Here is a 72,089-nt window from a genome sequence, read left to right on the forward strand (position 1 = left end):
TACACCCATGAAAACACAGGCAATAGATAACACCACAGCAGTAAACCCCAAAGAAGAGAAGTACACATACACTACCACCAAAAAATAAAAATAACAACAGGAATGAACAATCACTGGTCATTAATATCCCTTAATATCAATGGACTTAATTCACCTATAAAAAGACACAGACTAACAGAATGGATGCAAAAACAGGACCCATCTTTCTGCTGCATACAAGAAACACACCTCAAATTCAAAGACAGACACCTCCTAAGAATAAAAGGCTGAGAAAAGACATTCCAATCAAATGGTCCTAAGAAGCAAGCTGGTGTAGCCATCCTAATATCCAGCAAAATAGACTTAAACTAAAATCAATCAAAAGAGATGATGAAGGACATTATTACATACTCATCTCAGGAAAGATCAACCAAGATGAAGTCTGAATTCTGAACATTTATGCCCCAAACACAAGGGTACCCACATATGTAAAAGAAACATTACTAAAGATTAAATCACATATAAAACCCCACACATTAATAGTGGGAGACTTCAACACCCCACTTTCACCTCTGGACAGATTGGCCAAGTTGAAACTTAACAGCGACATAATGGACTTAACTGATGTTATGGCTCAAATGGACTTAATCGATATCTACTGAACTTTCCACCCAAACAAAAAAGAATATACCTTCTTCTAAGCACCCCATGGAACCTTCTCTAAAATCGACCACATACTTGGCCACAAAGCAAATCTCAACAGATACAAAACAATTGGAATAACCTCCTGTGTTCTATCAGACCACCATGGTATAAAGTTAGATTTCAACAACAGAAAAAAACTACAGAAATCCTACAATCTCATGGAAATTGAATAATGCTCAACTGAATCACCAATGGGTTAAGGAAGAAATTAAAGATTTCCTAGAGATCAATGAAAATGTACACACCACATACCTAAACTTATGGGATACTATGAAAACAGTGCTAAGAGGGCAATTCATAGCACTGAATGCCCACATAAAGAAGCTGGAGAAATCTCATGCTAGTGACTTGACCGCACACCTGAAAGCCCTTGAACAGGAAGAAGCAAAGTCTCCCAGGAGGAACAGAGGAAATTATCAAATTGAGAGCTGAAATTAATAAAATAGAAATAAAGAGAACAATACAAAGGATTAATGAAACAAAGAGTTGGTTCTTTGAGAAGATCAACAAGATAGAAAAGCCCTTATCCAAACTAACCAAAAGACAGAGAGAAAGCATCCAAATTAACAAAATCAGAAATGAAAAGGGGGACATAACAACAGACAATGAGGAAACCCAGAGAATCATCAGGTCATACTTCAAAAACCTCTACTCTACAAAACTGGAAAATCTAAAAGAAATGGATAATTTTCTAGATAGTTACCACATACATAAGTTAAATCAAGACAAGATAAACCACTTAAATATTCCAATAACCCCTAAGGAAAATAGAATTAGTTATTAAAAGTCTCCCAACCAAAAATGTCCTGGACCAGATGGTTTCACTGTAGAATTCTACCAGATCTTCAAAGAAGATTTAATACCAATACTCTTTATATTACCAAACTCCTTCTTTGAGGCTACAGTTACCCTGATTCCTAAACCAAACAAAGATGCAACAAAGAAAGAGAACTACAGACCGATCTCCCTCATGAACATTGATGCAAAAATACTCAATGAAACACTGGCAAACAGACTCCAAGAACACATCAAAACAATTATCCACCATGATCAAGTAGGCTTCATCCCAGGGATGCAAGGGTGGTTCAACATATGAAAGTCCATTCATGTAATACACCATATAAACAAACTCAAAGAAAAAAATGACACGATCATCTCACTAGATGCAGAAAAGGCATTTGACACAATCCAATACCCCTTCATGATAAAGATCTTGCAGCAATCAGGAATACAGGGAACATACCTAAACATAATGAAGGCAATCTACAGCAAGCCAACAGCCAACATCAAATTAAATGGAGAGAAACTCAAAGCAATACCACTAAAGTCAGGAAGAAGGCAAGGCTGTCCCCTCTCCCCATACTTACTCAATATAGTACTTGAACTTCTAGCCAGAGCTATAAGACAACATAAGGAGATTAAGGGGATATAAATTGGAAAGGAAGAAGTCAAGCTCTCCCTATTTGCAGATGACATGTTAGTATACATGAGTGACCCCAAAAATTCAACCAAGGAACTGATACAGCTAATAAAATCCTTCAGCACCATAGCAGGATACAAGATCAACTCAAAAAAAAATCAGTAGCCCTCCTATATACAATACACAAACAGTCTGAGAAGGAAATCAGAGATACAGTACCCTTTACAATAGCCACAAATGATATAAAATACCTTGGGGTTACTCTAACTAAGCATGTGAAGGACCTATATGACAAGAACTTTAAGTCCCTGAAAAAAGAAATTGAAGAAGATGTCAGAAAATGGAAAGATCTCCCATGCTTATGGATAGGCAGGATTAACATAGTAAAAATGGCAATCTTACCAAAAGCAATCTACAGATTCAACACAATCCCCATCAAATTACCAACACAATTCTTCACAGATCGGGAAAGAATAATACTCAACTTCATATGGAAAAACAAAAAACCCAAGATAGCCAAAAGTATCCTGTACAATAAAACAACCTCTGGAGGCATCACAATCCCCAACCTCAAGCTCTACTATAGAGCTACAGTAATAAAAACAGCTTGGTACTGGCATAACAACCGATATGTGGACCAATGGAATCAAATTGAAGACCCTGACATTAACCTGCACACCTATGTACATATAATTTTTGACAAAGAAGCCAAAAATGAACAACAGAAAAAAGAAAGTATCTTCAATAAATGGTGCTGGCATAACTGGATGTCAATGTGTAGAAGGCTGCAAATAGATCCATATCTGTCACAATGCACAAAACTTAGGTCCAAGTGGATCAAAGACCTCAACATAAATCCAGCTACTCTGAACCTGATAGTAGAGAAAGTAGGAAGTACTCTTGAACGCATTGGCACCAGAGATCACTTTCTAAATATAACACCAGTAGCACAGACACTGAGAGAAACAATCAATCAGTGGGACCTATTGAAACTGAGACGCTTTTGTAGAGCAAAGGACATGGTCAACAAGACAAAGCGACAGCCTACAAAATGGGAAAATTTCTTCACCAACCCCACATCTGACAGAGGGATGACATCCAGAATATATAAAGAACTCAAGAAATTAGACATCAAAATGCCCAACAGTCCAATGAAGAAATGGGCTACAGAACTAAACAGAGAATTCTCCACAGAGGAAGTTCAAATGGCTGAAAGACATTTAAAGAATTGCTCAACATCCCTAATTATCCAGGAAATGCAAATCAAAATGACTCTGAGATACCACCTTACACCTGTCAGAATGGCTAAGATCAAAAACACAGAAGACAGCTTATGCTGGAGAGGATGTGGAGCAAGGGGAACTCTCCTCCACTGCTGGTGGGAATGCAAGCTTGTACAGCCACTTTGGAAATCAATATGGCACTTCCTTAGAAAATTGGGAATCCATCTCCCCCAAGACCCAGCTCTAGTACTCTTGGGCATATACCCAAGGAATGCTCAATCATACCACAAGGGCATTTGCTCAGCTATGTTATATCAGCATTCTTTTGTAAAACCCAGAACCTGGAAACAACCTAGATGCCCTTCAACTGAAGAATGGATAAAGAAAATATGATACATATACACAATGGAGTACTACTCAGCAGAGAAAAACAATGACATCATGAGGTTTGCAGGCAAATGGATGGATCTAGAAGAAATCATCCTGAGTGAGGTAACCCAGACACAGAAGGACAAACATGCTATGTACTCACTCATAGGAGGATACTAGATGTAAAACAAAGATGACTAGACTGCTACACAACTCCAGGGAGGCTATCTAGAAAATGGGACCCTAGGAAAGACCCAGGGATCACCCAATGACAGAGAAATGGATGAGATCTACATGAACAACCTGGACAATAGTGGGAGTAATGAAGGGCAAGAATTGAGGGTAAGAAACCTTAGGGGAGCAGGAGATCCCAGGTGGATCAAGAACAGAAAGGGAGAATGAGGAATAACAGACCATGATAAATGAAGACCACATGAGAACAGGAATAGGCAGAGTGCTGGAGACGTCCCCAGAAATCCACAATGATACATCCTCTGTAGACTGCTGGCAATGGTTAAGAGAAAGCCTGATCTGACCTAGTCTGGTGGTCAGATGGCCAAACACCCTATGAGTCGTCTTGCAACTCTCATCCAATAACTGATGGAAGTGGATGCAGAGATCCTCAGCCAGGCCCCAGGTAGAGCTCCAGGTGTCCAAATGTTGAGAAAGAGGAGGGACTGCAAGAGCATAAATTGTTGAATTTAAGATTGCAAAAAGCACAGGGACAAATAGCCAATTGAATGGAAGCACATGAATTATGAACCAATGTCTGTGGAGCCCCCAGCTAGATTAGGCCCTCTGGATAAGTGAGACAATTGAATAGCTTGATCTGTTTGGGAAGTACCCACGCTGTGGGACCAGGATCTGTCCTTAGTGCATGAGCTGGCTGTTTGGAACCTTGGGCTTATACAGGGACACTTTCCTCAGCCTGGAAGGAGGGGACAGGACCTGCCTGTACTGAATCCACTAGGTTTAAATGAATCCCCAGGGGTGTCTTGGTTCTGGAGGACATGGGATTGGAGGAGAGGGCCTGGGAGGAAGGTGGGGTTGGGTGCGGGAGGGGGGAGGATAGGGGAATCCATGGCTGATGTATAAAATTAAAACTTAATAATAATAATAATAATAATAATAATAATAGTAATAGTAATAATAATAATAAAAAGTTAAAAAAAAACAAAAACAAAAATTACAGCACTCGATAGAGATCTTACTGTATAGGAGATGAAACTGATTTGGGTTGAATGTAATATAGACAGAATGGAGGCAAAAAATACTTTAGTTACACTGCTACAATGGAATATAATGAAATATAATGAAGGGATGTTTCAGAATTGGAGAACACCAAGATTGTTGTACAAGTCTCTGGTGTGCTTCACTGTGAATTTATGACTTCAAAGGCACAGCTTCCAGTAAGTGGCTGTTGGCTCCTAAATCTTAGCACAGCCACACAGAGCATTGACTGGGAATTCAGTAATGGATAAAGGTGGAGTTGAGAACTGGAAAGTGGTATTAAAGCCATAAGCATACTATAGTGAGTGGCAATAGGCAGGCTTTTCTTGCCTTAGTTCAGGACTCCATAGCCTCAGGTCTGTCTATTGATCCAGGAAGTGAGAAAGAGTGGGAGAGGGTGGTATACTCATGAACTCAGAGGTGACTGTTGGCAGTGAACATAATGAATGAGGATAATAGTGTCACAGTTAGAATACATGGATGATTGGAAGGCATATTGAAGGTGTTGCTTTTCAAATTTTGTTCGACAATTGGAATATAAGACAAACAGCATTACTTGATAAATTTTGCTTAGTATGATGAGGTCCCCTGGCTGGAGATAGTAGTCAAAGAATTCCTTTTTAAAATGTAGAGGATTTAGAGAAAGAAATAAAACAATCTTAATTCACAGAACATGATACATCTGTAGAAAGATTAGAGCAATTTACAAATTCTTACAATTAATAGAGACATTCAGTTAAGTTTCTGGAAAGATCAGTATACCAAAATTATTTCTATTTTCATAATAACAGAAAACAATTATCAATGCAAAATCATTTATAGTAGTTAACATAGTTCAAATACCTAGCAATAAAAAACAAAGTGAATCTAAAACACTGTTAAAGAAATGGAAGGAGGCCTTACCAAATGGGAAGAGATGTGTTTATAGATGGGAACACTCTGTATTGTACATGCCACTTGCGCATAATTTGATCTATTGGTTTAATGTAATCATACCAAAGATCTCTGATAAAATGGTTTTGGACATAAAAATGGATAGAATTCTATGGTTTTCTGAAAATTGAAAGTATAAAAGTAGCCAATCTGTATTCTAAAGAAAAATGAATGATCATTTTAAATAGTTATCAAGATGTATTCCTTTAGTCTTGAGAAATCAAGTTGATACCAACCAGGAAGCTTCTCCCTGCTATCTTGCCTTCATAGCACCAGAATGTAGACTGCTAGTGGTGTTGGGAGAAAACTACAATCACGACCACTGGTAAAATATGTCTGTGGGTGCAATAGGTCAACTGCTTTGTGATAAGATTCAAGGTCCACTCCATAAAATGAAATAAATGTCTGGTACTATAAATTTGGTCAAGAATTCAAGATAGGGGAGATCACAGGTATGGAGGTAAACCTGTCACTATTACTCTGCATTTGGATGTAGTATAAAACTGTCCTCTAAATTCATATCGCTGTAAATCAATGAAGCTGGCCAGAGAGGACCAGAGTGAAACTGTGTCTTCAGACATGAAGGAACACTGTATTCATGAACTCTTGGCATTCCAAACAGACTGAGGACCTAAAAGAGACAAAACAGTAAAGGAGAAAGTCAGCATCAAAGAGTATTTTTTTTTTACCTTGTTATTAGCAAGATAATTTTAAGAGGAGTTTAAAATTTTATAATTAACAATACATTGGAGAGTATTGTAATGTAAAGCTTCTATTTATCTAAGTACAGCACCAAGATTTTAAGGACAAGCTAAAGATGAGATATTTGGGTCAAACATAACTCATGAAAGATTTTTGTGTTAATATTTTATTTTTATGTGTATGAGTGTTTTTCCTGCATGTATTTTTATGTATTCATATAGTGCATACAAAGACCTAGAAGACATCATATTCCCCTGGGACTGGATTTATAGATGCTTATGAATACAGTGTGGGTATTGGGATTTGAACCTTGGTTCTCTGGAAGATCATACAGTGGTGTCTCTTCAGCCCCTCATGAAAAATCCTTTTATAGTATCCTCCTATAATCAATGAGAAAATCCAATGAACACAATAGAAAAATGGCAGAAGTAGTCATTGATTTAAGAGCCTCATGCTCTACCAATTGAGCAAGCCAGGCAATCTATTATTTAGAATTTTACAACAGATTATCTGGATGGTCATTTTAATAGGAAAAGATGTATAGTTTCATTAGTCATTAGGAAAATACAGGCTAAAACTGCAGTCATGCTAGAATGGGGGAAACAATGGACCCATCATAGCAAGTGTTACAGTGTGGGAAGTTAGAACTCAAGTAGTGCCATTCCTCTGTTGGAAGGACCCCTTATATTGGGTGTGCTAAAGAAATAGCTAAGTGTTTACCCAAATGTATTATTCACTGCTGAAAATTGAATTGCTCAAACCAAAAGCTAGCTATTCAGTCTCATAAGCAATGAACTGAATAAATTTTGGTAGGTTCATGCAATGAAACTACTGTGTAGCACTGAACAGACACGTAAATGTGTTTTAGAAAAGTAGCATTAAGGTAAAGAAACCAGGCTACCAGGAGCCTATATTGCATGATTCTTTTTAGCTCATTGTAGAAATAAACAAAATGACTCTTTGGTCCTAGACAGGATTGGTGCTGACAGCTCTGGAAAGGTGGACTCACAGAATTCAGGAACTGTGGAGAGAGGCAGGTTGTTCTATTTTATCTTGTGAATCTGGGTTCTGGCGACTTCAGTAGGTTTTGAAAATCTTTTGAGCTATGCTCTATGCTTGGTGTAATTTTCTTTCTGTATGTTTTCATCTCAACAGAAAGCTACTTTGTGACTCTCAGCAGGATAGATGTTGTGTAAGTAGGAAACTGCATTGGAAAACAATCCTGAATTCCTTCTTTCAGTGGTAGCAGGACATATGAATTTATGTCATGGTATTCATTGCCTTGATAAAGAAATGAGGAGTGTGGAATTGCTTTTTTTTTTTTTTTAGCCCCACCAACTATGAGACTATTCAATAAAACTTATATGCAAACATATGAACACGAAAACAGAGATGTTGATACTAGATATTGTGACTCAAAATTTACTCTAGGTAGATTTTATTTTAAGCCTCTAGTTGGCTAAACACTTTACTAAAGAATTTAAGTGGAATGTTAGATAATGGCATAGAGACAGAATCTTAATCTGTAAAATATTTGTGGACATTAAATCTGAATTAAAATTTGCCTCATTTTACTCACCTGGGCAGAGGCATATTGCTAGACACAGGCAATTTTCTATGAAGAAGTAAGTTTGACATTGTTAGTGTCTTGTAATAATTTTGGTATGACAATGACACTTTTGCTTTAGACTTTGTGATATTTTTAGATTTGTGTCCAGAAACCCACTGTGTACAGGTTCTAGGTGTCATCAGCATAGCCATGGAGGTACCTGTGAAAATGGATGTAGGTTGTCACTATGTTCTTTGGGACCCTGAACTCAGATGATAGCAGGACAGTTACTGCTTTCAGTTGATATCATTGTGTTTTTTGAGACTGTTTCCAGAGCTAGAGCATCCTGTTCACCAGGCTCCTTCCTTGGAATCACAGAAGGCTTGACAGTAAGACATCTGTACTGAGGATATATCATTGTGGGTTTCTGGGGACCTCTCGAGCACTCTGCCTATTCCTGTTCTCATGTGGTCTTCATTTATCATGGTCTGTTATTCCTCGTTCACCCTTTCTGTTCTTGATCCACCTGGGATCTCCTGCTCCCCTAAGGTTTCTTACCCTCAATTCTTGCCCTTCATTACTCCCACTATTGTCCAGGTTGTTCATGTAGATCTCATCCATTTCTCTGTCATTGGGTGATCCCTGGGTCTTTCCTAGGGTCCCGTTTTCTAGGTAGCCTCCATAAAGCTGTGTAGCAGTCTAGTCATCTTTGTTTTACATCTAGTATCCTCCTATGAGTGAGTACATACCATGTTTGTCCTTCTGAGTCTGGGTTACCTCACTCAGGATGATTTCTTCTAGATCCATCCATTTGCCTGCAAACCTCATGATGTCATTGTTTTTCTCTGCTGAGTAGTACTCCATTGTGTATATGTATCATATTTTCTTTATCCATTCTTCAGTTGAAAGGCATCTAGGTTGTTTCCAGGTTCTGGGTTTTACAAACAAAGCTAATACGAACATAGCTGAGCAAATGCCCTTGTGGTATGATTGAGCATTCCTTGGGTATATGCCCAAGAGTACTAGAGCTGGGTCTTGGGGGAGATGGATTCCCAATTTTCTAAGGAAGTGCCATATTGATTTCCAAAGTGGCTGTACAAGCTTGCATTCCCACCAGCAGTGGAGGAGAGTTCCCCTTGCTCCACATCCTCTCCAGCATAAGCTGTCTTCTGTGTTTTTGATCTTAGCCATTCTGACAGGTGTAAGGTGGTATCTCAGAGTCATTTTGATTTGCATTTCCTGGATAATTAGGGATGTTGAGCAATTCCTTAAATGTCTTTCAGCCATTTGAACTTCCTCTGTGGAGAATTCTCTGTTTAGTATTATAGCCCATTTCTTCATTGGACTGTTGGGCATTTTGATGTCTAATTTCTTGAGTTCTTTATATATTCTGGATATCATCCCTCTGTCAGATGTGGGGTTGGTGAAGACCTTTTCCCATTCTGTAGGCTGTCACTTTGTCTTGTTGACCATGTCCTTTGCTCTACAAAAGCTTCTCAGTTTCAACTGCTGGCAATGGTTGAGAGAAAACCTGATCTGACCTAGTCTGGTGATCAGATGACTAAATACCCTAACAGTCGTCTTGGAACTTTCATCCAATAACTGATGGAAGTGGATGCAGAGATCCTCTGCCAGGCCCCAGGTGGAGCTCCAGGTGTCCAATTGTTGAGAAAGAGGAGGGACTGGAAGAGCATAAATTGTTGAATCCAAGATTGCAAAAAGCATAGGGACAAATAGCCAATCGAATGGAAGCACATGAATTATGAACCAAAGGCTGTGGAGCCCCCAGCTAGATCAGGCCCTCTGGATAAGTGAAACAATTGAAAAGGTTGATCTGTTTGGGAGGCATCCAGTGTGTGGGACCAGGACCTGTCCTTAGTGCATGAGCTGGCTGTTTGGAACCTTGGGCTTACTCAGGGACACTTTGCTCATTCTGGAGGGAGGGGACAGGACCTGCCTGTATTGAATCCACCAGGTTTAAATGAATCCCCATGGGTGTCTTGGTCCTGGAGGACATAGGAATTGAGGGGAGGTGCTGGAGGGAAGGTGTGGTTGGGGGAGGGAAGGGGGAGGACAGGGGAACCCATGGCTGATGTATAAAATTAAAACACATAATAATAATAAAATAAATTTATAAAAAAAGAAAAAAAAAAGACATCCATCCTGTCTGCTCCTTGAGTAAGACTTTACAAGGGATGAGAGTTCTTTAAACTAGTAATGCCTGGAAGGGCATTAGGTTTTACAGGACTCTTAATAATTATCAGAAATTCAACTGTGAATTTCTCTATGGAAATGCAAGTTGCCTGGGGCATCAATTGCTGATTGGGTTGCAAGCTGTTTGTGGTTGTAGAAGATTAATAATAATGTTATCAAGCAAACCTGACCATGTCTACTGCCACTTTTCATTGTCCAGAGCTCTGCACCATTCCCTGGTTTCATTGTACAAGGCAGAGGCATCTAACAAACTTTTGCTTGCTTAACTCTGGCTGTCTCAGAATCCTTTCAGGGGGGTTATCTTCTAGAAGGATGTTTGGAACTAGCCACCCTCATTTTCTAGCATCACTAATTGGGAATATTTTGCTACTCTTCCAATACACTTTTCATTGGAGAGGGGCAACAGCATTCTCATGAGAATCCATGTAGTACGGGCATTTTATGGGGTATTATAATTAGCAATATGGCAGTAATAGTCAATAACTCTTTAACACTGTGCACAGCAGGCAGTAGATGCTTAAAAATGTTAGGAAATTCTAACAGTTATTAGGAGCTTCCCAGTTTTATGGATGAGAGACCTGAAACAGGCTTATGTAGTATGGGCAGCCTGATGCAGTCCAGCCTTGACCAAAGTGGGGTATGTACCCCAGTGTTACATTTGGCTGTAGTGCTATAGCCCTTGCACTCACAGATGCCCCAAAGTAAAGAAGATAATAGAGACACATTCTACCTTTCAGGTACTAGTTAGGTGATAGGTGTTTTAATGTTTGAGAATGATATTTAGAAAAAAAGGAAAGTTGAGTTTCACAAGTGGGGCTTTCTTTGCATAAAATGGCCCAGATCTCTCTTTTATATATGTACATTTTTATCATATTTTTTATTTTTTAAGATTATGTAATTATATAATTTTCCTCTTATATCATTTTTTTTTCACCTCCCAACCTCTCCCATGTACCTCCCTTGCACACACTTACCACACATACATATGCCTACATATGTAGGCATATATTCCTAAATGTAGAAATATAACCCACTCAACCAATATGATGCTATTCGTATGAATGCATTCAAGATGTCCATTTACTATTAGATAACCAGTTGGTATGCTCTTCCAGAAAACCACAACTGAAAAAAATACAGAGTTTTGATGTCTAGCCCCAAGTGACCCATCTACAGCACAATTCCTTTACCCAAGGATCAGAGATCACTGTAGAGGAGGGGATGGAAAATTCCAAGAACCGGAAGACCAGGGAGTATGCCGTGAGATTGTGTCTTCCAGGATTGTTAGAGGATCATCTTATATATGTCCTCAGTTACAGGCTTGTGGCAAGCTCTATCACTGAGATTTTAAAATTCAGTTGTTAGTAAGAGTTATGTTTAATCATTTGGCATCGCTATGGGATCTGTGGTACACTACAAGGAAAGTGGAGTATTGATTAAAGTAATAATCATTCCTTAATGACTTCCTTTAAGGCAATGCTCTTTCTAGTTGTGGAAAGTAACTTTGAACATGTAGCTGATCTTTTTCTCAGTTTCGTTCTTACTGGTGCCTTTGCTATGAAGTAAGACATCTGTTGGCTTTGCTTCCTAAAAGAGTGTTGTTTGCTATGTCTGCTCCTTGGCTATATCTTGGACTTCACAGCCTCATTAGGTCACAGTGGATTGCATTCTCAAATGTGCCTATTATCAGGGTCCTATTGAGATTTAAGCCATGTTTCATTCCTCAGAATTGGTTTATTATGTGCAGATTCTCTGACAGAGTACTCTGATTCCTACCAAGTAGGTTAGTTGCCTGTAGAAATGGCTCCAGCCATGGTGACTCTTGTGATCTTGGGCATTACTTTCTTCCTCTTCTCCCTCCCTCTCTCTAAGTGTGATAGCCATAGGTACTTATACAGTCTCATAGTAAATTATAATTATCTGACATTAGCTTCCCTGTGGCAACATAGCAACAGACAAGCCTTGCTGATTTTTTTCCCTCTATGAGTGCAAGAACAACATCCATACATCCTTGTTACCTCTTTCAAAGCAGAACTTGGATGACCTTCCTGCATTTTCTTTTTTTCCACACATGTCAGAGAAGTATTCTTTATCTACCTCTTCTATGTTGGATACTTTTGGGTTCAGGGAACCCATTATAGTCCTGCTTTTCTTGTTAGGGATTATTTTAAGCACTTGCTTATCACATAAGGAAGACCCTTCAGGGAAGGTTTTTCATTATTGGGAACTGTTCCTTCTCCTTTTGGTTGTTCCTACATATTGATGCTTTCACTGTGTCTGCTGAAGGTATATTTGGCTTGTGTTAAGCCTTAGCACCAGTCTGGTCCATTCAGAAAACAAAATGGTGAAGTGGCTTGAACAGCTTTCTGGTGGCAGATTCAACAACTATTGAACCAGTCTTACAGTCACTGTGTTTCTGGATTCTGAGTTAAAGTTATCCTTTGAACTCCACTGAGTTGTATTTCTATCACTTTCTGGGAAAGCCTGGCTGAGAGTGTGCCCATCCTGTATCAGTTAGAAGGATCACACAGTTTCTTAAAGCTCTGTTTTCTTGCTAAGTATATTGGGGAAATTAAATAGCACAGTAAACATTTATGAACCTGTTATTTTCAGCATTTTGCTAAATGCTTCATAATCAGACACCCCCATTGGGTTGACATCCAGTCAGAGAGGAAGACCATTTTTTCACCTAATCCTGATTTTGCAATGTATTTGGTGTCAAGGAGAAAAAATTCATGTGATAGGATCATCTTTTTGAGAAGAATGTTGGTAGAAAAAAATCTTTGCAATTCTGTTGGCTTGTGATAAGGCCCAGGAAAATACTATTTTTAATTTTTAAATAATTTTAGAAAGCCTTCCTGACCAGGGTGACAGAGTCTGATATGATGGTGATTGAAGAGTAAGGTTGGAATGTGTAGATGATCAACCTTGAAGGTCTTGAAAAATATGCTAATTATCACCTGATAGAAGTTAAGCTAGGAAACCATTGAGTTCTTGCCCCCTTTCCTTGCTAAGAATGGTGTCTTACAAGCTGTGTTGAAAGAAGGTAAATGAGGGAGAAGAGAAAGACCAAATGTCCATGCCTTGATGAGGAAGCTTTTGCAGAGAAAACTGGAGAGAAGGAGAGAAGATCTAAATTAAAATTGCAATTAATTCCTACACATTCAAATATTAAGGAGCAGAAAGTCCCAATTAGAAATATATTGTCTATTTTATGGATGGTGATGATGATGATGATGATGATGATGATGATGATGATGATGATTTTATGTGTGCATATGTACAGGCCACAGTGCTCATTTGGAACTTAGAATCAACTTTTGGGAGTCAGCTCTCCATTTCTGAAGTGAGTTATTGGCAATCCTTTGACCACCTGGCCACCTAGCCAGCCCTGTTGTGTTCTTTCTGACAAAGACTGATGAAGTTCACAGAAGTTCCTGAAGACCTCTGGGTATTTGGTGACTTGTGGGTCATAGAGATGGCCAGTTTATGTCCAATCCTATTTTAGTGTTTGTTGCTTTTTAAAAAACAGGCTTAGAATATATAAATCTCAACTCAGAATTTGTCTCCATTGTCCATTAAATAACTCATCAAAGTAGAAATAATTCCAGTATCTATGCTGTGGCCACATGTGGGCTAGTTCAAGTATATTCAGAAGTGGAATGGTCTACATATCTTCCAATCTGAAGAACTTGCAGGTGACTTACAGAACGTTTTCATACTTTTATACATAAAGATTTTTTACAGGGGGTATATCTATTTAATTTATCTCATTATAAAACTCTTTTTTTTTTTTGTAATATCAGAAAGGAAAAACGGAGCCACATGTTTTAGGTGACATTTTCTCTAACTTTAGAAAGTTGAATTGTTTGGGAAAAATGCCCAGCAAAAGGCTATCTGTGTGAGATAACAGCAGAGCAGTTTAAAAGAACAAGCTGTACCACATAATAGACTGAAATAAAGAAAGAGATAATGACATGCCACAGACCAGAGGGGACTGCAACTGAGGCTGGGTACCTCGTTATGAGTGCAGGCGCAACACCTCCAGTGAGTACAAGGTCAAAGCCAGAATTGTCATTTAGGACCTCAATTTCAGGAAACAAATCATATGTGGCCTAGGTGTTGTCATAAAAGGTTGTTTCCTGCTCTCATTTTTTTTTTTTTAAATTGTGTTCTTTGATTGATTGTCAAGAGTACACCAAACAAGAATAAACCAAGCAAAAGTTCTTGTAGTCTTTTTAGATGTGAATCTGAATCTAGAATCTTCAATAGTTTAATCAAAAAATTGAAGACTTGGAAAATTGTCAGAGACTCTTCTCCATGAAACTCACTGGGTAGTGTAAGCAATTTTAGAAAGAAAACATTAACTGAGACTGGGCGTGCCCTTTCCTTTCTGTCCTTTTGTCTTTTATGGTTAAATGTTAGGTTGTTTGCAAAGATGAACTCTTCAAATTTCTAAGATTGCTTTGAAGCTAGAAACCCTAGCTATGTAACCCATATATAGCTAGAATGTGTTAACACTTGAAATTGTAGATCAGCTGTCATATGATATGTGACTCCTTAAAATGGATGTGTCAATGATAAAACCTTTAAATTTATGTCCCAAATTAGCCAGAACAGGTTAACACTTAAAAAAAAAAAAAGGAGTGCTGAAGTAGTTTGTATCTGCACTCATAATGTTTGTACCTTTAGAATGACTGGACACAGACTCATCAGCGTGTCTTTTCTCTAAGCATTGACTCTGAGACTCTGCCTACCCCCCATCAGTGGCTCTGTGCTCTGAGATCCTAGGCAACAAAATAGCATAGAAAATTCTTTGTGGGTCCACTATAGTCCAGACCTACCAGGAACTCATGTTGTTCTTACAGCTTATTCACCAGAACTCAGTCACATGCCTTCAATCTAAGTCTAAGGAAAACTGAGATGTAACCAGGCTATGCCAAGCAGAAATAAATTGTTTAGAGAACAAATAATTAGTATGCTCCTGGGAACTGTGAAGAGTAACCACAGAACAACAGTTTACTTATCTTCTATGGTAGGTCATAATTCCTCTTAATATTTATTTCCTCCTTCTCTCTGAAAGATCAGGCATTTTCCTCAATTCCATGTAAACTGGTGTCTCCAAACAGTAGAATGTACTTCCTCTCTTCTTAGAAATTGAATGTGGCTTTCATATTTGCTTTGGGCAGTGGGATGCAAATTTTCCCACCTTCTGGCAGAAGCTTAAGGAGCTATTGAGGTTTTTGCCCTTGCTCCTTTCTCTGTGCTATGAGAACAACTTGTTCCAAACAGTCTGGTCCTTCAACCTGTGTCCTTGAATACGACCCACAGAGCAGAGCCAAGTTGGGCTGAGTAGACGAATTCAACTGGAAGCAATAATAGCCAAACAACTTCCATCATGTAATAAGAGCAAGAAGTTGATGCATTCTACATATGGTTTGGAGCTACTTCTTACATTAACAGACTGATTACTGATTAAAGTCTTCATTTTGCAATAGAAGTAGTTTAACTGAGATTATTGTATCAGAGCTGATGAGTGAGAGATATATAGACTCTTTATTTCCTGCAACAGACTAAAAATTGACAATTAGTAGGATTTTAGATATTCACACCCCTCCCTCCACAGTGTCAGTTCTTAGTATTCTTAGTCCTATTGTTTTCCTTCTGTTCCTAATGATTGTATTTTCTATCAGTAACATCACTAAATTTTTATGAAAGGAACACACCGCTCTGTTATGTACCAATATAGAAGAGCAAAAGGACTGAGAGAAGGGAATGATTAGAGTCAGTTTTCCAAATTTTCATTTACTGAAAATGGTGTATGATTTTGATAAGTTGGTATCTGACACCAAAATTTTGAGCAAATAGAACCCAAAGTAGTTATATTTAAAAATACTGCATTTGTTTGTTTACTTTGTGTATACATTGATATGTAAGTGCTATAGTACAAAGGAGGAGGTCAGAGGACAACTTGAGGGATTTAGTTTTTTCCTTGTGAAAGTTGGTTTTCTTTCTACCAAGTGCATCCTAGGGACTGAATTCAGGTAATGAAGCTTGATGAAAAGCACCTTTATCTGATCAATAATAGAAGATGAGGAGTAGAGCAAATCAGGGTGCTGCATAGTACCAGGGAACATATATGAGTATTGAAGGCTGCTGCATGGAATGACCCATGCACAGTTGATTGAGTCAATAGTTTAAAATGCTATATAGAATACCCAAAGAGTTCTTTATCAAAAGTTTCCCTAGTCTATGTTGTTGACAGACTTCTGAAAGATATTTGAGCTGTTTAAAATGTATGGAGGTATGATAAACACACTGCCTATAGTTTATGTAAATGGAATCATTTTAAAAGATAAACATGTGATTTATCAGTATTAATAGCTTTCTAGTAAATTGATATTTTGCTAGTGAAGGATTAATGACCTAAAAGTCTCAGATGAACTGAGAAGTTCTGTATAAGAAGGTTGACTTAACTGATTTCATATGCTTTTGATAAAAGCATCAGCATACTCCTTTGGGTGGTATCTACCACTTTGAGGTTGCGGGGGAATTGATCTGCAGGTGGAATTGTCTAACAGCTTTCTTTGCATCCTATAAAGTCTCAAAACACATCTCCCCTCACATACCACATGTGCACAGTTTCTATTTCCAAGAAGAGACCAGTTGTTCTGATTAAAAGCACAATAAACAGCAGTGAATGCTTCTTAGTGCTCAGTGTAGAATCTATTGTCTAGGAAACAGTTCTGCAAATAGTGGGCACATCTACTTATATTAAATAATAAGGTAGTATCTGATAGGCATGGCCAGAGGCCCATCATATATGTGATTCTATATTGTGTCTTGTTTTCAATTAACACTTTCAATCATAGTAGATTGAAGTAAGAAATAGGATTATTTCAGTGGTTATAAATAACAGAGAATCCAACTTTAAGTGATGTAAATCATGAGTCAAAGTTGCTGTTTGCATTACTATGATTATTGGAGTCTGGTTAGGTGATTTTGGTTTAATACAGAGGCTTTAGCTCAATGGCTCAGTGATTGTCTCATCTCTGTCTTCTTTAATTACAGGTAGATATCCCTGTTGCTTACAGTGTAACTCTAGTCAAAATGAGGATATGTAGATGTAACCGTCTTGTTAAATAAGAAACACAGAACCAATTGCAGAGTTAAAAACCACGAGGTCAGAGCAAGAGTGGAAAACCTTACCCTTCACTGCTTCTGCTGTCCTTCCTCTCTGCAAGAGACCTACTTCTGTGTGTCCTGTCTATTTAAAGACTTTCTGTTTGGTTTTCTCATTGGTTGTAAACCCAGCCACATGACCTCCTCATCACTGCCTGTTTGTACAGACCTCCAGGTCTTCTATGGTTGGTATTGAGATTAAATGCCTGTGTCTGCCATGCTGGCTGTGTCCTTGAACACACAGATATCTACCTAGCTCTGCCTCCCAAGTGCTGGGATTAAAGGCGTGCACCACTACTGCCCAGCTTCTGCTCTGGCTTGCTCTGACCTCAAAGCAACTTTATTAACATACAAATAAAATCAAATTTCAATACAAATAAAATATCACTATAAGGATATGTTCTCCTTATTTAGCATTTAGAGAAATTAATGCGTGTGCATTCCCACACTATCTAAAAGAAATTCTTGAACTTATATTATTTCACCTTGCACCTGTCCATGCCTATGACATGTAATAAAAAAAATCTCAACCACTGTAGCATAATCTACTTTACTTGGTCCTGAATAAATTATTTGGATGAGGGGTTACCATCTCAGATTCTGTTTAGTTTTTCAATGTTATAAGCTTTATCGGTACTAATAATTCCATGTTCCATGAATAAAATATGTGGACCTGATTGAATGATGTCTAGCATTTCTTCCCCCAATTTCAGAGCTGTGTATATTGCCACTGATCCACATCCCTAGCGCTAACCTGACTTTCATCACCATCTGAGATTTAGGGGACATTTAGGATGATTTAGGATGCGTGGCAACTGGGTAAGTTGCTTTCTTCTTCTAATTCATGCTATATTGGCCCACAGGCCTATGAAAGCCAAGGTCCTCTCTGTTTAATTGACAACATTGCCTGCACCAAGCAGTTTACCTTTTAAGAAACCATAGTGGAAAACTTCCAGGACATCTGCCACTCTAATTTATACTTTAGAGGATAAAGCTGCCTAGAAAGGCCATGGAAGTGACCAAATTTATTCTCATTTGTTCAATTTTAATATTTCTTTCAGGAAAGTAGGTTTGCTGCTAAAGATTTTGAGGATTCACCCTCTTTCTTGGAGTTTTAAATGCTGCCCTTAAAAACAGCAACTTGAAAAGAATCTGTACTATCCCCCAAACCTTTTTCCCCTAGAAAAATAAGTTAAAGGACTGCAAAGATGCTGTGCTGAAGAACTGGTCTTCCCTGCATATCAGAAACTATTAAAGAGAAATATGGGAAGCTGTCCACTGGTTTTTGAAAATTTCCCAATCCATCCTATGCTTTTTAAGGTGATAGCCATCCTGTTTCTAAAAGCAAGTGATTATTTCTCAACCTCCTTTGTACTTGTGAACCTTACTTTCCAAGCCCATAAAACTGGAGTAAGTTAGTCCCTGTAGAGAGTAGAATTAATATCTTCAGGCCAATTATCTCTTAATAAATGTAATCAAGAACTAATTTAACAAAGATTAAATTTAGCTGCCTTCCTAAGTGTACCAGTAGAGCCTGAAGAGTTAATTCCTTAGTAAAGAGAGAGCGAAGAAAATAAATTTATTTGTTGATGATGTCTGCTACAAATCCCTTGACAGGAGTTTTCACAAGAACATTAATGCGTTACTTGCACAACAATATTATAACATATGTGGAATTATTCCTATTTCCATCCAAGGAAATGGAATTTTAGATGAAATTATGAAACTCAATGCCAACATATTAAAAAATAATTGTAAGTATGCATATTGAGCTATGAAGTCAATCTTTCTTCCTAATGTGCTGTGATAATCTGAAGTTTTATCTTGTGAAATTCTGAGTCAATCATTATAATAACATTTATTGAATATTTACACTGAATCAGGCTTTATGCCAAACATTCATCATAACTATTTTTATTTGATTTTCATATCAAACATTTGTTTCTGAGATGAAGAAATAGAACCTCAATAAGAGGTACAGTCTCTATCTTTTATTTATCTGATGCTCAAAGGTTATTAAAAAATAAAATGTGAATCTGATCATGCCTTTGTCTTGAGAAAAAAATATTCATTTCAGGGGCTTCCCCTCCAACAAAGCCCTGCATAGCTGAAGTGCACAACTCTCCAACCTGCCTCATAGTTCATACTACTGGACATACTAAATAATCTTGTCTTAACCTGGAGCTCTTTTCATTAAGTTCCTACATTTTCTACTCTATCACCGCCATTACCATGTTACTTCCTTTCCCTTCCTCAATTGCTATAATATTATTATGGAAATATTCCAGGTCCAATACACTACGAAGGGCATCTGCTTGCATTTTGTAGCATTCCTTGCATTGAATAATGCTTTATCGTTGTGATATTCTTGATTAGTATAAGATCTATGAAGACAGCTACTGGTGTTCTCATACCTAGTGCCAAGCACTTCCTGCAACATTTAGTGATAGTATGGTATTCTGTTCATTGAATGAATGCATAACTAGTCTGAAAGACTAGACTGAAAGTGGTTTTTATGTGTCTTTATGGATTTTTTCCAAAAGATACAATGAGAGAGAAAACATCAACACAGCAGGATGGTGTATAAAGTATTTACATACTTATTTTCTTTTTCCTAAATTTAGTTGATTTAATTCATTTAAATAACAAAGTTAAGGCCATCAGTGTCTTAGTTGCAAAGAATGGAAGAATCTTTGGAGAAAGTACCTATAATATTATAATTTTGTTTTTCTTCTTTTGTGGCCTAAACTCATGTGTGATAAAGGAGAGATGAGCAGGTAAATAGACTGATACAAAAGAGTTGGAAGGAGACCTCAAGTGAAATTTGGTACTCAAATAAGTGTGAACTTTTGGATGTTCATCTCTATACTATTAGGAAAGATAATTGGTGTCTTTAGGTTATGAGCACTGTGAAAAAGGAGGAATATATGCAGTTTCTAACAATTTCCCTGGAAATGAAAAGCTGGTAGAAAATGTGTGCTGTTACAGGAAAAGAGATTAGGGTAGAGATGATTACTTGGGGTGACTGGATAAATGGGGCCTGGAAGAGAGTTTCCTGGTGTGGGCAAAGAACTCTTTCCCCTACATGTCCCTAAGAGGCTCAGATGTAATGCTGAGAGGTGGTCTGAGGAAGCATCATGGGCATGGTGTAAGGAAGCAAGTGCACATGGCAGCATGGGTTGAGCAAGCTGGAGTCTTGAGTGACAGACAGAATTCTAGCTTAGGTGTGTGTTGGCAATTTAGATGAGCACTGTTTAATGGACCATTCTGTGATGGGAAGGAAGCTGTGGAATTTCAGCAATGGAAGGCCCCCTGAAAGATTAAAAACCCAGAAATATAGTACTTCATATGCCTCATTTATTCCTGGATCAGCAAAAGGGAGAAATTCTGAAGTGCAGGGACCCTCAAGGTAGACAACAACACAGCCAGGACCGTCTGGAATTGACTGGGGAAACTTATTTTCTCAGGGAAAATGAAGACTAGAGGAAGAAATTAAGCTAATTTATAACAACACACAGTTTGCTCCCCTGGATTTGTGGCATGTGCAAAATTGTACCTTTGATTGTCATTTTGTATTTTGCTTCTTCACATGTATCTTATGAAGATGAGATGGAATGCATTTAAGCTTGTGTGAAATCAATAGCTAAGCCATATTCTGTCCTCTTGTAAATCCCAAGGGGAATACTACTTTACATTTTGTTCACATGCTCAGTAAGTCCTGGGACTGGAATTACTTTCTCCCATTTTGCCAATAAGACAATAGGAACTACATAATTCATTTGTTGCACATAATTCAGGCTTCAAAAGTAAATTGCCCACTGAAAAGGAGAAATACCACTTTTTATCATTTTTCCATAAAACTTGGTATTACTACATTGAAGATAAACTGCCTCAAATTCAAATTTATCAAACCAGAATACTCTAATAAAAGCAAGATCTGTCAGGTGGCCAGATTTAGCCTTTTCATTCCTTTGAATCACTGGTAAATACAGAAATTTTCTCCTATAGTAGTGTTTTCACGTCACATTCTGTTCTAAACTGCAACTGACCTGAGATTCAATTTTCCCATTTGGAGTATTTTACTTCTTAAATGTTTCTTCAAAACATGAATGACCTTTTGTGAGCAAAGTCTGAAGTTCTGATGTTTTATTGAATGTTCTTTAAACAATACATGTCTGCCTCAAGGAGTAATATGCTGTTGTAGGTTGTTTGGCAAAGTAGTTACATTGTTTTTCATGTCAGATCATAATACTTGATTACCTACTTTATATAATGAACACATAATCTTAGAGGAAAATAATTCTGCCCCAGTTTTCTTCCTTCCTTCCTTCATTATTGGGAATCAATCTCACTTTGCATTTAAGAGTGATTTTGGATTGCTTCTTGTTCTGCCCTACTTTTTATAAAAGGATGGGGGCATTAGTTTAAGTTAGTTTTAATGAGTACTGTAGCTTTTTCTATGTATTTTTATTTTAGTTTAAATTGGGTAGATTCTCTTGTGTAGCCAGTAATGAGGACAATGCATTGCAATACATCAAAATATAAAATAAAAGTTCAAAAGACAGCAACTGTTCTTTAATACAACAAAGATATAGCTCATTTGGTCCTTTACTTTGAGAATCTACACCTATCATGCTAACAGCAACCATTTCCATATACTATTGTACAGATTCATGGCCAAATTGGGAGTACTGCCTCTTAAAGATAGATCTAGATTCTATATAAACAACTGCAGTGATCAATGGCGTAAAATTAGAATTACTCATACTAGTTCATTTTGCCTGGTTTTGGCTCTGATGAATGAAATCCATAACCAAACTTAATGAGAATAAACTTACAGTGTTTTTATTTTTAATGCTTTTCATTATTATTGATAGAAATTTTGCTGATTTTTTGTTTAAAATGAGTATAGCAAGTGTAGCATGAATCTTAACAGGTCTTATTAATAAGAACAAACCAGAGGCCAGTTATTGTGGTGATTGCTGGAAGATCAGAGACACAGAACAAGCCACAGCTATCTCACCTTGCTAGTTCCTCAGCTGGTCTTGTTTCCTCAGACTGCATGCTTCTGAGTCCTCATCCCATTGGCTCTCAGCTGAACTGTACTGCTCCAAAGCCTGAATGCTTCTCCAGCCAAATGCTTAACTAACTACATGCTTTACTCCTTAGTTCCTGGTCCTCACGCCTTATATACCTTTCTCTTTCTGCCCCCACTCCCTGGGATTAAAGGTTGGGTTTCTGGGATTAAAGGCATGGGTCATCATGTTTAGCTGTTTCTAAAGTGGCCTTGAACTCAGAGATCCACCTGGCTCTGCCTCCCAAGTGCTAGGATTAAAGGCATGTACCACCACCACCCAACTTCTGCTATGGCTTACTCTCCCCATTTTCTAGCCACCATTTTTGGCTTTGTTCTTTTGGCTGTCTGTTCTGACCCCAGATATGTTTATTTCAGGGAATACACAATATTTTGGGGAACACAATAACACCTCAAACAAGTAAGCTTAGTGCAAGCTCTGATATTTACATTTAATATAATAATATATCTGAAAAGAAATATTTTACAGATAATACAAAGCCTAAGAGAGAAACGTCCTATGTAGGACTATATGTCAGCTGCACATGAAAGATATATTCAAGATTGTCTTTGAAAATCCTTTAAACCTGGTTTATGTCTGTCTAGATAGTTTTTTTAACCCTGTTCCTATAGTCAGATGCCTGCATGTCTATTTAGATGTATATTGCTCTAAACTAAATTCCCTCTCTTTCCCTTCCTGATATTGTTGTGCTTTGCCAAACACAGCAATGACAGATTCATCTTTTTCGCTTGTTCCACTCAGGAATTCTACATCATTGTCTGTCTCTCAAACATCATGATGTTTAATCAAATGACCCTGGTGGCTCGACATTCAAAATGTATTAGAGCTTGACATGTTTACTATCTCTATGCTCTCAGCACCATTGCTGTTTCTGACTTGGCTATAATAGTTCCCACCCTTGTTTCTGCCCTCGTACCTTAGTGTACCTTTCTGTTGTTGTTGTCTCTCATTGAGTCTCTCTCAGGAATTTTCTTCCTGCTTTCCTTGCTTCTGTTTCTTTTTTTTAAAGAGTGGGTCTTAGGGAATCAGAGGAGCCTGGCTGGTCTGGACCACACTGTGTAGTCCAGGTTGGCCTAGAGTACATTTTTGTAGAGTAGGCTTGAGTAGAACTCACAGAGATCCTCCTGTCTCTGCCTCCTCAGTACTGGGATGAGTCACAACACCTATTTCAGTATGTTCTCATCACCATCCCCCTAATGGTCCTCTAAAAACAGATAATAACTCACCATTTTCCCTTCAAAAGTCTAGAAAGTTTTCTTGACTCAGTTCAGAGTAAATGAAGTCTTACCATTATACCCTACAATTGCTTTGTTCAGCCATCACATTAACATAATAAACTGACCTCACTCTCCCTCATTCAGTTTCTTCTAACCATTTAAGTCTTCACATAGCAATCTCTTTGGCAACACATAAGCAGTTTGTGTTTAGAGGTTTTGTAGTAGCAGTTTGCAAATGTCTAGAAAGTTCTTTCAAATAGTGATATATGGAACTTCTTCACATCCCTCTAGTCTGCTGAAAAACTTCACAATGAAATATACCTTTTTTGTCATTTGAAGCTTCAGTCTAGGCATTTCTCCCAGTCCTGTAACTCTGCTTTGTGCCCGTGCTTTTATTTCCTCATAGTACCCACAACTTTGTAATATACTAGATGATTTATTTACTGTTTTCTGCCTGTGTTTTGATATGAAACTAAAAGATCCATGAACATGGGTATTTTGTTTAGTTTAATTGGATGCATTTAATATGGTATTAAAACTATATATTCAATATTTCATTAGCATTTCTCAGAATTGAGTCACTGGAACAGTAAAGGCTAATAACTAAATTATCCTCCTCTTTTGGCTTGGACTTTGTTTTTTCTGGAAGTGAGTTATGAGATTTAGAGTCTCCTTGATGACTCTTTCTTTGTAATTCCATCAGGAAATCCATGGCTAAATTTTCTAGTTGATCTATTGGGTTTGTATCTAGCTAGATCATTGTATCCATTGTAATTGTAGGATGGAAGACTGTACACTGACATTCTTTATGTTACAGTGGAAAGTATTTGGGATGAGGATCAAAGCAATATGGAGAAGGATATAATATCATGAAATAGATAAATTAATTCTTGGTAAGTTTAAAGAGCATTGACTATATGGACCAAGGTTTTCTTGGTCATCAAATTCTGAGAGTGATATGTTGAGAAAGAAACAGGTTCTATTAAAGAAAAAGATTGACAGATGAGGGACAGACTTCAGCTAGGACAAGAAGGTCTAGAAATTGTATCCATCTTGCCATGGAATAGCAGCTAATGCCAACACAGAGAGTGTGCAAAACAAGTATGAAGTTGAAAGAGATCTATTTTTTAACTAAAATAAAATGCTATCATGTTTAGATTTTACTGTGGCTCAGTTCCTGGCTTATGCTGGCTTACTGAGTATAGATTGTACAGAAAGCTGGAAGATTACATGCTTTAGAGGTGGCTGTTCTTGACCCCTGGAGTCCATATACTGCATGACCTTTGAATGACAGACTTTTGTTTCTTATTTGAATTTCCTAAAATATTTCTAGGAGCTTCATGAGGCCTAACCTCTGTCACCTTTATCATCATGTATGTACTTGGAACACAGGCCAGACAAAGTAAATCCCTTTATAATCTCAATGCTGTGGAAAAATGCCATTTCAGTAATAGCTGTAAAAAAAAAAGCTCTTTCTGTAAAATCTTTAGGGTGCATGTGTGTGTGTGTGCATGCGTGAATGTGTGTGTGTGTGTGTGTGTGTGTGTGTGTGTGTGTGTGTGTGTGAGAGAGAGAGAGAGAGAGAGAGAGAGAGAGAGAGAGAGAGAGAGAGAGAGAGATTGGAGGGGGGGCACGAGCCAAAGCATGTTTGTAGAGGTGACACATTTAGTGGAGTAGATTCTCTCCTTCCATGACATAGGTTCTTGAGATCAGTCTCAGGTCACCAGGCTTGCTTGACAAGTGATTTTACCTGCTGAGCCATCTTGCCAGCTCAAAGCTGTAATAAAGTTCTAAGGTGTATTTTTTTTATTCAGACTTTTGAAAGAAAGGACATATTCAAGAGATTAATAAAGTAAAATTAGGCTCCAATTATAACAAGTGGGCTGAATGGACTCCATTGAACATTCCCATTAGTGCTTGTGAAAGGTTTTCTTTTCATGTCCTGGTGTTCTTGTGCATTAAAAACCCACTCCTTCATTTTCCTTTCTTCATCTAACACTGTAGGAATGCATTAAACATAGATTCCTATTTTATGGACATATTTTAGAATGAGAGATTCCATTTTTTGCTTTTAGTGTATTCTTCTTGCTATCAAAAATATCTCAAACTGGTAAACAAAGGGTAACTAATGGAATAGGGTTGTTTGGGAGTCCTTAAAACATATTGACAAGAAAAAATTGCATCAGGGACATAAATGTTCTGGTAAATAGAAATTACTCATTGTAGTGTATATATTTTGAGTTGTTATGTGATAGTATTGGGATATATATAATGACACAGGTAAGCCCTTCTGTTCTTGGCAGGTACTAACTAGTTATGATCTACACGAGATGGGTTCAGTGGCATAGTATGTGAAGCTACTGACTGAATGGCTCTCTTAAAGTAATACATTCTCTACAAATAAATTCATAATTTCATAAATGAGCGCTAATTTTTAGAGGATTATTGCCCCAAATGATATGTCTTTTTCAGTATTTAGAATTATGGTTCATTGAGCATACTAGATAAGTTACTGATCTACCTAACAGCAAATATTGTCTGGCTTTCTAATTATGGTTCATCAAATGCACGCCAAATGGTTTCCTTTGTCTTGGAAGGGTATCATTAATTAATCATGTGGTGAGGTTCAGTTGGATAAATGACTTAGTCTGTTTTTCAGACCTTTATCTAACTCTGTAAACAATCAAGTAAGTGCCAACTTCCTTTGCTTTCATATTTCTTCATGTTTCCACACCTATGTACAAACTGTAAATTAGGATAACATACCTATTAAATTACTGCTGACTGGAATTTTTTTTTTTTGAGGCAGAATCTCACAGTATAGCCCTTGCTAGCCTAGAACTCACTCTTTAGACCAGGGCAGAATCTTTAACTGTCAGATTCTCCTGCCTCTGTTTCCTCAGTGCTGGGTTTGAAATCATGCACCATTTTAGACCAGTCATTCTTAACCTTGACTATATCCAAAGTTGGAATCTGTTGCTATAGTGAGGAGACACATGAGATTAATAACAATGACTTATTCATCTTCGATCTGCTTAAAAATTATAGGAGCCATTTGTGTATATGTTATGGCTTCTGTTTTTCTGTTTTTAGAGAATTTCTGTGTGCACGGACATGTGTGTCTCTGTGTCTATATGATTTTCCTTTGGCTCTTTATCTACTGATTGTTTTGCCCTATTATGGTCTGTTTCTAGACAAAAAAAAAAAAAGGAATGGATTTGGATGGGAGGAAAGGGGAGGTGGCAAGGATATCAGAGGAGTTGGTGGGGGAACATAATAAGAATATATTGTATAAAAATCTATTTCAATACAAGAAAATAAGGGAAATTTGTAGGAGTCAGTATATGATTTTATCCCACATTGACAGACTCTAGGCATATGTTTCTAATGGGCACGCTTCCTGTATGATTTAACTGCCTTTTCATTATGAGTGCTATTTGAGAAGACTAGCAATACCTCTAGGGAAATCTTAGAAATTTTAGTTCTCCAGAATATTTTGAGCACTGGATTAGTGTTTACTCAGGTTTTGATCCATTAATTTACTTCCTTAAGGCCTTAGTCGGACAAGGGAAGTGCCATGTGGGATCTGACATTCAGATAAAATCACTACATATGTTTGTTTGAAGGTAATTATTGAAGTAAACACAATTGACATTATTCCAGTGTGTCAGGTTCAGGATATATGCATGTACAAATGTGTATGTCTTGGGAACAATATATCTTCAGTGTATTAAAAACCTGGTAAACAAAAGTACTTGGTATTTACACACAGGAAGAAAAAAATTTCAAGGTTTTTTGAATTCTTATGAAATCCTTGCAAAGTTTTAATTTGTAGACACAAGTGAATCTCATCTGTTGCCTTTGAAGAAAAAATAAGTTCATTTTCATATTTGGAAAGTCATGAAAGAAATATGTCTATTATAAATAGGTATTTGTGCATGTTATATCAGATTCATATTACTGAACAATTTACTAAATATCCCTGAGTATTCTTTTCTTATTCTGAAAGTGGAGATATGACTACTTATATTTATCTTTTAAATAGGATGGTAGGAGGCATAAATAAGGTATTATGCTTAATGCTTAGTATAGGGCCTGGAATATGGATTATGCTAAAAATGTTGCTACTAATGTGAAATCTAACATAGATGGCAAGACACCATGCTCTTAATGTACACATAGAACTTTGAGCCTAAAATTCTTTAAGTGGACCACATGTATCTTAGCCTAGAATTTGTAACCCCTGTTTACAGAGTGTCCTTACTTAAGCATAAGCTAGTCAGAAAGCTTCATGTTCAGGTTTTGATATACCTGAAAACTCCACTGAACAGTTTGTTCTGATATGCTCCACGGAATTGCTTCTCTTCCTCCTCAGTTTCCTGGTTTCTGATGTTGTGTAGCTTTGGTATTTGCCAGCTGTGGATCTTGGTTAGAATGTTGATCCTGGTTGAGTTAACTGTTTTTTATTTACTTGGGCATGTCTGATTTTGTAAAAATTTGGGAGAGAATGGTTACTCACTGAGCAAGAGTTTGGTTAAAGAAATCTAATGCTGCAACATGACACTATTATTGGGCTTTCTTGGTCACTCCTGTGGACACTCTGCTCTGCTGCTTGAGGTAGGAAATTTTGCTGACATTCTAGAATAGCAATGGCAGTGTTTTGACCTTTAAAATTTTGTATTTTCTAGAATTATTTCAGAAATAAAAATTTTGAAGCTAACAACAAAGATGCCACAATATGCCCCTAGGAACAGTTTGGGTAAAACAATCCTACATGGAGACTAGATTAATAAGAAATAATTAAAAAATCATAACCAGTTAATGTTCCATTAGTCTATAGAGTTAACCACTAATTTGTCATCTGACAACAAGAATTAAGGTAATATTGGCAGATTTAACAGAATTATAAGTAGATGTACCATTTGCAAATTGGTATTTATATTAGAACCACATTTAGAAATTTTGTTGATTAGGGTCCCTTTTGCTTTCTGTTCACAGAAATACAAGAAATGTATTAAATATGGAAATTAATTATGACTCACAGAGCTTCTTCATGTAGCAGAGAATTCTTCTGGTCATAGGGAGAGTGCAGCAAGTTCAGATACTCTTTCCATGATGGACCAGCAAGTCCACTAAAGAGAAAGTGCAGTTGTTTTTAGCTTAAAAACTAAAACCCTTTATTACTAATTGTTTTTAGGTGTCTAATTAAAAATGTGTATGTAGTTATGGATGATGCTGGTTTAGTAAAGTGGCAGTTGGAGAAGGAAAGTGGAGAACAGGAGAAATAGGAAAATTGGATAACAAAGTGGTTGTCCAACACCAAATGGTCAGCCCTGCAAATATACACACAAGTCAAAGTATATGGACTGAGCAGGTTGTACTTATGTATTTAGGAATACATATACATGCATATAAATCTTGTATTTAAATGTAATGAATTTGAAAGGTGGGATACAGGGGAAGGCTTGAAGGGAGGAAAAAGAAGGGGAAACACTGTGATTATATTATGATTTCAAGTGGATGTGGGTAGAAGGAGAACTTATGGGTGGGACCTACCAGCCAGTATTCTAGTTTAGCTTACAGTATCCATATTTTCCAATTTGATCCTATGAAAATCTTCAATGGAGTCTCTAGTATTACTTTTCATTTAATCAGAACACCATTATATTTTCATCATTCCACAAATTCCAATACAGAAAAACATTTGTGCATTTACAAATTGCCAATGTAATCTTATAAGTTTACCAAATAATTCAGTCTATTATTTTTTCCTACAATTGCTAGTAACTTAGTATGTTTAAGTTATTACCAGCTCCCTCAGAGATTATGAACCAAGTGATACTAAGGAGAGAGAATGTTGTGTAGATGTCGTGAATTGCTGAGTATCTTGAGAGTTGAACACTGACTGCCTTTGCTCAGAGCTGCCAGTTGCCTATAGGGATCAAACAGTCTTGGAAGTTGGAGATGATCTCTGGAACTGAGGGAAGGCATGCATACTCCCCAGTGAAGTACATATTGTGCTTTCTTCTATAATAGAACATAGATATTCTTTTTTTTCTCCTTTTTTATTTATTATATTTGTTTTAATTTTACACATCAGCCATGGGTTCCCCTGTCCTCCCCCCTCCCTCACCCACCCCCACATTCCCCCCAGCCCCTCCCCTCCATTCCCATCTCCTCCAGGGCCAAGACTCCCCTGGGGATTCAGTTCAACCTGGTGGATTCAGTACAGGCAGCTCCAGTCCCCTCCTTCCAGGCTGATTCTTACTGCCCATTGTAGATCTTTCCTGCAGTACAGTTCCCTATGTGTGTGGGTGTCCCTTGTCCTTTTCGCATCTTTTTTGGAATCAGGGCTTGTAGGGCTAGTTCAAATGCTGACATTCTGACAACTGTTATTGTTCTTATTAACTGTCACTATCTTTGGCCTAGGGGTCTATTATTCCACTACTACCAACAAACCTATACCAGAGCAACTTGTTAGCCTGGATACAGTAAAATACTGTACCTTTCACAGCTGAGTGGAGACACAATCTTAAATTTCTCTGCTCAGCTCAGTTCATATTATTATTTGACTATTGTTCTTTCAATTCTTTAGCTTGAAGTTTATTGCTATGAAATAGCCTCCTTGGAATTTAGTTTGCTCATCTACAAAATGAAGAAGATACTTAGTTCTTGAGCTGTTTAGAACATTAAATAATATGTATCAGACTGTGCAAGGCAGTCTACTGTTTTAGTAATTTCAATGATTAATGCTCTAGCTTACATTAAGTTTTCTGTTGGAATGTGTGAGTGCTCATTGACATGTTAAAATAATTGTAACAATCTGTCATCAGGACACCAACACATTCTTGTGAAACTAGAAACTAGGGGCAGAATCTGTTTTGTTTTGTTTGAGATTGAAAATGAAGACAAGTTTCAAGTGTTTTTTTTTTTATTAACTTTTTTCAGAGTTTCACAAATTTGAAGATACAGACATGTTAGGAAGTAAGCAGAAATCATGAGTGAAAATTTGTGGATGTTTATATCTATGCAACATTTTAAAAATACTCCTTTTGTGAATACATTATAAAAATGGGAAGTTGATATTGTTAGATGTTCCTGTGCAGAGCTAGGACTGATATCTTAAAGGCCAGTAAATAGGAAAAGTAGAAAGGTAAGTACTGTAATATTATTTAGTAAATTTGCTTCAAATTAGACCCCAAATCCCTTAACTAGCGTCCCTTGCAGACTTTCACAGTACTTGCTCTCAACTCTGTCATCATACATTGCATACTTCTAATGGTGTAGAGGCAGGTGATGGAGGGCAGGACAGAGTGTCCTGATAGCGTGGATGGGAGACTTAGTCTATAGAGTGATTTCTCTTAAGCACACTGATGAGAGGTTTGTTTTATTTTTTTATAAGCAATCCATAGCTATGAGGATTCTGTTAAGAATGCTACATAGATAAGATCCTTCCTCATAGTAGATAGCATTCCTGTGTTTGCTCCAAGGTCCAATTATCCTCTTGACAAGAGATTAGATCAGTTGTATACTTTCCTTCCTCTCCTGCAGGACTTCTTTAGTAAACATAGTGAATCTACCTCAAACCAGATGTGTTGTTAACTCTTGGCTCTCCAAGTACTATGGGAAGAAAAACACTGCCCAACATCAGTGTCGTATTTACAATGAATCCTGATGACTTCATTAGACTGGGGAAATGTTTCCTCTTTATAGAGTATTTTAATGACACAATCAGGTAAGACTAGAGATAACTGTGTTTGCAAATGATATTAAAGAACAAAGGTGAGTAATTTCTCCAAGAAGGCATAGATACAAGGTACATGAAATCAAGATGTGAATACAGACTTTTCTTAAAAAGACTGTGAACTTCCCATATACCACACTGCTCTCCTTCCTCAAAACACAAATACTTCAAATCTAATATGTGTCAGGCACAGATGGGAAAGTTTTTAGCCTCTTGGGTAGTGTCTGAGGTGATTTAATTCCCCCCCCCCCACACACACACCTGAGCTTTGTCAGCTCCGGAAGAGCCTTCTATTATTTTGAGGGAACAGTTGCTGCACCACTAAAATTTATCACAACTCTTGCTTTGTTGACATGGAAATGTTCAGAAAGCAAGTCTAGCATCATAGGATACTTTAAATTCTGTCCACCCACCTAATTTTGTGTACCCCTTCACTCACTTGAAGTAAACTAAAATGACAGTTACCAAATAAGCAATGTTAGAATTATCATGATCAAGGGTACAGAGGAAGGAATGCCTGGTACTTAGAGAATAATAGTATTCCACTAGTATGTGTGAACCAAAGTCCATATTCAAGTAGAAGGCAGGAGCTGAATGAGAGTCTCAAACCCAAGTGCCTCAACTTGTCGATGTTAGGTGCCTCTTTGTCCTCAAGAATGGCTTCTTTTCTTTTCCCCTCACTTGCTTCCCAGCACAGACTTTTATATCTTTTGTATTATATGTTAAAACACTTCACCTGTTAAGTTTTGTCTAGCTTGCATGTTCCCAACAACACAGAAGTTATAAAGCACTGTTTACATTCTGTCTCGACCAATTTTTGAGATAATAGAATGACTTGACTGTCAGAAAGGAAACAATGTTTGATATCTTTGTATCTGTGTTTAGGAAGTGGTAAGTGGAGAGCAAATAGCAGTTTGCAAATTTTGGAAAACCTGTCTCCTGGTTGGGAGAATGCCTGAACACGTAATTTGAGGCTTCTCATGAGTAAATGCTCATTTTAGCTGTGGGTTAGCAGCATTCCTACCTAGTATATGAGCAATTTATTATTTTGGTTTTCTTTTTGTAAATCATACATTGAACCATCTATTAAAGAGAAATAAATAACATGTTTATAAAGATTGCCCTTATGTATTTAGGTATTTGTGTTTTTCACATATGTGTCATTGACAGCAAGAGTTGTCTTCAAGTACTTAGAACACATGCTATTTCTTGTACTAGAGTGTATTCAGTAGAATTAAAAAGTAAATGGTAAGAGTTCAGAAATATAATATTCTAAAGTATTAGTTGTTGACATATTCTTGTTCAACTTAACTACCCACAAGTCATGTATAAGATGATTCAATTTTGATACAGTGCTCAGGGGTGTTATTGAGATTACATCTTAGTGTTAGTCTTACAAAAATTCCTTCACAGAAAAGTAAAGGAATTTAGATGGGTATAACTAAGGTTGAGAATTGCTAAGAGAATGACTTCAGGTCTCATTGCTGTGAGTTGTGCCTTCTGCTTGCGTTTTCTTTGACTAACACATTGTTAGATTTATTTGTGTAAGTTGTGTTAGCTTCATGATCTTAATTATGAAATATATACTTTTCTCTCTCAAGTTGCTATTTTGTAAGGTCTCATATAGGAATGAATGAGTTGATATGTAGAATACAGCTATCTGGCACTACCTATGGCTAGTTCCTATTCATTGCTTACATCTCTTGGTAAGGCCTGCTCTTTCTGTCCCACATGTCTTGTCCTATCTCGTTCCCCACACCTCTGTGGTGTGCATTCTCATAACCTATCACATCACATCATTTGTTTCTTTCACACCAATCTGTGAAATGCTCTTGCTAATGTATCTCTTCATTGATTTCTTCTTTTTGCATAGAACATGTTTCATAAAGTGAAGAAAACTTGTTTCCTCCTATACACTCTATGACACTATGTAAAACAGCATATTATATAAAAGCATTAACTAAGGCAAAAAGGGAGCATGAATACAGGTATTCAGTGTAAAAGGCTGTATAAGTTGGCCTTTTTCTTTTATAATAAAAAGAATAGTTTAGATGGTTTCCTTACTAAGGGAAAATTTCCTCTAGAATATCTGAGTTTTTTTTTTTTTTTTTTTTTTTTTTTTTTTTTTTTTTTTTTAAAGTACTGGCTAAGTGTTGTGTTGAAGATAGAATAAGATGGCTGGAAAAAAAGGGACAAATTTGCAATTTGTGAAAAGAAGTAACATAAGAATGGTCTGTTGTGTCCAGTCCAGGACTTAATTTAGAAATCTGATTACCCATGGGATTGAGCAAGAACTGATGAGAAGATAAAGCTCCAGTCAAAGAGACTTCATTTCTTCTTTTGTAATGAGACACCTTAAAAATCCACCTACTGTGAATTAAACCAATTAAAGGACATCTTTCATGGCTACTTCTATTTGTGTGTGTGTGTGTGTGTGTGTGTGTGTGTGTGTGTGTGTGTGTGTATGTGAAAGCTCACCTATATGTGAGGAAAACTTACTGTTAGTAAATTTATTCAATCCAAGCCCCATGGGGAAGAGCATCTTTGACAGGTGAGGTAATCCTCAGCTACTTAAGCACATAAAAATAGAATACCTTCATTCTTGGATCAATATGTGTATATATTTAGAGAAGGATGGAAGGGAATATCTTTTTGTTTTCTTTTTTTGTGTGTGTGTGTTGATTGAATGCCTTCCCTGAGGAGGCAGCTTTGTTAATAACATCAGCTCTGGAATCTAAGGAACAAATTCAATCCTGGCCAGTCATTAACTATGATTATGACTCTGTAAGCCTTAATTTTCTCTGCCATGAGAAGAAGATTATATGGTAATGTGGTTATTTAGAGGACTGGACAAGCACACACAAACACATACACACACACACACACACACACACACACACACACACACACACCCTGTTCAGCATAAGGCAGTTGTATCTAAATAGTGAGTAGAGTACTGGTCTCAACTCAAAAGCTTCTATAGTTTGAATGTATTTGTATTAATAACCTCTTTCAAAATATATTTTTTGAGATAATATAATTGTATCATTTCTCCTTCCCCTTTCCAGGGAGATTGCTGTCAGATCGTGTCACAAATTAGACTTCTAGACCCTAGTGCAATGACGCTGACTGAGACTTGAGAACTTTTATAATAGATTAGGCCATTGTGACTCTTGAATTAATGCATTAATACTATAAGCATGTTAATTGATTTCTGATCAAAGATGAGCCCTACTCCAACCTTTTTTCTCTAGATGGACAATGCAACATGGAGGTCTTCATCTAATATAGGCCTCTTGCTTGTGGTATTCCAGCCTCCAGAACTATAAGAATAAGCTACTGTTCCTTTCAGGTTGCCCAGTCTTAGGGATTCTGTTGTTGTGGCGTACAATTGACTGAGTCACTCAGAAACAGAAATCAGAGATGTGATGGAGGGTGTAGGGGGTCTCTCAGTGCGTTTGAAGCTGGGGCTCTTTGAAGTAAATGTTTCTGCTGTTTTCCAAGAGCTCTGGAGGAGTAAGAATAAAGATAGGACTTTGATACGCTGGTGAATATGTCAAGAGGCAGGAGAGGTAGTTCTAGATCACAGAAAAATGACTTTGACTGCTGAGGTAACACTGTGGGGCTACAGCATTTGATGGCAATTACTAAATATTGCTAGTTTTCTGTGCTTCGAAGGGGGAATTTTTGAAGTATATTCTTTTATTAAAATAAGAGACTTATGTTAAAAATCTTATCTTTGGGGTATATTAATGTGAACAGAATGAGAAAAATCAATTTAAGTATCTTTGTTCTTTGAGGCTCCCATTTTTTTTCTTGGAGAGGGCACTTAATTTTTTCTTTCAACATGCCAAATGAGCACTACCAAATTTATATGAAGAATTTGAAGTGACTCGTGTGTGTTTCTTAGTCTCTATAACCTCTAGGAAGGGAAGAAGTACATAAAAAATGTATTCCATACATAAATACACATGAGAGTTTCTTTACTTAAGGTCAAGTCATGTTCTCAAGCAGTTGAGAAGAGACATAAAGAACACATGTCTCATTAAAATGATCTCCCTTTATTTTTATTTTGTGTACAGGAGTGTTTGTCTGCATGCATGTCTGTTGCACTGTGTGTCTGGTACCCACAGAGACCAAAAGAGGACATCAGTTCCTCTGGAACTGAAGTTACAGATGGTTGTGTGCTGTCTTGTGAGTGCTTGGACCCAAACTTGAGTCTTTTATAAGAACAGTAGGTGTTCTTAAACACTGAGCCATCTCACTGGCTTTCATACCTCATTTTTTAATACTTGCGTTGAAAGTTGAAAACCTGTAACACTTAATAGCTAGTGCAGCTCTTTATACTGCAGAGTTTTCTTTGAGAGCATTGCTTAAGTCATAGAGCCCCTCATTTCTGCAAGTCACTAGCAATGCATGTTCTGGAAGTGTGAAGAGACAAGCTTACACTAGAACTAATACTGTAAAAGAGGAATAACAAATTGAGCAGAATTGGGGGAGGATAAAGAAAGCTTATCTTTGGAGTCTCATAAGGTTTTTAGTTTAATTGAAATATTCCTTAATTTGTACTTATGTAATATAAATTTAAACATTAGTTTAACTTCACACAGAATTCTCCTCTAGGCATTGGTGATCCAAGTGTAAACAAGAACGGTCCTTTAGGGAACTTAGTTTGGGAATGGAAATGAAACAAAACAAAACAAAAACAAGAAACACTACAGAAAACAGACAAAAAAGTTGAGGCAGACATAACAGTACACATGACTAATTCCTATTGTCACATCCCCTTCAATGGTCAAAGTAATCTGAGGAGGCAGCTATATCCAAGGTCTGACGTGTCATCCATCGATGGATAGATGTTACCTCTTAAGGTTCTTGTCAGCAGGTTCTGGAGGGATGGCTCAGCAGTTTGTTTTATTGCTATCACCCGCATACTGGCTCACAACTGTCTACAACTCCAATCCAAGGTGTTTAGTATCCTCTTCTGGCTTTGTGGGCATCAGGCACACGTGGTGCACATACATGCCTGGAGATAAAATACTCATTACATAAAATAAAAAATCAGTCTGTTAGAAAAGGTGATTTCCCATAGCATCTGTAGCTTTGAATTGTATAGTAAGACTGTGTAGTGGTGTGAGTTTGCAGAGATATACATACACAGCTCCTCTGTATAGCATTTTATTGCACTGTTCTCTGGCATTTTTGTGTTACTAGGATTACACTTAAATCTTTTTCTGGTCCCACATATTCCAAGCTGTAATGATAGTAGCCAAGACTTAGGAAGTTGATGATCTTTGGCTCTAAGGATTGGTTGTTTCAGGTAAGTTGTGAATAGTTTTTTTTTTTTTTTTAAAATCACCTCAGATGTAAATCACACATGTGTTTTGAAGTTTACATGTTTGGTTAGGAACTTCATTCATCTAGCAAATTTTACTGATAAATGTCTCTTTCTTCCCAGGTTATCCAAATTCTTGACTTTATTGAATATGGCTTATTTAACTGAACTTTTGCTGGTTGTATTCTTTCTGTTCTGCTCCATGGGACTGCCACTACTGCTCCTGATATAGCCTTGGGTGTTCTCCTGCTAGAAGCAGGCTGTTCTTATTAATAGTTCTCCCATATTTGAAACTTATCATTATATTTTCACATTAATTTAAGAACATGCTTCCAATTTCTTAATGCTATTTTTATCTATTGGATTTTCATTAAAGCTTTGAGTTAATTGGAAGATTAAACATCTCAGTGCTTATTTCTCAAGTTCTTAAAAGTCATTTATATCACTTAATAAAGTTCTGTGTTTTTCAAGTGGCTCTTTTACTCAGATGGGAGTTCAAAGGTGCTTTTCTGCAATAGGTATGATGAAGCAGCTTGTAACTTGCTAGAATTATCAAATGTGTGAACTTGAGAACTCACCCTACTGTTTCATCCTGGCTTGGTTCATTTGTATTATAACAAAATATGAGAAAGTGAGTAACTTATAAAGGACAGGCATTTCTCACATACCTGAAGGCATGTAGAAGTTGGGGTTCTTAGAGTCTTGCATCCTATGAGGCCCTGGCCTCTGCTTTCTGTGTGGAACCTAATTATTGTGTCCCAACATGGCTGAGATTGGGTATTGAAGAACTGTATTCACTGCTCCAGCCCTTTTATTCAGCTCTAATTCATGTATTAGGTGGAGCCCTGGTAATTTAATCATCTCCCTAAAGGGCCTGATTGTTAGTACCACCACAGGGGGGATTAAGTGTCAAGTTAAATTTGGGAGAATGCATATTCAAGCTATACCTCAGTTGGATAGTAGTCATCTTTATAAGATTAGGTTCTAGAAAGCAGTTTCATATAAGGATCTCTTTTGATCCTCTCAATTATTGTGAAGTGGATGCTCCCATAATCTCCATTTTTACAGACAGCTTCAGCCCAAGATGATCTTTTATCCTCACTGATGTGTCTTTAAATCCTGAACATCCTTCAAAGTCAGTTAAAATGTTGCTTCTTCCCCATAGACTTTCTTGATCTCCCCTGCTCACTGAAGGAAGCAATCTCTTCTTTTAGTTGCCTTGATTTCAGGCTTGCACAGGAAATGCATATTTTGTATTTTATGTCTTTCTGAGTCCAGATAACCATAGTGCCTACCACAGTCCCTGTTAAACAGAGGTCATGAGAAAGGTCTGTTGTCTGCCTCAAACCTGTGTGAGCTTCAGAAATAAGGTTTCAACAGCACAGGTGCTATTCCAAATGGCCAACATCCCAGTACACACTCAGACTGCCAGGAAGAAGCAGTCACTAGATAAAGAAATACACATTTTATCCCTAAGATACCCACTCCTATTACATCACATCCTTCCTGTGCAAAGACCAGTGTGATTATAAATGGCCCTTGGTGAAAGAATACTAGAAATGTCATGTGTGTGAAAAAGTCTCCTCGTTTCAACACCCCTGTTCCTTCTTTCCTTTTCCTCTCAAAGAACTGCATTCTCTCTCTCTCTCTCTCTCTCTCTCTCTCTCTCTCTCTCTCTCTCTGTGTCTGTGTGTGTGTGTGTGTGTGTGTGTGTGTGTGTGTGTGTGTGTGTATGTACATAAAGCTATGTTACTCCCTTTTAGATTTTTACAGGATTGCTTTGTGAGATCTGCTATCTCATATATGCTTTTTTATTTAAGAGGATTAAAAGAGGATTTAGGCCAGAATTTATTTAAAAAAATGCAACAACGTTTTACATTTTGGGTCATGCAGATGCTTCACCAGCAGACACATTTACCTCTGCTGGTTCATACCATGGTACTCTATATGGCAGGAGTGCTTGTCTTTTAAATGAAATCTACAGTGCTATAATGGAGCAGACATAGATTTGACAGAAACCCTCTTTCCTCCCCACTCCTCTTCCTCTTCCTCCTCCTTCTTCTTTTTCTTCTTTTTTTGTAGGTTATAATAAACAAGGCGCATAATTTCTTAGTGTTTTTGCTGTTCAGATCATGATTAGCAGTCTGAAGACACCCATAATTAAGAATTAAAATTTAATATTTTAATTTTAATATTTCCAACTTTCATAAGATTTACAAAGAAAGGAACATCAGAAATTGCATTTTTAAGAAAATCTAATAGAAAATTCATGGTAGTCTGCTTTTGTACAGATAATAAAATAAAAATAACAAAACCCTGATTGAAGGGGAAAGCTTGTGTAGCTATTCTGTGTCCCAATTTAGTTTTTATTCTGCTTAACCTTTGATCGACACTGGTTTCTTTCCTCTTTCTCTCCAAACAGAAAGAGGTCAACATAAACCTGCTTGTCAAGGATCTGACAGAACAGATTTACTGTGCTGGTTATATTTTGTTGGAGTGTTCTCTCCTTACATTTTGCCTTAGGTGTTGTTTTTCTTCTTTACTGATATTTATGTATATGTACCATTTTCTCTCATGAAAAAATATAAACATAAAACACATATGCTATTCCAAGAACTTTGAGGCCCTTCTAAGATCTTTGATGTATGGTTTACTAGCTTAAAAAAATAAAGAATGAATTGATGAGAAATGCAAGGATAACTAGGAAATTAATATGTGAAGTCAGACATCTGAAGGGTTAATGGATATATATATATATATATATATATATATATATATATATTCAAAGAAAATAGGACAATTGAAAGTACCTATTTTTATGGACCTTTATTTTTATTAGATTTTAAATAAAGTCATGTCTATGCATCAAAAGTCATGGAAATTGAAGCATTATTTTAAAAAATATACAGGTCAAGAGAACAATACCTTTCCTCCTTATTACCTAGGTTAATTATTTTTCTGACCTAAAACTTCTGGGAAATGACTTTAATTATCCAGTTAACCTTGCATATGTAACAAAGTTTTAGCCAGCCATAGAACCAGAAGAATATGATTTTTAAATGTAAAGTCACTCAAACCATTTCTTGATATTGATATTTCTTAATTTAACTTTAGCTAACTGGAGCCCTTGGCCAGAATCAGTTCAGCAGCATATCATGACCAAGAACCCCAGAAAAGCTGATCAAATGTGTGTGGCTCACACTTCTGTCATTCCCTGGTGTAGAGTTTCGAGCCCAGTTGCATGCTGTACCGTTTTTCTTGTGGTTCTATGCACTGTGTAGCTTAAAACATCAGCAGAATTTACTTTCCTCGTAGTTCTAGAGGTTGAAGTGTAAATGAATAAGGTATGTCAGGAGAATCATTTCAGTGTTCCTCTAGCCTTGTACCTTCCTAGTTTCTGAGGGTGCTGTCACTGTGGGTGTTCCTTGACCTGTATCTGCATTCCTCAAATTCTATGTCTCCAATTTTCATGGCATTTTCTCTGTGTGTCTGAGTCCTCACATGCCTTTTTCCTTGTTGGGAAAGATTCCATTTAGACTAAAGGTCTACTCTAATCCAGTATGGACTCATCTTAATGAATTAATCTGCAACAACACAATTTCCAAGTGAGGCCATATTCTTATGTCCTGGAGATTGGTTTTGAGGTATCCTTTCGGGAGAACAGAATTTAACTCTTAATAAGCGACTGTGCTTATTTTCAGGCCAGGATTCTGATCCCCAGCACTGAAGACTCCTACGTTTTCATACATAATGACAATTTTCGTGTCTTCATAATAGCCTGCTTTTCTATGGCATGGACACAGCACAATGAGTCTGAGAGCCAGGTTTCTCTGCTTGCCAGCATTCCTATGATGAAGAATCAGTGTTCATCTAAGTGAACAGAAACTACAGCTTCAAATGACTATCCCTAGAGTGACTCTGTGTCAAGGCTGATCTGATGAGATAAATCTATGTCATTCCGTGATTCCTTCATTTTCATGTACTATGATCCTACTGGAGTTTTCCAGATTTGTAACCTTTTTTAAAAAGTAGGATTTCCCAGGATCACATCCCTGTCTATACCTTCAATTACTACTATGTAGCACAAATCTTAAAAGGTCTTATTAATGAAAACAAATCAAGAGCCAGACACTGGGGTGAAGGCTCAAAGATCAGAGAAACAGAACAAGCCACAGCTGTCCTCACCTTGCCAATTCCTCAGCTGATCCTGTTTCCTCAGACTGGAAGCCTCCAAATGGATCTCAGCTGAACTGCTGCTAGAAGCCTAAAAGCTTAGTAACAGCCCTAGTTTCTGGTCCTCATACCTTATATATCTTTCTGCTTCCTGCTATCACTTCTTGGGGTTAAAGGCATGTGTTACCATGCTTGGTTGTTTCCAGTGTGGCTTTGAACTCATAGAGAACTGGATGGATGTGTGCCTCCGGAATGCTAGGATTAAAGGTATGTGTGCCACCATTTTCTGGCCTCTATGTCTATCTAGTGGCTGTTCTGTTCTCTGACTCCAGATAAGTTCATTAGGGTGAACAATATGTTGGGGGACACAAATATCACCACACCACTATATGTTAATGGTTGCCTCATACATATCTCTATTGTTTTATGTCTCAACACCCTGACACTCCTTAGCGATGAACCTCAGGTGGTTCTTCTTCTCCTTGTTCTTCTTCCTCCTCTCCTTCTCCACCATCACCATCATCTCCTTCTCCTCATCTCCAGTCTAACAACTATTTCTCTTAGAGGCAGAACCTTAGGTCTCCTTCTAGAGTACTGTTTGTGGTAAATCTATGCAAATTCTATAGCTCATTAATTTTGATCCATTTAATTTTTTCAGTAATTTTCTGACCCTTTCTAAGCATCCAGCTACTGTATCATTTCTGGCCAGCTTTCTTCCCTAGATCATTGCAGTGTCTTTCCTCTAGGCCATACTTTTTGATGACACATCCTAGTGCAATGACCGTCGCACACAGTGTTTAGGTTGATACTTCTAACTTGCATTTCTGAACATACCTCTTCATTTCTTAAAATCTAACATAACACCTGCTTCAACTGTAGTGAACTGTGTTGTTTTCTGGATACAGTATGTTAGTTCATATTCCTAGGCCTCTTCTGCTAAAGTTTGGAATAAGCTTCCAACATTTTTTCTCCTGCCAGCATATAAATAGGCCCCTTAACAGTCTTCTGAATGATACCTCCCCAAGGAAATCTATATAATGGGGGCTCCTAGATTGCATTCTAATTGAAAATGTTTTGGAAGACTCAGATTATTTGAATTAAACTTACCTTTCACTTTTATCAATCAATATTAGATCATAATTCTCCTTTGACCATTGCACAATTGATTAGGAAGATTAATTGCCTTAGTACAGTTCTGTTCTTCTTGGAAGTGGATTGAAGGTAGACTAATGACTGTTCAGCCAGCATTTCCACTGATTAATTATTGAAAAGTATGGCCTAAAAGTTGCTGCTCAAGAACAGTTTCATTTCAAATGGAAAAGTGCTGTACTGAACAGTAAACAGTGGAGATGGGGAGGCTGTCTGGAAACTGAACTGAAAGTCAGCTAATCAATCATCAATTTGGGGCTGTCATAATGACTGCATTACCTGTGTGAACTACAGTGTTGTGAAACGGAGCTTGGTTATATGGACTGTCTGACCTCTGTGTCATCAGTTGTACAACAGTCTGATTGATCACTCTGTGACTGGCCTAAACTATCTGGAAAATGATCAATTTTCTGTCATGTCTAATCCTGTTCATATTATAATGCAGGCAATTGCTTTGACTGCATTATGTGTGTAGGTCTCCATCACTGGTGAACAAGGTCACTATAATTGGAGATACATTCAGTCATCTCATCATGTGGATAAGAGGGATTTAGATTTCAACATTGCCTTAAAAATGAATCATTTAATTTAATCAGAGTATCTCTAATTTAAGTGGTTGTACTTCTCTCAAGTGCTCAAAGAACCTGCTTGTATCATTTCAGGACATTTTTTTTTTTAATTGTGGTTTCTAGTATACCATGCATTATGCCACCTGAATAAACTTGACATTTCTTTCTTATTCTTGGCCTGTATTCTAGGTAATAAGAATTAATTTCTAAAACATAAATGTTGCTGCAACTACAGGGTAGGTGAGCCAAAGAGAACTGAGTGGTATGTGATATAATTTTAAACTAAAGAAGCTCCAGAGTCGTTGCTGGCCTATTGATAGTGAACAGAGTATAAAACACTATTTTAAAAATCCTCAAAGTCCCCATTATGTTGTATGGATTTTTTGCACTGGGGTCTACCCATTTCTTCCTCCAGTTGGTGCAAGACATGTCTATGTATGAGGGAGAAGCTCTTGGTCCAATCTGTGATTGCTGTGTGTGTGTCTCAGGGAGCCTCTGAGGTTGCAGGGGTGGGGGGGCTTGGGAGGGGGGAATGGGTCTTGTAGATTGCAGAATCTGATGGGGGTGTTGGTGGTGAGGACTGCCCCCAGGAGTCTTCCATGCTGGCCTGCACCTTGACATATTGATAGAAGGAGACATCATGGGGATAGGGAGAAGTCTGGTGCTAGGGAAGTTCCTAGGAATTCACAAGGGTGACCCCAGGTCACTAGCAATAGTGGAGAGAGCTACCCCAGTAATCGGATTGGTGAATACCCTAATGGTCATCATAGAGCCCTCATCCAGTAACTGATGGGAGCAGATGCAGAAATCCACAGCCAAGCACCAGGTTGAGCTCTGGGAGTCCAGTCTAAGAGAGAGAAGAGGGATTCTATGAACAAGGGGTGTCAAGATCATGGGGAAACCTACAGAGACAACTGAACCAAGCTAGGAGGAATTCATTAATTATAGAAAAACAGCTGTGGGATATGCATGGGACTAGACTAGGCCCTCTGCATAAGGGAGACAGTTATGTAGCTTGGTCTGTTTAAGGGACCCCTGGCCATAGGATCAAGATCTACACCTGGTGCATGCGCTGAATTTTTGGAGTCCATTACCTATGGTGGAACACCTTGCACAGCCCTGATACAGGGAGGAGGGGCTTGGTCTTGCCTCAACTGAATGTACGAGGCTTTGTTAACTCCTCATAGGAGGCCTTATTTTTTCAAAGGAAGGGCTAGGGGCTGGGTTGCGGGAGATCCATGGGGGGGCAGGAGGAGGGATGAGAGTGGGATCTGTGGTTGTTATGTAAAATGAATAAAAATTTCTTAATTTGGAAAAAAGTGAAAAAATAGCTACAAAAATCCTGTAGCATTTTTGACTTGCTTAAAGACACTTACCCACACTTGACAGTAGGAATTCAGGGATTGAACACAGGCTAAGAAAAAGGCTTATCATTGTACCATAGTGTGACAGATCACTAGGATTTATTTCCTCATACAAATTGTGAGTAAAATGTTGAGTTATTGCCATTTAACTTTTATAATCCTGAACTAAGACTTTTTGCAGAGTATATGAATAATAGCAGTTCCTTTCAGAAGTGCTATGTAGCTAGATCTTTTGATGTTTCATTTGCCACAATCTTCAATTTACTATTCCAACCATCAATTGTAGTATGAATATACTTCAAAAGAACTCTTGAAAAAATATTCTTTTTTAAAATTTTTTTTATTATTATTATATTTGTGTTTTAAAATTACTCATCAGCCATGGGTTCCCCTGTCCTCCCCCTACCCTCCCCCACCTTCCACCCAAGCCTCTCCCCTCCATTACCATCTCCTCCAGGGACAAGACTCCCCTGGTGGATTCAGTACAGGCAGGTCTAGACCCCTTCTTCCAGTCTGAGCAAAGTGTCCCTGTGTAAGCCCATGGTTCCAAACAGCCAGCTCATGCACTAAGGACAGGTCTGGGTCCCTGGATGCCTCCCAAACAGTTCAAGCTATTCAATTGTCTCACTTATCCAGAGGGCCTGATGCAGCTAGGGTCTCCACAGCCTTTGGTTCATAATTCATGTGCCTCCATTCGTTTGGCTATTTGTCCCTGTGCTTTTTGCAATCTTGGTCTCAACAATTCATGCTCTTGCAGTCCCTCCTCTTTCTCGACAATTGGACTCGTGGAGCTCCACCTGGGGCCTGGCAGAGGATCTCTGCATCCACTTCCATCAGTTATTGGATGAGAGTTCCATGATGACTGTTAGGGTGTTTGGCCATCTGATCACCAGACTAGGTCAGATCAGGCTTTCTCTTGACCATTGCCAGCAGTCTACAGAGGATGTATCATTGTGGATTTCTGGGGACCTCTTGAGCACTCTGCCTATTCCTGTTCTCATGTGGTCTTCATTTATCATGGTCTGTTATTCCTTGTTCTCCCTTTCTGTTCTTGATCCAGCTGGGATCTCCTGCTCCCCTAAGCTTTCTTTCCCTCAGACATTGCCCTTCATTACTCCCACAGTCATCCAGGTTGTTCATGTAGATCTCATCCATTTCTCTGTCATTGGGTGATCCCAGTGTCTTTCCTAGGGTCCCATTTTCTAGATAGCCTCCCTGGAGTTGTGTAGCAGTCTAGTCATCTTTGTTTTACATCTAGTATCCTCCTATGAGTGAGTATATACCATGTTTGTCCTTCTCAGTCTGGATTACCTCACTCAGGATGATTTCTTCTAGATCCATCCATTTGCCTGCAAACCTCATGATGCCATTATTTTTCTCTGTTGAGTAGTACTCCATTGTGTATATGTACCATATTTTCTTTATCCATTCTTCAGTTGAAGGGCATCTAGGTTGTTTCCAGGTTCTGGATATTACAAAACAATGCTGATATGAACATATCTGAGCAAATTCCCTTGTGGTATGATTGAGCATTCCTTGGGTATATGCCCAAGAGTGCTATAGCTGGGTCTTGGGGGAGATGTATTCCAAATTTTCTAAGGAAGCACCATATTCCAAAGTGGCTGTACAAGCTTGCATTCCCACCAGCAGTGGAGGAGAGTTCCCCTTGCTCCACATCCTCTCCAGTATAAGCTGTCTTCTGTGTTTTTGATCTTAGCCACTCTGACAGGTTTCAGGTGGTATCTCAGAGTCATTTTGATTTGCATTTCCTGGATAATTAGGGATGCTGAGCAATTCCTTAAATGTCTTTCAGCCATTTGAACGTCCTCTGTGGAGATTTCTCTGTTTAGTTCTATAGCCCATTTCTTCATTGGACTGTTGGGCATTTTGATGTCTAATTTCTTGAGTTCTTTATATATTCTGGATATAAGCCCTCTGTCAGATGTGGGGTTGTTTTAGACCTTTTCCCATTCTGTAGGCTGTCACTTTGTCTTGTTGAACGTGTCCTTTGCTCTACAAAAGCTTCTCAGTTTCAACAGGTCCCATTGATTGATTGTTTCTCTCAGTGTCTATGCTACTGGTGTGATATTTAGAAAGTGATCTCCGGTGCCAATGCGTTCAAGACTTTCTCTTCTATGAAGTTCAGAGTAACTGGATTTATGTTAAGGTCTTTGATCCACTTGGACCTAAGTTTTGTGCATTGTGACAGATATGGATCTATTTGCAGTCTTCTAGACATTGACATCCAGTTATGCCAGCACCATTTGTTGAAGATGCTTTCTTTTTTCCATTGTACAGTTTTGTCTTCTTTGTCAAAAATTGTATGTTCATAGGTGTGCAGGTTAGTGTCAGTGTCTTCAATTTTATTCCATTGGTCCACATGTCATTTTTATGCCAGTATCAAGCTGTTTTTATTATGGTAGCTCTATAGTAGAGCTTGAGGTCGGGGCTTGTGATGCCTCCAGAGGTTCTTTTATTGTACAGGATTCTTTTGGCTATCCTGGGTTTTTTGTTTTTCCATATGAAGTTGAGTATTATTCTTTCCAGATCTGTGAAGAATTGTGTTGGTAATTTGATGGGGATTGTGTTGAATCTGTAGATTGCTTTTGGTAAGATCGCTGTTTTTACTATGTTAATCCTCCCTATCCATGAGCATGGGAGATATTTCCACTTTCTGACATCTTCTTCAATTTCTTTTTTCAGGGACTTAAAGTTCTTGTCATATAGGTCCTTCACATGCTTAATTAGAGTATCCCCAAGGTATTTTATATCATTTGTGGCTATTGTAAAGGGTAATGTCTCTGATATCCTTCTCAGCCTTTTTGTCTATTGTATATAGGAGGGCTACTGATTTTTTTTGAGTTGATCTTGTATCCTGCTATGTTGCTGAAGGTTTTTATTAGCTGTATCAGTTCCTTGGTTGAATTTTTGAGGTCACTCATCTATACTAGTATGTCATCTGCAAATAGGGAAAGCTTGACTTCTTCCTTTCTAATTTGTATCCCCTTAATCTCCTTATGTTTTCTTATAGCTCTGGCTAGAACTTCAAGTACTGTATTGAATAAGTATGGGGAGAGGGGACAGCCTTGCTTTGTTCCTGATTTTAGTGGTATTGCTTTGAGTTTATGTCATGAGGTTTGCACGCAAATGGATGGATCTAGAAAAAAATCATCCTGAGTGAGGTAACCCAGACTCAGAAAGACAAACATGGTATATACTCACTCATAGTAGGATACTAGATGTAAACCAAAGATGACTAGACTTCTACACAACTCCAGGGAAGCTACCTAGCAAATAGGACCCTAGGAAAGACACAGGGATCACCCAATGACAGAGAAATGGATGAGATCTACATGAACAACCTGGACATGAGTGGGGGTAATGAAGGGCAAGGTTCGAGGGAAAGAGAGCTTAGGGGAGCAGGAGATCCCAGCTGGATCAAGAACAGAAAGGGAGAACAAGGAATAACAGACCATGATAAATGAAGACCACATGAGAACAGAAAGAAACAAAGTGCTAGAGAGGTCCTCAGAAATCCACAATGATATATCCTCTGTAGACTGCTGGCAATGGTCAAGAGAAAGCCTGATCTGACCTAGTCTGGTGATCAGATGACTAAACACCCTAACAGTCGTCTTGGAATTCTCATCCTCAGAGATCCTCAGCCAGGCCCCAGGTGGAGCTCCAGGAGTCCAAAGAGGAGGGACTGTAAGAGTGTGAATTGTTGAGACCAAGACTGGAAATGCACAGGGACAAATAGCCAAAGGAATGGAAGCACATGAATTATGAACCAAAGGCTGTGGAACCCTCAGCTGGAGCAGGCCCCCTGGATAAGTGAGACAATTGAATAGCTTAAACTGTTTGTGAGGCACCCAGGCAGTGGGAACTGGCCCTGTCCTTAGTGCATGACCTGGCTGTTTGGAACCTTGGGCTTACACAGGGACACTTTGCTCAGCCTGGAAGGAGGGGACTGGACCTGCCTGTCCTGAATCCACCAGGTTTAAATGAATCCCCAGGGGAGTCTTGGCCCTGGAGGAGATGGGAATGGAGGGGAGGGGCTGGGGAGAAGTGGGGGGGAGGTGGCGGGAGGACAGGGGAACCCATGGCTGAAGTGTAAAATTAAAACACAAATATAATAAATAAAAAAAGGAGAAAAAATAACAATATGAGGCCGAGAACACATGAAAGATCAGTCTAGTTTTAGATAAAATAAAAACACTTGGTCAAGTTGTATTTCTTTATCTTTTTTATTCCTATGTGTCATGCAGTGGCTTTAACTTAATGATGTGATGAACAATGACTGTGTATTGGTGAAATTATTAAGGCCACTCCATGTAGTTAAAAGGGAGGTTTATTTTGTGGGGTAACTTACAAGTGAAGGGATAGGTAACAGGGTCTGGGAAAGGTGTAGCGCAGTGCGGAGGTGTTCTCTGGAGAACTCTGGTCTACCTCCAGCATCCAGGGTCCAGGAACCAAGAGAGCTGGCCCATCCAGATCTCAGGTCTTCAGGGTCCTTTCTCAGCCCTGCCTTGTAGGCTTGACGGTTACCGAAGCCTCAATGGGTGTTGGAACTTCCAGATCAAAGCTGGAATTGCTACCCACTACAACTTTGCTTCCTTTTCACTACGGGTTTTTTCTCCTGATACAGTTAGTTGAAGTTACTGTGTATTGGGTCCTTTCTTATGGCTTCAGAATAATGTAAACTCTTCACTATCAGGCATTCATGTGTACCAGCAAGTTCCATATTTAAATTGAATCTTTGAAGCAGATAGTATCTTTTAAAATCCTTAAAATGCTATTTATATCCCCATTTTTTCACCTATGTTAAATACAGGGTACAATATTGTCATTACTAACTTTCCAGGGAATAGTTATATTTTGTTGAATATTCTCTTTGCATAAATTGGGATGTTTATTTTCTAATAAGAGACAGAAAAGGAGTGGATCTGGTTAGGAGGGGATTTGGGAAGGAATGAGGAGGGGTAGAGGGAGAGGTCACTGTAATGAGCATATATTATATGAAAAGTAATTTATTTTCAATAAACGCAAAACAATACAATCCCCTGCCAATTTGAATGGGAATAATAAAAGGATGTTTTCAGAGTAATATTGATTCATTAATTTGTAATTTCGTTAATAAGTTGTCCAGATATTTTTGTTTCTGTTGTGGTTTGTATGAGAATGGTCTTCACAGGCTAATATATTTAAATAGCTCTGGCTGTGGGACTCTGTGAAAAGGGTTAGAAGGTGTGGCCTTGTTGGAGAGGGTGTATCACTAGGGGTGAGGTTTGAGGTTTCGAAGACTCTTGTAACTGCCAGTGTATATCTCTGTCTCATTTTTTTGTGGATCAGCATGTCACCTCTCAGCTGCTCCTTTGCTCAGCAGGCATGCATTCTAACACTAAGCTAAATTCTAACAATAAGCCAAATTAAACACTTTCATAAGTTGCCTTGGTCAGGTTTTTTTACCACAGCAATAAAAAGGTATCTAAGTCAACGATAGTTTTTTATGCACTGAAAACATAAAGGTTACTAAGAAACTATCTTTGCCTTCAAAGGAGATTGTGTGCCTGTTTGGAGCATAAAATATGTAGGATTTATTGGTGAAAGTTAGGAAGTAATAGCTCCATGTATTCACCGAATAAAACAAGGAAAAATTTCCAATTTCATATTATTTTTTGTGGCTACCAGTGAATATATTTCTTTTTTTGTTTAATTTCATTTTTGAGATTAGCATATAATTGTATTTCTCCCTTCTCTTTCCTCCCTTCAAATCCTCTCATATACTACCTTCCTTCTCTTCTCACTAATTGTTATTGCATGCATATTTGTATACACATATATTACTGAATATTACCTCGTCAGTCCTTATAATGTTAGTTGCATGTATGTTTTCAGGTCTGGCTGTTTGACAGCGGACAATGCATTGGTATGCTTTTTCCTGGGGAAGACCACTTCTCCTGTCCTCAGTTTTCCTCAGATGCCTGGAGTTCTTACTGTAGGCTTAAGGCCTCATGGACTTTTCCCCATTCACTTGTACCACAGAAGTTTGAATCTACAGGACAATGTGTGTGTCTACACACGTATGTCTGAGGGGTGAGGTAATATTTTTTTTTAACTTTATTAACAGAAAAGTTACTTCCATATAAAAAAGCAGCATGGTTACACTTTTTTCAAAATGTAAAATTTTAAGTATAGATGAATAGGATATGCTCATGGAAATTCATTTATACCAACCAACAGGAGATAATTGCTAAATTACTGAAATTAATTTCTAAAATTTAATAATTAACTTAAAATTAAACACATAATCTTAAGAGTAAAATGTTAAAATGTATCATCTCATACTTACTGTGTCTGATGCTTTCTATGTTCTTGGGTTTATGTACATGTATCTACATATAGGAACAATTATGTAGTGACATTTTACTTTTATCTCTTTGCAATTTTTCATTCACTGATATTGGATTCATCATTTAAAATCCACAATGGGATATATGTGTATTCCTCAAAAAACATTGGTTAGAATGGCTGTATTAAATTGACAATAGCTGTATATTTGGAAAGAAGACTCCAGTCCACCATTGATGAAAATGTAAATTTACATAGCCAGTGTAGAAAACAGTATGCTTCTTCAAAAATGTAAAAGCAGAGCTCTAATGTGCTCTCATGATCTCATTCTTGTGAGCATTTTCCAAAGAAATAAAATCAGTGTTGTGGAAAGCTATCTGCACTATCATTAGTGAGCGTTGCTCAAGACACAGAATTCCTGTAACTATTATTTGATGCTTTAATTAAAAAGAAACAGTGTGGTACATATAAAGCAGTATATTTTTAAGCCTTAATATTGGACTGAATATTTTCATTTATGACAACTTAGGTGAAACTGGAAGACATGCTAAGTGAAATTAGTCAAATGGAAAAAAGGTAATGTCATGTGATTTCAATGTAGTCTAAAATGTGCTCATAGAAGCAGAGTGGCATAACTGCGAGGAAATGGAGTAGAAATTGGGAGGATATTGGAGAAGGGGTAGAGTGTTTTCATTATCTCAGATGACTAGGATTTAGACAATGTATAGCATGGTGATTATAATCATTACAGCAGCATTACTTGAAGTCTGCTTAAGATCTTAAGTGTTCTCTCCACATACACAAATGATGACTATAAGAGGTGAGGCATAGTCTAATAATTTGGATATGCTTATTATTTCGCAATGAAAAGATGAAATATTATTATATATTTTAAATCTGTATAATTTTCAAATTGTTAGTCATACCTTAATGAAGATGGGGGTGCTATTATTTGTTAGACAAACATCAACATATCACTGACATAGAAACCTCAGCCTCTTTTTTTTTTTTGTTTCAAAAGGTAGCAGAAGCTCAGCCTCATTAATATTCAATTTCTTTAGTCCAAATTTGTCATTTCTCACCTTGCAGGGCTTGAATGAAGCAGATGGCAAATCTGTGAATCAATTAATCACTGTACTCAGAGCTGTATTTTGTATCTACTAGAAACCTAATATAGAAAATAACACTGATCAGACTAAAACTTGCCAAGTCAAATTACAGTATGCAGTATCTACCTTGATAAAGGCATAGTTTTAGAGACACTAAGTGAACTCAGGATTGAAATGGGCAAGAAGGAGCAGTTTGCTGTCTTACCAGCCTGGTGAAGGTCTGGGGTTAACTGAATACTCACTGTACATGAAAACTTGATTATTATTCTGCTGCTTTTTAGACCAAGTTAAGGATGCTCCATCAACAAATAAGCATTTGAGAGATCAACACATAACTCTTAGCAGTTCATTAAATGTCTTTTGAAATAGCTCAAAGTTCAGAACATGAAAATACTTTATATATATATATATATATATATATATATATATATATATATATATATGTATACTTTTAGACATCTTGCTGCTAAATATTGAATATGTTGCTTCTATTGCACTAAACCCTCTATAATTATTAGCTGACATTTAGTTTAGACCATGATATTTTTCTCAATGAGAAAAGCTTAACAGAAGAGTTGATAGCAAATAATATACATACTAAGTATGAATACGAATAAGATTCAGTTTCAATGAGGACCCAAGATACCTGACCAATAATTAATAGGGGAAACACTGTGCACATTCATTATTTAGCCATGTTATACATAGGATGATATGTCACAGAAGTAACTATGTATATCTATGTAGGTCAGAGGTTGAAAGATTTTTTTTTTCCTAAAATACATGAAATAAATTGAAGTTCTGTAGGTCCTTAAGTCTCTGCTGCAATGATGGAACTTTGACACTGTTGTAGTTAGGAAGAAACTGGAGATACCATGTGAGGGGACAGAAAGGGCTCTGTAACCATTTGCTGACAAGCAGCTCATAGAGTTGCAGTTGGCCAGAACTGTATTTGTAGCAATAAGATTTGATCATCACAACAACCAATTTTCTCAGAGCAAAAGTTCTCTTTACTAGCTCTAGTTTGATTGTATTAACTTGAGGTTTCCCAAACTTTCCTTTATTAGTATTGTTCAGATGATGGCAGGTGAATTTCAGTGCACCTTTGTGGCTAGTGTCAATTAATGTAGATGTTACAAATTCCAAAATATTTCTTCAGCCTCATGAATGTATTGCATGATAATACTGAGTAGTTTTCTATGTAACATGGATATTTTAATGTTATTTCCATATTTAAGGCAAGGTGCCAAATTTGCTAAACATCAGATCTCAAGAGTAGGAAATTGGATAGCACTCAATTTGTGAATAAAAGTTTGGGAACTTAAACCAATATAATTAAAAGATTTCTTGACTGAAAAATTTTTATTTGTTTCTATGTCAAAATTTACTTAGTTGAAACAAGTGTACCTTATTTACCAACTCCTGGTGGCTTTTTTGTGTCAGCCTGGTATAAGCTAGAAACTTTTCTGGGAAGAAGGAATCTTAATGGAGAAAATGCCTCAAATAATTGGTCTGTAGGAGAAAATCTGTGATGCATTTTCTTGTTTTTTAATTAACGTGTGCTGTGCCACTGATGGTCAGGTGGTCCTGGCTTTTATGAGAAAGCAGGCTGAGCAAGCCATTATGAGGAAATATTTGAGCAGCAGTCTTCCATGGCCTCTGCTTCAGTTCCCGCCTCCAAGTTACTGCCTTGGGAAGTGTGGAAATATGAACAAAATAAATTTTTTTTCCTTACCGAGTTGCCTTTGGTTTTCTTTCTCTTGTGTTTTCTCACAGGAGGAGAAACCCTGCCTAAGATACTCCTAGAAGGTGACTTGTAAATCAAATAGTAAAATAGTTCTCAAGTGCGATGGTTATTTTTATTATACAACTTATTAAAATACAGGGTGGCTAGATGTTTGGTCAAAAAGTATGGTCGTTTCTGTGATAATTTTGAATGAGATTAAAATTTTAACTTGTAGACTGAATAAAGTGTGCTACCTTAGTTACATTTTTATTGCTTGTTATAAGATTCTTTGATCAAGGCAAGTTATAGGAGAAAGAGATTTTGGGGGCTTACAGTTTCAGAGTTTGTCCATGGCCATCATGACAAGGTGCATGGCAGTAGGCAGGCAGTCATGGTACAGAAGCAGTAGCTGCAAGCTTACATTCTTATCCACAAGTAGGAGGCAGAGAAAGCTAACTGGGAATGGTGTGAATGTTTTGAAACCACAAAGCTCACCCCCAAGTGACACACCTCCTTCAACAAGGCCATGCCTCCTAATCCTTCCCAAACAGTTCCACCAACTAGGGACCAAGTGTTCAAGTACATGAGTGTGTGGGTACCATTCTCATTCAAACCAATACAAGTACCTTCACAAATAGGCCTCCCTAAATTCACAGATAGCATCCATATTGTAGCTCACAAAAGCTCCTCCTGAAGAGAGAATTCCTGTGTCCTTCTGTTCCCTCAAGATATCTACCATTTTCCTATCTTCCAACTCTACTAAGATGGTGTTATTTCTGGACTGACATCTGCTGGCCCTGGAAGCTCAAATGTGCCTTTGGCTCTCCTGGTTCTTTGGTCTGGTTCTAGCTCATCAACATTTATTATTCACTTTGTAAATTTTGGGACTTACCAACTTCTGTAATTTTATAATCTGACTTTCAGTCGCTGGACGGGGGTGATCTTTATGGTTTCAAAACATTCACACCATTCCCAGTTAGCTCTCTCTGCCCCCTGTTTGTAGATAAGAATGTAAGCTTGCAGCTACTGCTTCTGCACCATGACTGCCTGCCTACTGCTATGCACCCTGTCATGATGACCACAGGCAAATCCTGAAACTGTAAGCTCACAAAATCTCTTTCTCCTATAACTTGCCTTGATCAAAGAGTCTTATTACAGCAATAAAAATGTAACTAAGGAAGTATACTATAATCAGTCTAAAAATTAAAATTTTAATTTTATTCAATATATACTACCCAACTCTTCACTTATACATGCCATCACTTACATCTACCATCTCTCAGTGCTGTTTATCTAGAGTACTCCTACGTTACTATTTGCTTAACAACATTTTTCTAGATTATTCTAACATTATACCAAAGCTAGTTTTCTTATTAAAGTATACCCCATCTTGGATAGTTCCTTGTTTTCTGAAACTCACCTTAAAATCACTCATATAGAGGTATAAAGTCTATAAATATGTTCCTATAGAATGTTCTCCTTATGAACATGACAATGTATCTATTAGGATTGTACTCTCCCCTAAGATTATAAATCCAATCATAGCTTTGTTCAAAAATTTTTTTTTCTGATACTCTTAAAGATCATCAGATGAGCCTTTATTGGATATTGTACAGCTATACTGACTGAGGAAATAGTTACTGCATACAAGGCATATGCTAATTGTGGATATCAGATAGAAACATAGTGTAACTTCAATGTTCTAACAGAACTTAGATATTAGGTTGGATTATAAATAAGTTTCAAAAAACCAATATTTATTTTTTCCAAGTCCTGTCCTCTCCCTATAGAGAGATGAGAGTTGTTTTACTGAGAAAAGACCTAGCTAGGTAAGCCCTTGTCTTCACCTTGGTTTTAGTTGATTTGAGAGTAATTAATTTGGAGGCCACACACCTGAGGATGATGTTTTACACTGGCGTTTGCTAGGGTGACGTCTTTGACTAACAAATGTGGGAGAGATATGTGCATGGAAACAGTGACTCTGAGTTGCTCAGAGTCACTCGCAGTAGAGAGGTTAATGTTTGAAAGGTTGAATTTGTTATTGGATTCCACAGAAGCTGTTTTTCCAGAACTTTCCCTTGTCCTCTATTGTAAAGTTTTCCTCTTTTTCAAGTGGCCGTTTCCTTTTCTTCTCATCCTCCAAAGTAGAATAGCTTTTCACTACCCTTCTCTGTTTCCCAGTGAAAAAGAATCTTTTTGCATCCTGATAATTAACTAAAACTAACTATTCCTGGGAAGAACCAAAGATAAGCCATGAGATGTTTTAATCAGTACTTATGTGAATCAGATTTACAAAATACAGGATATCTTATGACATATAGATAAAGGTGAGCAGTCGATGCACTAGGAGCAGACCACTCTACATTAGTAACTGTACTGGTGCCTGGTTATATGATCTGCCTTCTTATGATTCCTTATATGAACGCTTTGTCTCAAGGAAAGATAATCTTTGTTGACAGAAACAATATTCTTTAGTTTGATGGATTTCCTTGATCCAACCACTACTCTTCAAGGCCCTTCTCAAGTTAAGTTCCTTGTTACAGTTGTATAACAATGTGCTCACACGTAACAATACTACTCACTACGTAGTCTAGAATGGGCTGCAATAATTTATTAGTTAAGTCTATCAAGTTGTTATTACTAATGCAATCTTTCACTTATTTAAGTATACATCTCTACCCATTTTTTACCATGTGATTATGAATCTAGCACCTGGGTTGCTAGTTCACAATATGTAGATCTAGTGGACCTGTAACATTAAAGCCATTAGGTTCATACAGATACTAAAATGAATCCTGCTTGGTCTCTGATAGGCCATGGGTCATTGGCAATTAATTTCCATGCTTGTAAGGATGATAACACAAAAGCTCACATTAAATCAGTACCATGCTTTTGTTGCTAAGGTAATCCAAAAGGAATCAATCTTATTAAAATTAAAGATATAGTCTCATAATAGGTTGTAAAAAAAGGAAGCTGTGACATGCTGCTCAGAGTAACTGTTTCCATATAAATATCTCCCCTACATTTGCTCACAAAAAGGCTCTCAGCACGCAGAATTGATCTCATCACTCATTTATAAAGAATTCTGAGGATTATGGAAAGTAGCAGGTGTGGGGAAGGGAGAAAAAGCAACTGATTGACATGCCCTTGCCTATCCTGTGTATTTACTTAAAAATAACTTAAAGCATATACATAGCTAGATTTGAAGTGAGATGGAAATTGGTGAGAGCAATTTTTTTCAATGCCTTTACTGTTTTCACACTTTAATCAGAGCCATAGGTAACTAGCTTAAGTGTAACTAATTGTGCCTATAGTTAGTTCTACAGAAAGACAGTGACCAATGACCTAGCTAACTAACTAATTACACAGGGGAACAATTAGAGCAATATAGAATTTTTGTTGGGAAGCTTTTTATTTTTTGAGTAGTTGGGAAGTCTCTTGAGGCATGTCCAGATCTTTTCAGGCGAGATTTGGCCTTGATTCTGTATTAGTCCTGCACTATAGCATAGCATCCCTGTGCTAAAATTAGAGCATTTCATATCTGAGTTACAAAGGAAGTACTTTTTAAAGCCTCACACGTAGATGAACATATCTGGCTTCATTCTGTCATGAAATGAGTGTAACTAATTAGAATAGTGAAAGCGTTAGCTTTTATTACAAGAGTGTGTTAATGCAGTTGCTTTAGTTCGCCATTATTCCTTAATAAGATACAATAAAATCACCATAATGCATGTAAACAACTATCCTCTCTGGGATAAAAATGGATTAATGACATATTTTGTGTTTATAGAAACAAACGCCATTTAGCAGCTATTCCTCTGGGGAGGTTTTTCTTAACCAGTAACCAGGTATTTATTTTAGACCTGAAAAACATAGTTAATAATACTGAAGGGTTATTAGTGCAATAGGATACTTATGATCCTTGCACAGTGAAGAAAGCAGGTTCATTTAAAAGATTAATAAAGGAAATTTGCATATTTATATGGAACTGATGGCTTCCTGTCTTTCAAAGTTTAGGGTTATTTTTAATTATACATTTCCTTGCTGATTGGGATTCAACAAAGGAGATAAGGCAATTGTCATTTCTGAATTGGAAACCTAAATTATTCTTAAATAACTGTCTTTTGAACAGCAAGACAGAAAAATTCACAGGTAGTAAGAAAGCATTAACAACTTAACTAACTTTGCCTTAAAAGTCCTGTGTGAGTGAGCAGATCATCATAGGCAAACCTACTGCCCATGCATTCTGCTGCTTTATGCTCATGAGGGATTAGGCTGTACCCTTTACAGTGGACAGGGCAGACATCGATCACCCTTTATTTTTGAATAAAAATGGCACTGTCTAGTTGACAGCAAATGTAGGACTATGTAACAGCCCAGCATTAGTGTCTTGTTGCTGCTGCCACAAACTTATGTGCAGCAGTAGCACCTCTGGATCTTATGGAAGTTCTTTTTTGAAGGTTATTTGAGAATGTTTTTTCCTTTTAAAATACTTTCTTTGAAACAACTTTTTTTTCATACAATATATTATCATCAAGGCTTTTTGTTTGAAGAATTTTATAGAATGTATGTTGACCATCTGCCCCTCAAGTCTGTAGCTGTAGGTTTTTCTGTGTCCCGCCCAGCCACAGCAGTCCCACAGCCTGCTTATAAGATAATCATTCTGAGGCTTATATTAATTATAACTGCTTGGCCATGAGCTCAGGATTATTACTGACTAGCTCTTACCCTTAAAATAACCCATCATTTTTATTTATGTTTAGTCACTTGGCTTGGTACCTTTTTTCAGTTCTGCCTTGTCATCTTGCTTCCTCAGTGTCTGGCTGGCCACATGACTCAACCTTCCTCTTCCCAGAATTCTCCTCATCTGCTTGCCCCACCTATACTTCCTGTCTGGCTACTGGCCAATCAGTATTTTATTTATCAAAGAATCAGAGCAACACATATTCACAGCATCCAGAAAGACATTCCACAGCACAAGTTCTTCAAGATATACCCCATTTTCTATTCTTCTGACTTTAGGGCCCTTTTCTCTTTGTTTCCAACCATTAAGTCAATATATTGTTGGGTGTGTGGTCTTCCTCAGGAATGTGGTTAACTTACTCGATGCTACTCTTTTAGAGGTATTGATTCTTCCTTTCTCAGCAGTTATCACTTGACAATAGCTCCCCAGCTAGGTGGGAATCCATTGTCTAACTTCCCTCTCCATGCTAGGATTTGCTCTAACTTGAGCTTTCATAGGTTTTATGTTTGCTGTCACGACTGTTGTGAGTTTATATGTACAGTTGCACTGTCGTGGAAGTGACCAACCATTTTCTGATTAGATTTAAGTACCACTCTACACGATGAAATGATTATTCTTGGATGAAGAATCTCTGGATAGACAGGTCATAGGTCCTAGAGGAGAACCTGCTATTATTGTACAAAAGAGACATAGTAATAAACCAACTCCTATACCCATAGGTTAACATATTTCCCACCTCTCATTAGAGAAGCTTCTACTGGCGGGAGATGGTGATTAACACAGAGACCCACAACTAGCCAAGGCAGAAAAAGAAACCTTGGAATTCTCAGCCTTCAATGCCGAGGTTTAGGAATCATTGAAGAAGATTAGGTTGAAAGAGTGTAAGAGACACAGGCAATGGATGATCAGAAAGCTTTTAAGGTTTCTTGAGAAACTTCTGTATCATTTACATCAAGGCTGAGTTGTCTTTATGCTCTCACCAATATTGCCTAAGAGTCTCTACCCTTTCAGCATTATTTCCTACATTTATTTTTTTGTCAAAAGTTAATTCTGGGGTGAGAGGTTATCCCACTGTGGTTTTAACTTGTGCTTTCATGATGGTTGGTGAGGTTGTGCATCTTTATGCATACTTATTCTTATTGATTACTGTATAGCTGGTGAAGCCCATGGCTCTTTAGCTTCTTGAAAATTGAGTTTATTTTTCTGGTGTTGGGTCTCATTGGTTCTTTATGAATTCTGCATAGCAATCATTTGGTAGGTGAATAGTTTATAAATATTTTTCTTCCATTTTGATATTTCTTCCATTTTAATAATTTTGATTGTTTTCCTTGCTGCACAGGAGCTTCTTGATGGACTAGTTTTATGTTGAGTGCTTATAGTTATGGGTCTTATCTGAAAAGCCATTGGCCATCAATGTCTTAAAAAGTTTCTCCGATATATTCCTAAAATAAATTTATAGTTTCAGGTTGCATATTTGGGATTTTGATGTACTAGGAATAAATAGATTTTTGTAGATAATGGTGGTGGTGGGGGTAAGAGATCTAATTTCATTCTGCACATATATGTACGTTCAACTTTGCCAGCAATACTTATTGAACAGATTATTTTTTCTCCACAATGTGTCTTGAAGGCTTTGTTAAAAATTAGTTGACTGTTTGAATATAGACTATTTCCTAAGTTTGGTATTATGTTTATTGACTAATTTTATTTCCAGTAGTCAAGGAATAATAAATATATCCCTTTCTTTCAACACAATATTTTTATTGATTATTTGGGAATTTCACATAATATGCCTTGATCATACTAACTTACCAGTCCTCCCAGGTCTGTATCCCACCTTTGTGACTCTCCCTGGAAAAAAAAAACCCTCCCCAAAACAAAACAACAACAGCAAAGAAAAACAAAACCAAGTCCAATTTTTGTTGCCCTTATATTCACTGAGGCATGGTCATACTCCCAGTGGCGAGCTCCTTAAAGAAATCTAATCCCCACATGCTCCCCCACCAGAAGCCATCAATTATGGAGAGCTACACTTCAACATCCTTATCACAGATTTTAAGAGTTCCCTTCAATGGCTTCCTGCTGAGGCTGTTACTCATTTTTGGGGGGGAGTGAGGTGGGGTAGGAAGGGAGTGTTGTCACAGAAACCTTCTAATTCTCTCATTCTCAACTATGAGTCTTTAGTCATTGATACCACTGCAAAAGAAGCTTCCTTATCCTTTACAGTCAGTGGGAGCATGAATCATAGTCTTCCATTTGGTTTCTTCTGCCAGTACAGACAACAGACATCAACACAACCCTGTGCTGCAGCATGGGCTTCAGATGCCATCATAGCCTTTAGTGGCAGCACAGACTATATAGATCAATTTAGCTTCAGAGGCAACAAAAGCCATAGACACCATATGGTCTTCTGCAGCATCTCAGCCCATGGACATCAATGTGACTTCACGTAGCAGCACGGATCACTAGTATCCACATGGCCTCCATTGTCAGCTTGGACTATGGACCTCAACAGGGTCTCTGACAGCAATACAGACCACATATGGCCCTCCAAATGGACCATGGACACCCTCATGGCCCTCAATGGCAACATGGCCCACAGACATCAATATATCTTCAGGTGGCAGCACAGATAACAGAAATCCTCATGGCCTTATATGGTGATATTTGCCCCAGACATCAATATGACTCCTTTGTCAGCAGGACAATGGATGTCAATATGGCCCTCTGTGGCAACACAGGCCACATACATCAACATGAACTTGGGTAGCAACCGGGACCATGGACACTAACATGGACCACAGTTGTAGCACAGACTACGGGTGTCCACTTTGTCTCCAGCAGCATGGGCCTTGGATATCATATATCGACAAGGCCTTCAGCAGCAACCCAGGCCACAGACATGTACATAAAGCACCATAAATACTGGACCATCATTGAGACTCCTCTCATACATGTATCCTGCTGTTTCCAAGAGTCAGAGTGGTCTTACATCTAGGCAGAGCATCCAAGGAAAGAATCCACTTGAGCTCCAGTTCACAAAACACCTCCCCAACCTCAACACAGGCATCCTGAGGCTAACAGGCATGACCATTGTACTTGCAGCCTGCTGACTTCTTCTCAGGCACATACTTCCCTTCTTCCAGCAGGGTGAGCAGCAGCAGCAGCTCCAGCAGCTGGCTCCATGCTGTGGGCAGGCCTGCAGGCCAAGGACCAGCCCTATTCAATAATGTCATGCTCTTTGTCCACTGTGTCTGTGTTCCCATATAGCTTCCATACCCTCTGCTGCCATGTCTGTGGTTTTGCCATGCTCTCCAGTGAGCACAGCTCTGGTCCATTTTTCCTTTCAATTTCTTGAATTCACTTTTTAAAAGCATCTTCCCATAGAATCTGCCTTCTTTTTCAGTTGTTCTGGGGATATCACAGGCTCTGCAGACTCTCCCACCTCTGAGTCCCTTCTTGAAGTCTCCATGGGGTGACTCTCAGGCTCCCCAGAACTCCGCAGTGGTGTGAAGGGTGCTGGCAACAGCCTCCATCTTTGATCACAGTCATACTTTGAGCCTCACAGAGCAGTTTCTGGATGTGCAGTCAGGAATAATATATTCTTCTCTTTGGATTTTTTTCTACCATTCTAGGTCTTTTCGGGTTCAGCATGACCTGTAGATTCATTACTATTTTTTTTTTTAGAAGAAAGTCATTGATATTTTGCTGAGAAATTATGGTGAATATATCACTTGTTTTAGAGGTTAAGGTGTTTGAACAGTATTAATACTTGTGGTACATAAACAAGATATGTATTTTTATTTTCTGGATATGTATGTTATAATGCTTTATCTTATTTGCCAGTGTTTTGATGAAAATTCCTAAGTGGTTTTATAGCTGCCATAAATAGCAATATTTTCTGAAATTTTAAAACAAGTCCTTTGTTGGTGTATAGAAACACTATAGTTAGGACACAGAGATGACTCAATGGATAAGGCACCTCCCACAAAACCTGATGACATGAGTTCAATTCCTGGGACTGACATGATGGGATGAGAGAACTGACTCCAACAACGTCTTTTTTGACTTCCACGTGATCTCTTTGGCATGTACTCAACCACACACATACACAGAATAAATTAACTGATCATTTTTAAATGCTATTGTTATCCATGCATTTTCCCCCCAATATTTTTACAAGGTCCCTTTATTCAGACTGGCAAGTGGCCAGTGCATTGTCATTATGTACAGCAGTATCTGGGGACATCTGAAGAAATTATAGACCAATTAGTTTTGATTCCATGGTTGGCGGCCAAGTCTTAGGAAGTATTTAAAGAGATTAAATGGGAGCACTGAGAAAAGCACATGTTGATAGCCACTGCAGTCTCTGAAATGAAAGTAATATGTCAACAATTTTTTCCCTCTTTAAGGGCATGAATACTAAGGAAAGCAAATGAACTCTTTAAAATTCTCTAAATTTCCAGAAAATGTCTGTTAAAGTTTTACTTGGTGAATTCACACACATAAAGAAGCTGTTCTTAAAACTGGAGCAGTTCTGGGGATAAGGATTAATTCATTATATTGATTTTAAAATGAGAAGGGATCAAGGAGATATATCTCAAGACCAGAATGGACAAACCTCCACTTTATCCATCAGCAGCATCAACTCTATTTCTGTGCATTTATCATGTGGACTTTTCCCACAATGTAGCAAAAAAGTAAATCCATGACTTTCAAAAATACATAGCTGAGTCTAAATCAGTATTATTTTTTTATTACTCTAAGTACACAGAAAACTAGAAAAACAGAGGAAAATGTATTAAGATTGACTTGTAGGATTCTAGTAGGGAAAAAAAAAAAACATGTTAGGGTTGAGTTGATGAGCAACTCCCTGACCTCATGAAGGGAGAGGGTGGTCTGGGCATTTTTTGAGCCCATGAACGTATGCAATGGATGCCATCCAGTGTCCCAGTTCAGGTGAAAGTTGGAGAGAGATGGAAGGCAATCTGGATCAGACACAGATGGCTTACCAGATGCATGTATAAAACAGACCTGAAAATAAAGCAAATGACACTAGAGTACTAAATTATAGGTCCACCAAGAATTTTTATTTCTTTTTTTCCTATCCTTATTTTTCTTCTATCAAAACCTGATTCTTTTCTCATACAATACAACCTGATTCTAGTTTCTCTACTATGGTGATATTTTATTTGTACTGAAATGTGATTTTATTTGTATGTTAATAAATAAAGTTGCCTGGGGGTCAGAGCTAATAGCAAGCCATAGCAGAAGCCAGGCAGTGGTGGTGCACACCTTTAATCCTGATCACATGACAGGCAGATTGATTTCTGTGTGTTCAAGGAAACAATCAGCATGGAGATACATGCCTTTAATCTCAATACCAACTATAGAAGACCTAGAGGTCTGTATAAACAGGCAGTGACAAGGAGGTCATGTGGTTGGGTTTATAACCAATGAGAAGGCAGAACAGAAAGTCAATAAAAAGACAGATACACAGGAAGAAGGTCTCTTTCTGAGGAGAAGTACAGCAGCAGCAGGAAGGGTAAGAAGGCGGTTTCAAGTCTCAGCTCTCAGCTACTGCTCTGACCTCTTGGGCTTTTAACTCTGCATTTGGCTCTGTGTCTCTTATCTAATAAGACCATTTAGAATTACATCTACACTCTACCCTTTGCTCCTCCCTCTTCCTCCTCATCTTCCCTTCCCTCCAGATCTACTCCCTTCTGTCTCTTACTAGAAAAGAACAGGTTTCTAAGAGATAACAACCAAACATGGCAAAATAAAATATAATAAGAGAGAGCAAAAACTATCATATCAAAGTTGGACACAGTCACACAACAGGAGTAAGAGTCCCAAGAGCAGGCACAAGTGTCAGAGACCTTCTAATTCTCACAGTTGGGAGTCTCATAAAAATACTAAGTTGACAGCTGTAATACACATACAGAGGTTCTGGTGTAGAACCATATAGGCACTGTGCTTGCTGCTTCAGTCTCTGAACTCATACGAGCCTTGCTTAGTTGATTCAGAGGGTCTTGTTCTCTTCGTATCCTTCATCCATCTTGCTCTTACAATCTTTCCACATCCCCTTCCGAGGGATTCTCTGAGTTCTGAGGGGAAGAATTTAATGGAGACCTCCCATTTAGACTCTACTCTGTATACTGTCTGATAATGGGTCTCTAAATCTGTTTTAATCTTCTGCTGGAGGAAGCCTCTCTGATGATGATGACTGTATAAGGAACTGATATATAAATATAGTAGAATATTGTTAGGAATCATTGTATTGATTTTTTTAATAGACCAGCAGTGTTTAGTTTTGCCCTAGATCTCTGACCTATCTAGTCCCTGGTTATAGTCCCAAACAGTATTGTGTTGGTTCCTCCTCATGAATCAGGTCTTAGGTCAAATCAAACATTGGTTGGCTACTCTCACATGCTCTATATCACCGTTGTCTTAGCAAATTTTGCAGGCAAGACAGAGTGTATGCCAAAGGTTTTGAGGCTGGGTTGGTGTCCACATTTCTCTTTTGCTAGCTTACAGAGTACCTCATGGCACCAAAGAGACTAGAACATAGGGGTGAATACTCCATGTAGGCACCAGCTCAACATCTTCATGTTCAGTGAGGTGTGTGTGTGTGTGTATGTGTGTGTGTGTGTGTGTGTGTGTGTGTGTGTGTGTGTGTGTGTGTGTGTGTGTGTGTGTGTGTGTGTGTGTGTGTGTGTGTTGTCCTTTGCAATGGGGACTTGTTGTCAGTTTGTGGAGAGTTTAGTGGAATTGCTTTGTTTTTCTCTCTATTTAATTTGATGTTGGCTATAGGCTTGCTATAAATTGCTCTTATTATGTTTAGGCATGTCCCTGATATCACTAATACCTCCAGGATTTTTATTGTGAAGGGGTGTTGGATTTTGTCAAAGGCAGTTCCTGTCTCTAATGAGATGATCATGATTTTTGTTTGTTTGCTTCCTTATATGGTGGATTACATTTACTCATTTTTGTATATTAAATCATCCCTGCATCTCTGGGATGGAGCCTATTTGATCATGGTGGTAATCTTTTTGTTTATGTTCTTGGGTTTGGTTTGCAAGTATTTCATTGAGTATTTTTGCTTCTGTGTTCATAAGGAAAATTGGCCTGGAACTCTCTTTCTTTGCTGAGTCTTTATGTGGTTTGGATACCAGGGTAACTGTGGACTTGTGGAAAGAATTGGTAAGTTCCTTCTTACCAATTCTATTTTTGGAATAATTTGAGGAGTATTGGCATTAACTTTTCTTTAAAAGTATGATTGAAGTCTGTGCTAAAACCTTTAGGTCCCCCTCCCTTCTCTCTTTCTCTTGGTTTGAAAACTTTTAAAGGCTGCTTATATTTCCTTAGGGGTTATAGGACTATCTAAACTTTTTATCTGATCTTCATTTAACTTTGTTAAGTGGTATCTATCCAGAACATTGTCCATTTCTTTCATATTTTCCAATTTTGTGGAGTATAGGTTGTTCAAGTATGTCCTTAGGATTCTTTGGATTTCCTCACTATCTGTGGTTATGTCCTCATTTTTGTCTCTGATTTTGTTAATTTCCTTATTCTCTCTCTGCCTTTTAGTTAGTTAGGATAACGGTTGGTCTACTTTGTTAATTTTCTTAAAACATCAACTCTGTGTTTCAGGATTTTTTTTTTTTGTATTGTTCTCTGTGTTTCTATTTAATTGATATCAGTTCTGAGTTGGGTTATTTCTTGCTGTCTATGCCTTTTTGGTGTGACTATTTCTTTTTATTCTAGAGTTTTCAGGTGTTGTTAAGTTGCTGGTATGACATCTGTCCAATTTTTCATGTAGGCACTTAGTGTTAGGAACTTTTCCTTTATCACCATTTTCCTTGTGTCTCATCAGTTTGGGTGTGATTATCTGATAGGATGCATAGAGTTTTATTTTAATTTTCTTATATCGATCAAGATTTGTTTTATTCTGAGAAGACGATTTTTGAAGAAGTTCTATGAGGTGCAGAAAAGAATGTATATATATATTTTTGTATTTGGGTGAAATATTCTGCAAATATTTGTTAGGTCTGTTTGCTTTATGTCTGTTAGCTCCAGTAATTCTCTGTTTAGTTTTGTCTATTGGTTCATCAGGGTATTGGCATCTCCCACTATCAGTGTGTAAGTGTGTGAGTGTTTCATTTACAAACTTGGGTTCCCTTGTGCTTGGGGCATATATATTAAGAACTAAAATGTCATCTTGGTGGATTTTTCCTTTGAGTATGTATATCCTCTTTTTTTTTTTTCTCTTTGGATTACTTTTAGTTTGAAGTCTATTTCATTGGATATTAAAATTGCTATCCTATCAGCTTGCTTCTTAAGTCCATTTGCTTGGAATATTTCAACACTTTACCCTGAGGTAATGTGTATTATTGATGTTAAATTATGTTTCTTGGATACAGCAGAAGGATAGATCCTGTGTTCATATCCATTCTGTTAATCTGAATCTTTTAATTGGGGAATTGTGACCATTGATATTAAAGGATATTAATGACCAATGATTGATTCCTCTTATTTTGTTGCTGTTGGTGGTGGTGATGTTGTGTGTGTGCTTCCCTTCTCTTGATTTTGCTGATGTAAGATTATTTATTTCCTGTGTTTTCATGTGTGTAGTTAGCCTCCTCGAATTGTATTTTTCCTTCTAGCATTACTGTTGTTCTGGATTTGTAGCTAGATATTGTTTAAGTTTAACTTTATAATTGATTATCTAATTTTCTCCATCTATGGTGACAAAACTTTTGCTGGCTGTTGTAGCTGGCTGTTGTTGCTAGTACATGAATAACCAGTCAGAGGCTTAATATTATTTATAGACTGTTTGGTCTGTGGCTTAGGCTTATTGCTAGCTACCTATTACATTTAAAATTAACCCTTATCAGTTAATCTATGTATTGACACGTGTCTCCTGGCTATTACATCTTGCTCCTCTGGGAGGGTCACAGTGTCTCCTCTGAACCTGCCTTTCTTCTACCTGTATTTCCTTTCGATTTCCAGCCTGGCTGTCTCTTCTCTTACCATAGGCTAAAACAGCTTCTTTATTATCCAGTGGTAGCAACACATATTCAGAGCGTACAGAAAGACCATTCCACAGCAAGGTGTAGTATGCTAAACAAGCTCTGTGGTCCCTTAGAGTCTGAAGGACATCTATCCAGTCTCTTCTGGCTTTCAGAGTTTCCACTGAGAAATCTGGTGTAATTCTAATAGATCTGCCTTTATATGTTACTAGCTCTGTGCCCTTGTAGCTTTTGATAATATTTCTTTGTTGTGTATGTTTAGTGTTTTGATTATTATATGGCAAGTCCACTGCTTTCTGTTCTGATCCAATCCATCTCTTTCTTCAGGGTAGGAAAATTTTTTTCTATGATTTTGTTGAAATTATTTTCTGGGATTTTGAGCTGGAATCTTCTTCTTCTATTCCTATTATTCTTATGTTTGGTCTTTTCGTAGTGTCCAGATTTCCTGGATGTTTTGTGTCATGTTTTTTTTTTTCTTTCTTTTTTAAGATTTAACATTTTCCTTGACAAATGTATCCATTTCTTCTACTGTGTCTTCAGAACCTAAGATTCACCTTCCCGTATCTTGTGTTCTGTTGGTGATGTTTGCCTCTGTAGTTCCTGTTTGAATTCCTAAATTTTTCATTTCCAGCATCCTTTGGTTTGTGCTTTCCTTATTGCTTCTATTTTCAGGTCTTGAACCCTTTTATTTGTTGTTTGTTTCCTTCAAGTCTTTCTTTCTTTAAGGGATTCATTAATGTCCTCCATTTGTTTCTTTGTATTTTTCTGGATTTCTTTAAGGAAATTTTTTTTCATTTTTCTTTAAGGACTTCTATTATCTTCATTTAGTTGGTTTTAAGGTCTTTTTCTTGTGCGTCAGCAATTTGGGGATATTCAGGGCCTGCTGTGGTAGGGTAGCTCGGATTTAGTGGAGACATATTGCCCTGGCTGTTGTTGATTGTGTTTTTATGTTGGCATCTAGGCATCTGGCTTGGGATGATTGAAGTTCTAGGTGCTGATTTCTGGACTTGTCTTGGTTGGGTGAATGTTTTGTTTCTTGGTTTCTGTTTCCTCTCTCAGTTTTGTGGGGTTGTAATGGATGTGTGTTGTCTGTTTTCTTGGACTACTCAGATGGGGTGATCACAGAGAATGCCTGGTGGTGTTGGAAGCTTTGAATACTGGGCTGAGTTGGAGGAAGAAAGGTTGGAGAAGAAGATCTCCATGATCCCTTAGTTTGGGATCAGAGAAGAAAGGGAAGCCACAACCAGTTTCCAGCTATTGAGCTGGAGATGAAAGTGAGGTTAGGAGTTGGATCCCAAGAGCAATAGGAGAGGGGTGGGTCTATCTTTAGCCTATTTGTTTTTCTGGGAGGAGCATCCCTTGAGTTAGCAGGGGATGCCTGCTAGAGTTGGAGTCTGGGTCAAAGCAACAAGTATATGTGTGTCGGGGGGAGGGGGAGGAAAGAAGGGGAAGAAGATATTTGGGATACACAGAAGATGGGAGCAGGGGCCAGGGAAGGCTGCTAGGGGTGTTTTGCCTCAGAGCTGGGAATGAGGCTGGGGATGAGATCTGGGGGAACAGAGAAAAGAAAGTCTGAGGGCAGCCTACCTGGCTTTCTGCCAACAAGGACTTTGCCTTAGCAGAGATCTATGTTCTAATTGAGTCTGGGACAAAGCAACAAGTGAGGAAAAGAAGGTTAGAAGGGAAAAGATCTGTGGGATCCACAAGAGGTGGGCGTCAGAGGAAAGCTCCCCTGGGCATTCTGTTGCAGAGCTGGGGGGGAGACTGGTGGATTGGAACTGGGGAGAAAGAGAGTTATTTTTATTCATGCTTTAATCCTGTTTGATACAGAGCTGGTTAAATTATTTTTTGATTTTGATTTCATTTTGGTAGGTTATATTTAACTATAAATTTATCCATTTCTTTGAATTTTCCAAGTTAGTGAAATAAAGGTTTTTATACTTAAAAACCTTATGATTTTTCTCAGTGTCATTAATATTTGTTGTAATGTTTCCCCTTTTGTCTCAAATTTTACTTATGTCTTCCTTTTTCCTTTAGCTTTATTTTGCCATAGGTTTGCCAGTCTTACTTATCTTTTCAAAGAACCAACTCTGTTTCATTGGTTATATATATATTCCATTTCACTTTCATGAATTTTTGCTGTGATCTTAATTGTTTCCCTTGTGTATTGCTTTTGGTTCTAATTTCTCTAAGGCTTTAAGTTATATTGTTAAGTCATTTGTTTTCTCTGTAACTTTTTAGATGCAAAAACTTGGAACTACGAATTTTGTTTTTTCTTAGTTTAACTACAATTTTGTTAATTTTGTCATGAATTCAGAAAATGAAGGGTTGTCTTCATTTTTAACTTAAAAAATTTCAGCATGTTTCTTCTGATATTTATTTCTTTTCCTTCCTTTTTACCAATTTATTATTTACTTTCACTTCCCTAGGTCAGTGAGACCCATCATTAGTGACTCTTATTCTTGGTATGCGAGCCTATGACTGTAAGATTATTTAACATTTTTAGGTTTTGTGTTGTACTTTTCACTTATCATTTCTCTTTCAATTTTTTTCACTAAACTTTTCTTATTTAGACTACTTATCTTGATTTTTATACTTTCATATATATATTTTTCTTATTTTTTTTTTTTTTTCGAGACAGGGTTTCTCTGTGTAGCTTTGCGCCTTTCCTAGAACCCACTTTGTAGACCAGGCTGGCCTTGAACTCACAGAGATCCACCTGGCTCTGCCTCCTGAGTGCTGGGATTAAAGGCATGTGCTACCACCACCTGGCTATACTTTCAAGTATTTTTTATATTAATGGATAGGTTTTTTTTCTGCTCCAACCTGAGAAGATATATGGTTGTAATTTTTCTGAATTGGCTATGAATTGTTTTGTGAGCTATTGTAACCATCCTGGAGAATGTTGCATGTTTTGGTGAAAAAAATATATATTATGTTGCTGCTGGATGAAATGTTCTAAATTGTTTATTAGATATATTTGTTGTCTATACGATGGTTCATTTAAAACATTTCTTTATTTAATGCTCTAATTTAATCTTTCCATTGTGAGTTGTAGGGTGTTGCAGTTGCTAATTATTATTGAATTAAAAGTTCTTCCTTTGGATGTGATAATATTTGCTTTCCATACTTGGGTGGTTCTATGGGTACATATGTATTTATAGATATTATATCTTATTACTGAATCTATCTTCTCACCAATCTATATTGACTTCAATGTTTTATAGTCTAATTTATCTGATAAGGTTATAGGCACCACTGTTTTCCTTAATTTTTATTGAATGACATACATTTTTTCCAACTTTATCACTTTTGTTTATGCTTAATCTTTTTAATGAACTGAGTTTCATGTGTACTTGAGTCTGTCTTTTGATTGGTGGATTTAATTCAGGACTTTTTACCATAAGATATGAATTTTCGTCTGTCATTTTTTTTTTGTTTGATTTATGCTTTTATAGCCTTATTTTTCCTTTTTTTTTCTATATTTTTTGGAACTTGTATTTTTATGTCATTTGATTCTGGAGGAGTAACCATATAGTTTCTTGGTGATTTCATTCTTTGATCAATATCAGAAATGTTTACAAGTGCCTCATTAATTGAGGCTATGGCAATTCATGAAGTAAATTTACTAGCAACCATAGGTAACATCAAGAATTGTGACAATGGTAGCCACAATCCTTTCCTCCATGGGTCTTCAAATGCAAGTAGGAAATTTCTGAGGGTTTGGCACCAACTCCTACAGTTGTGGAAGCACAATATAGTGCAGAGCCTGCTCCTAGATGAACGCATGTGGTCTGGGTTCAGTTGTACTGGTAATCATAGACTTGAGGTTTAAAACCAAAAGGAGGTTGTATTAATTACCTTATTTTTTTTTTAACAATGTAATAGACAAAGCAACTTAAAAAAGAATTTATTTTGGTTTTCTAGTTGAAGAGTAATTCCAACATAGTGGGAGGAACATAAAATAGCTGGTCCCATTCCATTCCCATTCAGGAGAAAGACACTGAGAAATACTTATGATAAGCCACATTTCTTGTTTTTATATAGTCAAGCTAAAGTAAAGGTGCTGTAGGCATTCAGTGTGGTTCTTACTACCCCAATTAATCTAATACAGATAATCCTTCATAAACATACTCAGTGGATAACATAGTTTAGATAATCCTTCCTAGGCTTGTACAAAGACTTGTCTCTGCATGATTGCAGATCCTTTCAAGTAGATAGTCAGTGTTAGTCATCATGGGGGCTTTCTCTACAGTCCAGAACTTGTAACACTGTTAGCAATTTTTATGGAGATTTAGAACCAAAATGGTTTGTTCTTGAGGTCATAAAGGGCAAACATAAACCATATTAGAGCTTTTTCACCAACAGCTGTGGTTTATAAACTCCATGGGCTGTAGTACTTCAGGTCCTACAATAAAGGTAAAATATTGGCTTATGGTAATGATATCCATGTTCTTACGATGTAAGCTGTAGGAAAACCTTCTCTAGATCCTACAGTTTGAGCACAGAAGGTACTGCAGCTGAGTGTTTGGTGTGTGTGGTTCTAAAACCTAAGAAAATGATTTTAATATCTCCAGGATACATAGGCTATAGAAGAAAAATATGTAGCATTTGGTACCATTGTCTTAAATGGGGCTTTCTAATGATCTTCAGGGACATGTGTGGTCAATACTAAGGTATTTTTCATAAGCTGCTGAATTCCTAGGACCATAGTCTGGAAAGGAGACCTTTCCTATGTTGTGCCAGTTGAACACAGATTATATTGAGGGATAAATCTACTTGTTTTCACGTTTGTTGAGGTATAGGTCTTGGAGGGGAACATTCCTCTCCTGATAGGTGGTCATCAGTGAAAGCAACTTCATACAATCATTTTAATTCCAAGTTTGTGTGTTAATGATGGTACCTACAAGTCTAGCTTGGGGGCGTACTGGGGGTTGTGCCTATGTAGCCACATCTTGAATCTACATGTCACTG

Source organism: Onychomys torridus, chromosome 11 (assembly GCF_903995425.1).
Source record: "Onychomys torridus chromosome 11, mOncTor1.1, whole genome shotgun sequence".
Lineage (NCBI taxonomy): Eukaryota > Metazoa > Chordata > Mammalia > Rodentia > Cricetidae > Onychomys > Onychomys torridus.